This window comes from Macrotis lagotis, chromosome X, assembly GCF_037893015.1.
Source record: "Macrotis lagotis isolate mMagLag1 chromosome X, bilby.v1.9.chrom.fasta, whole genome shotgun sequence".
NCBI classification, from domain to species: domain Eukaryota; kingdom Metazoa; phylum Chordata; class Mammalia; order Peramelemorphia; family Peramelidae; genus Macrotis; species Macrotis lagotis.
This window is the reverse complement of record NC_133666.1, coordinates 424,035,351-424,107,439: the sequence shown is the minus strand read 5'-3', so window position 1 is coordinate 424,107,439 and position 72,089 is coordinate 424,035,351. Positions and strand designations below refer to the sequence as shown.

Below are 72,089 nucleotides of genomic sequence, written 5' to 3'. Positions count from 1 at the left end.
AAATAATTTATAGTGTGCTAGAAACAATGGAAGAATGTCCCAGACAGAGTTCTAGGAAAGTTTTTTTTTTTTAATAGAGAGTGGATGCTTTTAATTAGTGACAATTAAGAAAAACTTCACAGAGTAGGTAGCACCTAATCTAAAATTTGAAAGAAGAAAATAATTTTGACAGGAAGAGATAAAAAGGAGAGCCATTCAAGACATGGGAGATAATCTACATATAAATACATACATGCATATATATGTATATATATATATATATATATATATATATATATATATATATATATATATACAGAGGGAGAGAGAGAGAGAGAGAGAGAGAGAGAGAGAGAGAGAGAGAGAGCGAGCGAAAGAGAGAAAGATGGGAAATAGCATATCTAACTCTTGAAGCATTCTTTCCCATATTTGGACAACTCTAATATAGAGTAAGTTTCTTCTTATATCAAATCTACATATCTTGATTACTCCATGATATCTTTTGCATCGCTTTCCTTTTCTTGCTCTTTACTGTGGGTCCTCAATGAAGTTCACATGGACTGTAACCATAGTTTCATTAAAAACATTCCCACATATATGTATGTGACGGAACACTATTATTGTTCTATTAGAAACCAAGAGGGATGGGAATTAGGGAAGCCTAGAAGGATTTGCAACTGATGATGAACGAGATGAGCAGAACCAGAAGAACATTGTACATCCTAACAGCAACATGGGAGTGATGATCAACCTTAATGGACTTGCTCATTCCATTAGTGCAACAATCAAGCACAATTTTGGGATATCTGTAATGGAGAATATCATCTGTATTCAGAGAAAAAATTGTGGAGTTTGATCAAAGATCAAAGACTATTACCTTTAACTAAAAAAAAGCTCATTATCTTATTATGTAATTTTTCTATCTCTTATACTTTATTTTTTTCTTTAAAGATATGATTTCTCTCTCATCACATTTAACTTAGATCAATTTATACAATGGAAACAATGTAAAGACGAACAGACTGCCTTCTGTGGGGGTGGGGGGAGGGAAACGAGATTAGGGGAAAATTCGAAATAAATAAATAAAATTTAAAAACTAATAAAAAAACCTTCCCACCAACAGCGTCTAATTTTTTAAATGCAAGTCCCTTCCACCATCCTTATACTTTCTTCTGGACATCTCCAAAGATGAATAAAAAGAAGTCTAACTTTGAGTTCCCAAGACTTTAATGTAGTCATTTATTTCTCTACTCATAGCATAAATCATAAAAAGGTAAAGAGACCTGTACAAAAATATTTATAGCAGTTCTTTTTGTGGTGGTAAACACTGAAAACCGAGGGAACGACCATCAATTGCAGAATGACTGAACAAGCTGTGGTGTATGAATGCATTGGACTAATAGTGTGCAATAAAGAGTGATGACTTTGCAGATTTCAGGAAAACCTGGAAAGACTTATACAAACTGACATAAAGTGAAATGAGCAGAACCAGGAGAATATTGAACTCAGTAACAGCAACATTTGTGATGATTGACTATAAAAGATTTAGCTCTTCTCAGCAGTGCAATGATTCCAAACAATTATAAAGAGCACAGGATAGTGGCAGCTAGGTGGCACAATAGATAGAGCACTGGCCCTGGAGTCAGGAGAATTTGAGCTAAAATCTGGTATCAGACACTTAATAATTACCTAGCTGTGTGACCTTGGGCAAGTCAATTAACCCCTTCACTGCCTTACAAAAACTAAAAAAAAGAGAGAGACAGAGAGCTCAGGAAGGAAAATGTCATCCATATTCAAAGAAAAAACTGATGGACTCTGAATGCAGACTGAAGCATGCTATTTTCACTTTTTTTGTATGTATTTTTTCACTTTTGTTCTGTTTCTTCTATCACAACTCTGAGTGATATGGAAATATGTTTGACATGATGTAAACTTCACACTATTTTAGGAATAGGGGAGGAGAGGGGAAGGAGGGAGAAAAATTTAGAACCCCAAATTTGTAAAAATGAATGCTAAGGCAGCAATGGATAGAGCACTTGTCCTGGAGTCAGGAGAACCTAAGTTCAAATCCAACCTCAGACACTTAATAATTACCTTGCTGTGGGACCTTGGGCAAGTTACTTAACTCCATTGCCTTGTTAAAAAAAAGAATGCTAAAACTTTTCTTTACATAAAATTGAAAAAATACTATAAAAAACTTTCAATAAACTCATTACTTACTGAATAAATTTCAAGTTCCTTAATATTACATTCAAGGCTGCTTACAATCAGACACACCTTTCCTTTTCAACCTCATTTCATGCTACTCTCTATGTACATTGAGCTCTAAACCAAATTAGACTAATTTGAGTAGCTCTAAGGATGAACAACAACAGCCATAGCAGCAGTGGCAGTTTATATTCAGGTAGTGCTTTAAAATTTGTTTCCAAGAATTTACTCACATCTATCCCAAGAAGCAGATACTGTAATTATTAGGATATCATCTAAGAGATGTTCAAACTGAAGCTTCAGGAGGTTAAGGAATTTGCCGATGGTTATATTACTTGTAAAGGATCAGAGTCAATTTAGAACCCAAAATATCAGCCATTTTGCTTTCTCTCATATATAGCTTGTTTTCACTTCTTCACTTCACTTATTGTCCAGAATGTTGTCTTCCCTGTGTTTTGTCTGAGGAATCCTATCAAACCCCAACTCAAATGCTGTTCCCTCCTGGAAGCCTTCCCTGATTTGCCTCTTCTTCCATCCCCATCTCCTTTGATAATAGATTTTTTATTCTTTAGACTTCACACAATATCTTATTATGGAAGCATCATATTGCTTTGTCATTTCATTTGCTTATCAAAGTATGGTATATCTTTTGTAGATGAAAAAATTTAGGAGGATAAGGATTGAATTTTTTGGGAAAAGGTCTTATGTATTGAACAGATATTTACATCTCTGACTTAAATTCTGTATTTTACAGTTAGTGATTGATGTTATCCACTTTTTGCCCTCAGAGTACAAAATTATTATTAATAATAATAATTATAGTTATCACTTATATATGACTTTAAAGTTTGCAAGGCTCCTTACATAGTTTATCTCACTTATCCTTCCAACAATCTGTAATGTAGGTGCTATTATTATTATTATTATTATTATTCCCAATTTTCAGATGAAGAAATTGAGATTGGGAAATGTTAAGTGACTTGCCTGTGTTCACACAATAGGTTTCTGAGGCAGGATTCAATCTCAGGTATCTCCGACTCCAGGCCCAACATTCTATTCATTATGCCACCTAGATGTCTGCTAAGAATTAGCATGCAGACATAGTACCAAGAAATTGGGATTGAGGATAGACATTTCTATGTGAATCAAAATCATGAATTGGAAACAGCTTAAAGAAACAGTGAGAAAATAATATCAAAACACCTGCTAGTAGCAGTCACCAGAGAATAGAAAGAATTAACCCTTTTTTCAGCTTTTCCCAGTACTTAAGGGGATGGTTAAAACTAGCTGCTTCTGTCTGACATCTTTGTTTTATTAGGTAGAAATCTGGTCTCTATAGATTTAGTCTCTGGTCACAGAGCTTACTCTGCCAGACAACCATCAGGACTTGATTGTAGAGCATGGCTGCTGCTGCTGCTATTCCCACTGCAACCTGTTTTCTTTTGGCTTTGGTTTCCTTCTCTCTGCTCTTCTCTGTCTTTTCCATTTTGCTGAAGATTTATTCAAAGAATTCCAGTCTGGTAGAACTTTGCTCTTCTTCAGTCTCTGATTTCTTGATAGATTCATTTCTTCTTGAGTTAGGAGGAGGAAATTGCCTTTCTAAGACTTTAACTCTCAGGATTTCCAGTAACAGTTTTGAGTCCCTTTTGATCACCTACAGGGAAATCAGTTTGAAACCCAGTTCCATTTGTAATCAGGGCCTCACACAGTACCCTGTACACCCTTAATAAATACAAGTTAAAGTAAATAAATTGGTGAATGCTTCCTGGTCCACTTTTAGGACCCGGAATTCTCAGGTGTTCACTCTCCCTCAGTTCAATTCAAAACTTTTAAAATTTTAAAATTTATATAGAACTAAGAATGCTTGATAAAGGTTATCCACTTTCAAGAGTATTGCATTTTAAATGAGAAAATTCTAATCAAGAAGAAGAGGACAGGGATGTTTTATTTTCTTTTTCTTCTTTTAAAAAATATTATATTATTTTACTTTTTCCAATTACATGCAAAGATAGTTTTCAGTATTCATCTTTTTCATAAACTTTTGAGTTCCACATTTTTCTACCTCCATCCTCATGACAGTGAATAATTTGATATAGGTTGTACATGTACTCTAATCTTTAACTTATTTCCATATTGGTCATATTATGAAAGAAGAATCAAGAAGAGAAACCATGGGAAAGAAAAACCCCTAAAGAGAGTTTTAAAAAGTGAAAATAGAATGCATTCAGACTCAATAGCTTTTTCTCTGGATGTGGATGGCATTTTCCTTCACAGGTCTTTAAGAATTGTCAAAAGTGATGTTTTTTAAACAATAGGGATTTCCTAATCCCTTGTAATGTTCCACTATAAGGTTGGTCCCTATGTGACAGTGGCCATCTCATAGATGATACCATGTATAACCACTTACTTCCACTAACACAGGCACTCTTATAGAACAAAAATAAATGGAATGATAGAATAGGAATGAATCCTTCGAAGACTGCTAGGAATGATTTCTTAATGCATTGCTCAGAACTCTGAATAATTCCTAGAATTTGTGTTGGGAATTGTTAATATCTACTGAATGCAGTTTACCATTTTTTCAGAATAAATAATATTTATTTTGTAACATTGAATTCAGGCTATCTACAAATTTATGTATCCATTTCTATAAAGATACTAATCTTTTATATTAAGGAAAAAATATAACACTTCCCATGAAATGTTGAACAAGAACCAAATAAGTCTCAGAATTTTTGTTCCTACTCAAGTTTTTACTTTTATAGTCTTGAATTGAATTGAAATCAGATTTAAAGCATACAAAAGTAATAGATCAAACATGCACAATGAAACATATATTTTTGTACATGGTTGATATGGGAATTCATTTTGCTTTACTATACATATTTCTTTTAAAAAAGAATTTTGTTTTTATTTTCAGTAGAGGAGAAAGAGAAAATAAATGCTTCTTGATTTAAAAATAGCTAAAAATCTTGATATAATTTTAAGTACTCATTGACTATCTAATTTTTTTCTTTTCATATGAATCTGTCTTATCTTCTCAACTAGAGATAAGTTCATCTGGATCCAGAAACATTAGTCTTCTAGACTCTAACACAGAATAAATAATTGTATCAGTCCTATATAAGCAAAGCCATCTTCCAAGGACCATTGAGATTCCTGAGAGGTATTCTATTCTCTCACCCTGCAAACTATCAAGATTCTCTGAAGAGAACTATATATCTTACCATTCCTAAACTATTTTAAATTATCAGAGACCTTTACTTCCATTATCACATATGCAGATAGCATAATATTTTAGAAATTAATTCTCCTGCAATACAAAAAATTTTTATCCATTAAATAACTAGGGAAATACAAGCATGAGAATCAGACTATTTTATGTAGAATAAGATGAGTTTGAATGCATTGGTGTTTTGGTGAATAAATGGAGCACTTGGAGATCTTGATGGAATACTTGTCTCCTTTGCCATCCTTGTCTCATGCCCCTCCAATGCTTGTCTGGGGAAGATTGAAGGAATCCAGAAGTGGGACTTAACAGAGTCCCAAGAACTTTCAATTCAGTAGAGTCTACTGGGACAGAAAAGTTTTGTTCTCATCTCCTTCTCGTTTGAGTATGTGGCTTAAAACTCAGATAACAGCCTCTTGTAATTATTTGGTAGAGAGAGGAGCAATTTTCCTCCTTTCTACCCTCTGACAGATGTGGTAGTGACCTGAACATGGCAGTGAGAGCATTATATACCTTTGCAAGAAACAAATTCTTTCTTTAAGCACTGGTGACCAAAAATCTGAAAGTGGATCTTTCAAGCTTTGAGAACTACAATCTGGATTCAAAATCGACTGGGGTCAATTGAAAGTCTAGGTGATTAGCAGCAAGAGTATTTTTTTAATGCACTAAATACTTTTCAGAGAAGCTAACTGTTTACAAGTGGATAAACCCAACACATGCTAGGAGATAGGAACCTAGAGCAAGAGCTGAGATAAAATAACATACCTGCTTAGTAATTCCACTCTGTTTCCTGTTTTGATGTATTAAGTATCAATCTCCTGGAAGGGAATAAAGTAGTGTTATGGGTCATGCTTTGTATTCTAAATATTTGACAATATGAAAGAGAAATTTGTGTTTAAAAAAGCATTTCTCTTGTGATGGAGTATATAAATAGCCTCTTGAACCTGATCCCCTTTGAACACTGAATACATTTCTAGAAGGAACCTTGTGATTAATAATTCATTTTGGGTAGAGCCCAGACAGTCCAATCTACATTTTTAGTGATTGTCTTCAGAATTCTTTTTTTGGGGTAGAGGATGTAATTAATCGGGGAGTGTAAAAGTCTGTCTACCTATAGCATTGTATATTGTCCTCAAGAGTTCATAACTGAGTCTTTTGAGTGGGAAAGAACATCCCAGAACCTCCAACAGTGAACCTTTCATTTTAGAATTGGACATCAAAAATTCATTTAATCTTGTCAGTGTCCCTACATTGTGATTTGTGTAGGGTACAAAAGCACTCAGTAAATATGTACTGACAGATGATTGGTTGCCTAAGTGTCTCAGTGACAAAGAATTCACTTCTTTTTTGTTTCTATAAAATATAAAGCATTCAAACTCATCTTATTCTACATAAAATAGTCTGATTCTCATGCTTGTATTTCCCTAGTTATTTAATGGGTAAAAATTTTTTGTATTGCAGGAGAATTAATTTCTAAAATATTATAGTATCTACATATGTCATAATGGAAGTAAAGGTCTCTGATAATTTAAAATAGTTTAGGAATGGTAAGATATATAGTTCTCTTCAGAGAATCTTGATAGTTTGCAGGGTGAGAGAATAGAATACCTCTCAGGAATCTCAATGGTCCTTGGAAGATGGCTTTGCTTATATAGAACTGATACAATTATTTATTCTGTGTTAGAGTCTAGAAGACTAATGTTTCTGGATCCAGATGAACTTATCTCTAGTTGAGAAGATAAGACAGATTCATATGAAAAGAAAAAAAATTAGATAGTCAATGAGTACTTAAAATTATATCAAGATTTTTAGCTATTTTTAAATCAAGAAGCATTTATTTTCTCTTTCTCCTCTACTGAAAATAAAAACAAAATTCTTTTTTAAAAGAAATATGTATAGTAAAGCAAAATGAATTCCCATATCAACCATGTACAAAAATATATGTTTCATTGTGCATGTTTGATCTATTACTTTTGTATGCTTTAAATCTGATTTCAATTCAATTCAAGACTATAAAAGTAAAAACTTGAGTAGGAACAAAAATTCTGAGACTTATTTGAAAAATCAGACAGTATGAACAGCTAGTTAGATTTTTAAGAATATGAATAACAATGGGTTTGATCAATAATTTATCTAGACTTTGTTTCCTGTCAAAGTACACTGAATGGAGTATGTATTCACTATATTATCTGTGAATTAAACTGAAAAGTGGCATAAATGTTGTTCTAGACTTTAGTATGATATTTATCTACCAAAGATTGGAGACTGGATATTCCACTCCAAGAAAGTCAGTCACAAGCATTTATTAAGTATCTTCTATGTACCATGCCTTTTATACTAAGTATTAGAGATTTTAAAAAAGAGCAAAATAAGTTTCTTGTTATAAAGGATCTCACAGACTAATGGGATTCAGCATGGTAACAACTGTGCACAAATAGGATATATCTCTATATATGTATGTGTACATATATATATATATATATATATATATGTATATAGATTAAGTTGGAGGTAATTTTACTGGGAGACAGTAAGATTAAGGAGAACTGGGAAAAGTTTCTTGTACAAAGTGAGACAAGCCAGGAGACAAAGGAGACTGTCAGTGAAAATGGTTAGAGTAATGGCAGGGGTGGGGGTTGGGTGAGGTGTATATTGTAAGAAAACTGGAAAGATGGAGGGTGTCTAGTTGTGGAAGTCCAAACAAAGCATTTTATACTTCATTCTAGAGGCAAGAGGGAACCAGTGGAATTTCTTGAATGGAGATGTGTGTGTTTCTGTGTGTGTGTGTGTGTGTGTGTGTGTGTGTGTGTGTGTGTGTGTGTGAAGAAAGTAAGCTCAATTTTGGCTATATTGAGTTTAAGATGTCTATGAGACATTTAGCTCAAGAGTTCCATTAGACTACTGGAAATGTGAAACTAGATGTCAGGAGAGGGGGTAGGACTAGAAAAATATATCTGAAGATTACGGATTTTAGAGGTGATAGATGATCATAGAGATGATAATTGAATCTATGGGAGATAAAAGTCAACTGGGGAGTTGTACAAGAATTTCCATGCTGCTTTGAGGGCTCAGTTAAGACTGTATATAACATAAAAATGCAGTGGATCCATTTGGCAAGGTTTTGTGATTTTCTTCATCTTTGTTCAGTAATAGGTGAGTTGGAGAGAAGGCAGCAGATACAAGTGAATAATCCAAGGCTGAGGTGTGGCAGGGTAAGACCAAGGTAAGAATTAAAGATCAAGCTACTTAAGAGAAGATAGTGTAGGTTTGGCTTAATGTACTTAAAGGTCAAGATAGGGAAGGGAGAAGAATGTAACAAAGTGTTGGAGTGATAGTTTTGGGGGAAAAAGTGAGGGATGGAGGGAACTGGAAACCATGAGAAGGACAAAAACCAGGTTTTTGAGGTTAGAGGGAAAGTTGGGATAATAACAGATTGCTATTAGAAAATTGGAATTACTTTTAGATAATTATTATCTAATTATTATTGGATAAAAGATTATTATTGGATAACTCCATCTGAATAGTGGGACTTATATGGAAATATAGACATTCTGTTGAAAACTATATAAAATCTCTTCCTCACACAGAAATTACACAGACCTAGTCAATAAAGGCATGAAAAGTTAGGGTCTTTGAGAAGGCATTTAGAATCTTTGTGCTTATGGTGGTGCTTCTTTTGGAAGGAAGGAGAGAAAAGGTAAGACCTTTATGATGATAACACTTTGATCTGGAGACTCTGATGTATAGATGAACTGCTTTGCCTGTGGACCTATATCTGTGATAGAGTAGATCTGGAGATGGCAAACGTGAGTTTGAATACTGTTTTATTACTTAATATTTGTGACCTTTGTGACTAAATTTGTTTTCTCATTTATAGAATGAGAAAAAATAATATCTATGTATGCCCTACAAGTTAGATACTCTTGGAATGAGACTAAGAAAATAAGAAATAAAAATAACTGAGATATCATGAATTCATGGGAGACAAAATCCAAGAAAGCAGGAGTCAATGAGTACTTAAAATTATATTAAGATTTTTAGCTTTTAAATCAAGAAGCATTTATTTTCTCTTCCTCCTCTACTGAAAAATAAAAGAAAAATTCTTTTTTTTAAAAGAAATGTGTATAGTAAAGCAAAATAAATTCCCATATCAACCATGTACAAAAATATATGTTTCATTGTGCATATTTGATCTCTTACTTTTATATGCTTTAAATCTGATTTCAATTCAATTCAAGACTATAAAAGTAAAAACTTGAGTAGGAACAAAAATTCCAAGACTTATTTGAAAAATCAGACAGTGTGAACAGCTAGTTAGATTTTAAGAATATGAATAACAATGGGTTTGACCAATAATTTATCTAGACTTTGTTGCCTGTCAAACCTGTCAAACTTGTTAAAACTTATGTCTTCAGATGTCTATACTTAAATACCCAAACTTTAGGCAATAAATGAGAGTTACAAAGGTCCTTATGCAGAGAGGAAAATCTAACTTCATAGGTATTACTAACATTTGATTCGGTTGAAAATCCATGATTATAATATGGCTTTGGATGAGTGTTGATGATGATGATGATGATGATTATATTTGTCCTTCATTCTAGAAGACCATGACATCATGAAGGTGGTGTCATGACAAGCACATCAATTGGATTTGAATGAGGGGATGCTAGACTAAGTCAACAGCCTCACTTTCTTTTCCAGAGCCATCTGTATCCAGTGGCCAAATATGAATCAGGATGACTGGAGATGACTCTGGATGCAAGGCAATCAGGATTAAGTGACCAAGGTCACACAACTAGTAAGTGTCAAATGTCTGAGGTCAGATTCAAACTCCTGTCCTCCTGACTCCAAGGTCAGTGTTCTATCTACAGCACTGGGAAGTCCTTAATTCAAATCTGAAGAAGAGGGGAAGCAAGGTATATTAAGAAAATGGACACATGGGTGGAATCCAAGAATCAGAGTAAGGAAACATGATGGAATGTATTTTGGTGAAGGTCAAATGAGGGAGAAATAATTTTGTCATTGGGGTATTTTACATACCTAGACAGAAATTGTTAGTTTGGCAGAATATCTCCAATAACAAAACCAAGGGATCTATGCTTGACACTTTGCTATTTAACATTTTTATCAATGACTTGGATAAGGGCATAGATTATATACTCATCAAGTTTTAAATTGACCCAAAGTTGGATCAAATAATCCACACCCTGGATAAAAGAATTAGAATCCAAAAGAATTGGGCTAAATCTGATAAAATAAAATGCAATAAGAATACATGTGAAGTCTAGGACTTGTATACAAAAATTTAGGTTCACAAATCTAAGATGAGGGAGATGTTGACAGAAAGTAATAGTTCTGAAAAAACAAGGAGCTGGTGCTTTTAGTGTACCATGAGCTCAATATGAGTATGAGGATGTAGCTGAGATAGCAATGTGGGCTTGGATTGCATTAAAATATGTATTAATTTCCAGGGATAAGGGGATGATAGTTCCATTGTACTCTGCTCTTGTCAAACAGTAGTTGATATATTGTGTTTAGTTCTGGGCATGACTCTTCAAGGATACTGATAAACAGGAGAATGTCCAGAAGAGGGCGAGCAGTATACTGGTGGACCCTGAGTCTCTAACATGTGAGGATAAGTTGAATGAATTGTGCATGTTTAACATAAGAAGACTCAGACATGACATGATAAGTGTCTTTAAGTATATGAAGGGCTATTGTGTAGAGGCAGGTTTAGACCTATTCAAGAAGAAAGATGGAAACAAGGACTGAAAGATGCAAGGAAGAAATTTTAGGCTTGCTTTCTAGAAAACCTTCCTAATAATTAATGCTGTCCAAAGTTGGAATTGGTTTCCCCTAGGGACTAAAGTCTACAAGCTGAGGTTTCTGTGAGTGAGTGAGTGTGTGTGTGTGTGTGTGTGTGTGTGTGTGTGTGTGTGCATTTTTTTTATATATATAGGCATATATACAAGCAGAGGTTTCTATGTAAAAACATTCTCTTCTTGTTGGGTTTGTTATAGTGGGAAATATTTTCATGTATGTACTTAGTTATTTAAATGTTTTCCATCAGAATGTAAGCCCCTTGATGACAGGAATATTTCTGTCTTTGTATCCTTAGAGCTTAGCACAGTACTGGAACATTGTAAGCACATAATATTTATTGACTGCTTGAATGTGTGGTTTGGATTGGATACTTGTTTGGATTCCTCCTATCTTTCAAATCTTGTGATTCAGTGAATAATAATGCTTATATTACTTATGGTATGGTACTGCCAGTAGGATTAAATCAGATTTATATATAATTATACACATAATATATATAATAAACATATATATTTTATATTTATAAAGATATATACAAAAATACACAGAAATATTTGTATGTGCAAATATGTATGTTTGCATAAATACATAAATTTTGTGGTTTAGTCATTTCAGTCTTGTTTAATTATTTATGATCCCATTTTTTGGGCAAAGATATCAGATGAGACAACTGAGGTAAACAGAGTTAAGTGACTTGACCAGGGTCCCTGTAGAGTGGCTAGGTGGTGTAATGGATAGAGCACTGGTATATTCATAACAGTGGGATGTCTGGTTCAGAAGGCTTAGTTATTTTAGTAGGTTTCTTAGCTTATTTTCAAATTGTTTTTCTAGAAATATATGAAGCAATTTGTAACTTCACCATCATTGTTTCCCGTCTTCACAATCATTTCAATATAAACTATTCTCATTTTTTGTCAACTTTGTCAATTTTCTTGGTGAGAGATAAAACCTTGAAATTGTTTTGATTTTCTTGGTATTTATGGGAGCAAACATTCATATAGTTGTTAGTAGTCTTTAGTTCTTTTCAGAATTGTTTACTTGTATCTTTTGCCCATGTATCCACTCAAGAGTGATTTTTTGTTTTATTTATGGTATTAGTTCTCTATATTTTTGGATATTAAATCTTATTAGAAATATCTGATGCAAAAAATTTTCTCAGTTGAGTACTTCCTAGTTGCATTGAAGTTGTGTCCACTAAAGTCTTTCAATTTTATATGATCAAAATTATCTTTTACAATCACCTCTATTCCAAATTAACTATTTTCATTTTCCCTTTTCTCTTTACCTTGTCTACAGAGGCAGCATGACACTTTGTAAAGTGCTTTGTTGAAATCTAGTTATACTGTACCAACATCAGTCCTGTGAACTTCCAGTCTGCTACTTCAATATCTCAGGAATTGGTAATACATATATGGAATATGTAGCTCCTCTATAACTTAATTGATGGCCTTCAGGAGTTTCTGTGGCTGAAAAGTTCATAATCCAATGACTTTCCTGAGGGAAAGGTGGTAAAGAGGCTCTTTTGGTTTTGGACAGCTCCCTGATTGGCTCATATTTTAAAAGACAAGGCTTAAATGATGCAAGGGTATTTGCAAAAGAAGAAAAAACCCAAAAGAATGACCATAGATGGGAGTGAGCTGAACTATTAAAAAAAGCCAGGGAAGTCAAGAATTGGAGGTGATGTGGGAGAGCACTCCAGGTATAGGGGGGACAATTCTAGAACCCAAGACATTATTTGCCCCCCCACCCCCACCCCAGACATCCAACTTGTAAATGCATGTCATAGGAATAGCCAAATATGTATGTGTTTATACATATATATGAAAATATTCATAAGTATGCATAATATATATATCTGACTCAAATCTCTCCCTACCCCAGTCCATTCTCCAATTGTTGAGTTGCCCTGTCCACCAGGGGACTATAAACCCAAACTAGCTTAAGCAGCTCTCAACATCCAACCAACTGTTGAACTGAACTTTCTAAAAGCACAGATCTGACCATATCATCCTTTACTCCTTTCAATGAATCCTAGTGACTCCCTATTACCTCTAGGATAAAATAAAATCTCCTATTTGACAATCAAGTCCATCACAAACCATTTCCTTCCCACCTCTCCTGTCTTTTCACTCCTTATTTCCCTTTATTTGTTCTGTAATTCAGTGAAACTGACCTCCTTCTATGTCTCTCCCCAAAATCATTTCTTAGCTGAATTATATGAATTTTCATTAGCTGATCCCTATGCCTCAAATACTCTCTCCCCCAATTGTCCTTATCTTCTGTCTTTCCTCAAATTCTAACTAAAGTCCTGCTTTTTACAAGAATACTTTACTGTTTTTCTTCAGTGCTAGTAACTTCGGTTTGCACTTATTTCCAATTTAGACTGCATGTATTTTTTTGTACATAGTTTTTTTGCATATTTTCTCCCTCTCCCTCATGAGACTGTGGGATCCTTGAGAGAGTTAGTCTTTCTTTTGATCCCCAAGACTTAGCACAGTGCCTGATATATGGCAATCATTTTAAATGCTTATTGACCCTGTGTTTGTGTGTGTTGACTGTAAATCTTATAGTTCTATATGAATTTCCTCTGACCAGGAAAACAGAACATAAAAAGGCTTATCATTATTTGCCTGATAAGTGGAAATATTTAATATCTTAGTTTTCAAAAGGGGCAAGAAAGTAGGTTCTGCAAACTGTAAAAAGAATGAAGTTTTTTTCAAGCAGATGAGCTTGAAAGATTTTAGATTAAAAAATCTTCTTAAAGGATTCTCAAAGAAATAGTTGTTGTGTCTTTAAAAAGAACAGTAATAGTTACTCTGAGTCAGCATGGATTCTTTAAGAACAAGTCATGCTAGACTAAGCTAACTAACAGGGATACTAGACTGTTAGAACAGGGAGATATTTAAAACAGTATATCTGCATCTCAGTGAAGCATTTGATATTCCAGTGGGATCTTTAAGACCACAATATAGAAGTGTGTTCTGCCAGTTGATAGTTACGGAATTAGTTGAATAACTGAATTGATATTTCCCTGATGCCATATCAAAAATTTCTGTATTTATCCATTTCATTTAATGCTTTATACAATTTTTGGATAAAGGAATAGGTGGCAAGCTCTTCAATTATGGTTGATAGGAAAGTAGGATAAGGAGGAATAGTTAGTGAATTGCTTTACATAAATGAAATCCAGAAACATTTTGATTAAAGTAATGGGTTAAATTTAATAAGATGAAAATTAATAGAAGTACATTTAAGCACAAAAAATAAAATAGAGGGGCAAAGGTAGAGAACATGTGATTAGACAACAATTCTTATGCAAAAAGAACTAAGGATTTTGTTGAATTTCAAATTTGATATGAATCAACACTGCAACTTAGCCAAAAGTTAATCAATCTTGGAAACATTAAGAAAATAATAGTGTCCAAATAGGGATGTGATAATCACATTGTGTTCTGCCTTGGTCAGATCATATCTGGACTATTCTATTCAATTCTCTGTACCATATTTTAAGGAAAGATTGACCAAAAGGATTGTGTTTACAAATGTGTGACTAGTTTGGTAAAGTAACTTGAAATCATGATGTCTGAAGTTAGATTGAAAGAATGAGAGATTTTTTCAAAGCAGGAAAAAAGTTATATGGAATATCCTCTCCATGTTTAAACATTTGAAGGGCTGGCTTAGATTTTCTTCACTTAACTCCACAGAGACTTAAGATTAGTGGGCAGACTTAATAGGAAATAAACTTCTGCTCAACAAGTGTAACACCTTCTGACAATAAAAACTGTCCAGAATAAACTGAACTACTCAAGGGGCAATATATTCTGTGATACTGAATGCCATCAGTTGGAAATTTGATGATCATGATTAGGCATATAGTACAGGGATTCTTTTTTAAGTTATAAATTGGGATGAATGACTTCTGAGTCTCCTTCAGCCCAGAGATTCTCGGCTCTAGGCTATTTCTTGTGCATATTCAAGTGATATATATACATATATATATACATATATATATATATATATATATGAAATATATTATGTTAAAATATCAGACATATAGTAACTATAATCATATATAGTTATATTACATTAAGTATATTTTATATGACATAGCTATAGAAGTTAAAGAATTTGATAATTTCTTCCCCATCCTCCAGATGCACAGGAAATGCCACTGTTACAGCAGTATTCTTTTAAAAAATAAGTTTTTCTGGTGTCTTTTATTTCTACATTGTAGTTTATTTTGAGAAATATTCTTCATTCTCCTTCTCTCTAGACCATGAAATTGAAGTATCCCATTCAACAAAGAAAAACAGTTAAGTAAAAACATCTAATACAGTGTTTTATTTGATTGGATATCACATTGTGCCTCCATAGTTTAACCCATTTTTTCATTCCCTGTCAAGAACAGAAAGATATCTTTCATTATCTGTTCTGGATTCTCTCATTTTTTCCTTGCACCCCTACCTTTTGGCATAGTACCTGGCATCTAGGGAGAGGAGATAGATATAAGACCTGTGATTTCTTTGATATAGGTCATTCCCAGATAAGATAAATCTTTCTTATCAATGAAGATCAGAAACATCTCTGTAATTTAAAGTTTTATTTAATATTTTATTTTTTTCACAATTGCATGTAAAAAGAATTGTTAACATCCATTTAAAAAATTCTTTGAGGGGGCATCTAGGTGGAGTAGTGGCTAGAGCACCAATCCTGAAGTCAGGAGAAGCTGAGTTCAAATCTGACCTGAGATGCTTAATAATTACCTACTCCATTGCCTTGCAAAAAAAAATTCTTTGAGTTCCAAATTCTTTTCCTCCTTCCCTCCCTTACCCCCTCATCAAGAAGACAAGCAATTTGATATAGGTTATACGTGTGTAGTAATGCAAAACAGATTTCTATATTAGTCATGTTTTGAAAGACAACACAGACCAAAACAAGAACAAGAAAAATTAAGTAAAAAAGGATGCATCAATATACATTCAGACTCAGTCTTTTCTCTGAAGATACATAGCATTTTTTCATTATAAGATTTTGGAATTGTCTTGAATCATTGTATTGGTGAGAATAGCTAAGTCACTTATAGGTTGATGATTGTTCAATATTGTTGTTACCATGTACAATGTTTCCTGGTTCTGCTAATTTCCCTTTTTATCAATTCATCTATGTCTTTCCAGGCTTTTCTGAAACTGCTTTGCTTGTCATTTCTTTTTTCTTTTTTTTAGTTTTTTTTAGTTTTTGCAAGGCAATGGGGTCAAGTGATTTGCCCAAGATCACACAGCTAAGTAATTATGAAGTGTCTGAGGTCAGATTTGAACTCAGATCCTTCTGACTCCAGGGCCAGTGCTCTATCCAATTCACCACCTAACTGCCCCCTGCTTGTCATTTCTTAAAGTACAATAGTAGTCATCACAATTATATACCACAACTTGTTCAGCTATTCCCCAATTGATGGGCACTTCATTAATTTCCATCAAACAAAAAAAGGAACTGCTATAAATGTGTGCCTATAGTACCTTTTCTTTTTCTTTTTTAAAAGTCTCTTTGGGATATAGACCCAGAGTGTGTTTGTGTGTGTGTGTGTTTTGGATATAATTCCAACTTGTTCTTTGTAATGTTTAAGTAAGTTTAGAACTCCAACATTAGTTCATTAGTCTCAACTTTCTCATATACAACATATAAAGTAATATCTCGGAGTATTTTTAATTTACATTTCACTTATCATTAGTGATTCATATGACTATAGATATTTGACTTTGTGTCAGAAAATTGCCTGTTCATATCCTTTGATTATCATTTGGGGAATGACTCTTATTTTTGTAAATTTGACTCAGTTCTTTCTATATGAAGAATGAGGCCTTTAATAAAGAAATTTGCTGTAAAATTTTTTCACAATTATGATCACTGAGTATTTCCCTCCATCCAGTCTCCCCTACCATTTATCACCCCCCCCCATCTCTCTCAATTTTCACCCTGTCCAGCTCTTTTTGTTGTGGAAAAGAATTGGAAATTAAGGGGATTCCCATCAATTGGGGAATGAGTGAACAAGCTATACTATAGGAATGTTAGGGAGTACTATTGTTCTGTAAGACATCATTAGTGGCCTGACTTTAGAAAAACATTGGAAGACTTGCATGAACTGATGCTGAGTGAAGTGAACAGAACCAGGACAAGATTATACATGCTAATAGCAATATTGTGATATGATCAATTATGATCAACACAGCTCCTCTAAACAGTTTGGTTATTGAGGACAGTCCTGAGAGACCAGTTGAGGAAAATGCCAGCCCCATCCAGAGAAAAAAACTATGAATTTTGATTATAGAGCAAAGCATACTATGTTCACTTTTTACAACTACTATGTTTTTCTTTCTTTTTCATTCCCTGCCCCCCACCTAGTTCTATTTCTTCTTTCACAATTTGATTAATTTAAAAATGCTAATCACTATTTCACATTGCTGTCATAGGGAGGGGGTGGGAAAGGAGGATGGTGGAAAAATGTGGAACTCAAAAGCTTGCAAAAGGATGAATGTTGAATGTAATTGATAAATAAATAAGAAACAAATTGTTTTGCTTCTATAACCTCCCCTAATCCAAATTCCCTTCTATCAGCATGCCTACAACCTCCTTTCAATCCCTTATACTCCTACTTTCCTTTAGAGGAATATAGATTTCTGAGTGTACATGTTATCCTCTCTTGGAGAGAATTTTGATGAAAGTAAGATTCAAGTACTTCCTCCACTTCTCCTATCTTCCTTTCCATTGTAAAACCTCTTTCATGCTCCTTTCATATGGGATAATATACCTTGTTCTACCCCACTTTTTACTCTACTCTCAGTGAATTCCTTTTTCTCACTTATTAATTTTTTTAATATCATCCCAACATATTCAATTCACTCCTGTGTCCAATGTCTATGTATAATCCTTTTAACTACCTAAATAATGATAAATTCTTAGGAGTTACAAGTATCATCTTCCTCTGAAGGAACATAAATAGTTTGACCTTATTAAATCCCTTATGATTTCTCTTTCCTTTTTACGTATTTTATGCTTCTCTTGAGTTTTGCATTTGAAAGTAAAATTCTCTATTTAGCATTGGTCTTTTCATCAGGAAAGCCTGAAATTTCTCTATTTCATGGAATATCCATTTTTTTCCCCTTGAAGGCTTAAATTTAATTTTGCTGGATAGGTGATTCTTGGTTGTAATCCTGGCTCCTTTGCTCTGTGGAATATCACATTCCCTGAAGCTCCTTTAATATCAAAGCTGCCAGATCTTCTTTTATTGGAACTGTGGCTCTATGATATTTGACTTTGACTTGTTTTTTTCTGGCTATTTGTAATATTAACTCCTTGACCTGGGAACACTGACATTTAACATATATATATTTATATATATAAAATATTCCAGGGAGTTTTCATTTTGGAATCTCTTTTAGGAGATGATTGGTGGCTTCTTTCAGTTTCTATTTTACCCTTTCATTAAGTTTTAATATTCATTTAAAAATTTTTGAGTTCCAAATTTTTCTCTTTCCCTCCTTCCCTTTCCTCTCCTCCCTCTTCCTGAAAAAATTAAAAAAATTAAATAGATTATATGTGTAATCATGTAAACATATTTTCATATTAATGATTTGAAAGAAAAAACACACTAAAAGGAAAAACATGAAAAAGATAAGGAAAGTGAAAATAGTATGCTTCCATCTGTATTTAGATTCCTTCAGTTCTTTATCTGGATGTAGATAGCTTTTTCTATGTTTATAATTGTCTTAGACAATTGTATTGCTGAGGAGAGCTGTTATTCATAGTTAAGTCTTGCACAGTGTTGCTGTTATTGTATACAGTGTTCTATTGATTCTGCTAATTTTTCACTTTGTATCAGTTCATGTCACTCTTGCCAGGTTTTTCTGAAATTTGCCTGTTTATCATTTCTTATAGCACAAAAGTATTCTATTACATTCATGTGTGTCACAATTTATTCAATATTCCCCAATTAATGAGTTTTCCCTCAGTTTCTAATTCTTTGTTACCACAAAAAGGGGTACTATAAATAATTTTGTACATATAAACCATTTTCACTTTTTTATGATCTCTTTGGAATACAGACCTAGGACTGGTGCTACTGGTCAAAGATATATACACAATTTGATGGCCTTTTGGGCATAGTTCCAAAATTGCTTTCTAAAATGATTGAATCAGTTCACAGCTCCACCAACAGTGCATTAATGTCCAAATTTTCTTTTTTTGAGTTTTAAATTTATTTTATTTTTAAATTCCCCCCCCAGCTATATGAAAAAGCAAGTTTCAAAATTTACTTACAAAACCTTGAATTCCAAATTCTCTCCATTTTTTCCACCCCATTCCTACCATTGAGAAGCTTACCAAGCTAGGTACTTGGTAAGTTAAAAATATGTAATTATGAAAAACAGTACTACAATAGTCATGTTGTAAAAGTAACATAACCCCCTCCAAGAAAATCAGACTTCAGGAAAAAAAAGTGAGAAGGAAAAAAAAATGTATGTCAGTCTATATTCAGACACCATTAGTTCTGTCTTTGGGACAGATAGGATTCTTTATCCTAAGTCCATCAAAGAAATTGCCTCAATATTTTAATCTCACAGTTGCTATTGCTAACTATTTCTCTCCATCCTATTCCCCCCCACCCTCATTTATTCTATGCTCTTTCTCCTTTTACCCTATTCTTCTTCAAAAGTGTGTTGCATCTGACTATTCTTTCCCATGATCTTTCCTCACTTCTATCACCCCCACCACCTCCTTTCTCCCATCCTTTTCCTCTTCTATTTTCCCTCTAGGATAGGATAGATTTCTATACTCAATTAAATGTATATGATATTCCCTCTCTGAGCCACTTCTGATGAGAGTAAGGCTCATTCACTCTCCCTCACCTTCCCCTCTTCCACTCCACTGCAAAAGCTTTTTCTTGCCTATTTTACGTGAAATAACTTTTCCTATTCTACCTCTCCTTTTCCTTTCTCACAGTACAATCATTTCTACTCCATTAACTTCATCTTTTTAATATATTACAACTTCAAATTCAACTCCCTTCTGCACCTTGTCTAGCTATGCTCCTTCTAAATGCCTAATAAATGAGAAGGTTCATTTGAGTTATCAATATCATCTTCCAATACAGGAATACAAGTAGTTCAATATCATTAAGTTCCTCATGGTTTGCCCTTTCCATCCACCCTCTCTATGCTTCACCTGAGTCCTGTACTTGAAGATCAAACTTTCTGTTCTCTGGTTGTTTCATCAGGAAAGTTTGAAAGTTCCCTATTTCATTGAATGTCTATCTATTTTCCTGAAAGATTTACTGAGTAGTTGATTCTTGGTTGTAATTCAAGATCTTTTGCCTTCCAGAACATCATATTCCAAACGCTATGGGCTCTTAATATAGAAGCTTCTAAATTTTGTGTTATACTGACCGTAGCTCCATGCTATTTGAATTGTTTCTGATTGCTTGTAATATTTCCTTCTTGCTTTGGAAGTTCTGGTATTTGGCTATAATATTCCTGATGGTTTTCATTTTGGGATCTCTTTCAGAAGGTGATCAATTGCCCTCTACTTCTAGAATATCAGAGCACTTTCCCCAGATAATTTCTTGAAAAATAACATTTAGACTCTTTTTTTTTTGGACATGATTTTTCAGATAGTCTAATAATTTTTAAATTATCTTTTATGGATATGTTTTCTAGGTCAGTTGTTTTTCCAATGAGAAATTTCATATTTTCTTCTGGTTTTTCATTCTTTTGGGTTTTGTTTTATTGTTTCTTGATTTCTCCCAAAGTCATCAGCTTCCAAACTCCATTCTACATTTTAAGGAATTATTTTACTCAGAAAGCTTTTGTAACTCATTTTCCAAATTGCCAGCTTTGCTTTTTAAGGGATTCTTCTCCTCATTGGTCTTTTAAAAAGCAAAGCTGGCAATTTGGAAAATGAGTTACAAAAGCTTTCTGAGTAAAATAATTCCTTAAAATGTAGAATGGAATTTGATCTAAACTGGTTTTTAAGATGTTATTTCTTCAATATTTTTTTATATCGCCTTAACCAAGCTGCTGACTTGGTTTTCATGATTTTCCCATATTGCTCTCATTTCTCTTCCCAATTTTCCTCTACCTCCCTTACTTGATTTTCAAAATCTTTTTTGATCACTTCCAAAGCCTAAAACTAATTTACATATTTTTTTTGGCTATTTTTGAATTCAGAAGCTTTCACTTTGTTTACTCTGAGTGTGTATTTTGATTCTCCATAGGACCAAAGTAATTGTCTATGGTCATATAGTTTTCTTCTGTTGTTTGCTCATTTCCCTAGTCTATGACTTAATTTTAACTCTTTGTTAAGGTGGAGTTCTGCTTCCAGGATAGAGGATGCACTGTCCCAAGCTTTTGAGGGTTTTGCAGCTGAGGGATATCCCTCAGGGACCAGTAAGTTCTCAATTCCTCCAAGGTCTTGTGAGAGGCTATAATTACCCTCCCAGCCTGTGCTCTGGTCTGTAGATGACCACAAGAACTCCTTTCTGTCCTGAAACCATGAGGAAAATCCTTGCTCTGCTGCAGACAGTGAGCTCTGTTGTAGGTCTGCTCCTTTTCCTGAGCCTGGAGCCTTAGACTGTGACCTAGGTCTGTGTATGAGCAAAGCAATAGAGTCCCACTTCAATGATAGCAAAGGGACTCCTTCAATCTCTCTGACCTCCTTACCATCCAAGGGCTGAGCACTCTGGAAGTAGCTGCTGGGTGACTCCCCAGGTCTGCCCCTAGTCCCTGGCACTGGGTCTGCACTGAGACCTATGATGGTCTGGGCTCTACTTTCACTCTAGTGAGGCAGAGTTTTCCTGCTGCTCTTCCTAATTGTCCTTGACAATTCCTGGACTGAAAGGTCTGGACACCACTGCAGCTGCCATGGACCCAGGCATCCTCAGGGACGTAGGCGCCCAGTGGACTTTTCCTGGATTACTGGATAATGTCCCAATTTTCCCACATCCTCACCAATATTTATTATTTTTCTTTTCTATGATATTAGACAATTTGATAGTGAGGTGGTATCTCAGAGTTGTTTTAATTGGCTTTCTCTAACTTGATAATTTCTCAAAAGGTAATGTCTAGGCTTTTTTTTTTAATTCTAGCTTTCAAGTAGTTCAATAATTCTTAAATTATCTCTTCAGAATCTATTTTCCAGGCCAGTTGTTTTTCCTAATGAGATAGTCCACATTTTCTTCTATTTTTCATTCTTTTGATTTTCTTTTATTGTTTCTTGAGGTTTTAATGGAGTCATTTTTCCATTTTTCTAACTCTAAGTTTTAAGGAATTATTTTCTTTAATAAGCACATATACCTCTTTTTCCATTTGGTCAATTCTACATTTTAGGCAGTTCTTTTCTTCACTGAAATTTTGTACATCTTTTACCATGTGCTTTTTTTTTTTGCAAGGCAATGGGGTTAAGTGGCTTGCCCAAAGCCACACAGCTAGGTAATTGTTAAGTGTCTGAGCCTGGATTTGAACTCAGGTACTCCTGACTCCAGGGCCAGTGCTCTACCCACTGCACCACCTAGCTGCACCTCCCATGTGCTTATTAAAATTCTTCTTTTCTATGGATTTTTTTATCTCCTTTACTATTTGACTTATTCTGTTTTTTAATTTAGCATTTTTTGGTCTCATTTATAAGCTGCACTTTTTTCTCATGATTTTTTCTTGTAACTCTCATTTCTTTCCCCAATTTTTCCTTTGTCCTTCTTATTTGATTTTAAAAAATTGTTTTTGAGCTCTTTTAGGAATTTTTGGGAAGTTTGAAACCAATTCACATTTTTCTTTGAGGCTTTGAATAGTTTTGACTTTATTATCTTCTTCTAAATTTGTTTTGATCATCCCTGTCATCAGAGTAACTTTCTATGGTCAGGTTATTTTTGTTATTGTTTTTTTTTTTTCCAACCTATTTCTTGATTTTTAATTTATTGTTAAAGTTGGGTTCTGCTACTGGTGTGGAAGGGACAGTGTGCCAATATTCAGATTTTTTTATGCAGTTCTATTCAGAGCTAATTCTGGAGTTCTGTAAGTGTTCAGTTCTTCTAAATTTGTGACCTAAGAGGTATGTTTACTACTTGCCTGGGTTTTGTTTATCTGTGAGGGACCACTGGTACTCTTTTCCATCCTAGAATTGTAACCAGAGTCCCCATTTCCTTGCTGCTGCTAGTGCTGCTCTTCACCCAGGAACTGGGACCCCAAACCCAGGCATATGGGCAATGCAAGCAGAATCCTAAACCAAGTGCCAGCAAAGGGAACTTTCCACCTATAACCTCCTTCTGAATAGTTGACTGGCTCCCTTACTATCTTTGGGTTGGGAGATCCAGAATCCAGTGCTGTTGATTCAATTGCTTCCAAGGTCTGCTGCTGTCTTACAGGTACATTGCGTTCACTTGGTTATACTCCATTCTAACCCTGGTGCAGCAGACCTGTCCTGTAAATTTTCTAAATTGCTTTGGGTTAGAAAATTGTTTTACCCTATCTTTGGTGGGCTCTGTTGCTTTAAAATTTGTTTTGAGTCACTGTTTAAAATTGTTTGGAGGGAAATTTGGGAGGGCTCAGTTGAGTCCCTGCCTTTACAGCCCTTACCCCCAACCCCAAATTGGCTCTGCCCCCCCCCCCAATTTAAAATTTTACAGAATTACCTGAGCACCAAATGGTCAAGTGACCTGCCATGATCATACAGCCAGTAGATGTCAGGGACAGGATTTGAACCTAGGTCTTTCTGGCTCTCAGATGACTTCTTTCTAATATAGTTAGAAAGGTTACTTCTAACATAGTAGGTGCTTAATAAATTTATGATTATTGATTGATTATTCTCTGGGACCATTACAGGACCTAGTAGCTACTCAGAGTTTGGCTTCATTTTAATGATCTTTTATTTACACTGTATCTGTAGTAATTAAGTATATTATTCTCTTTGTTCTTTTTAATTCTGCAGAAGTTCATAAAACTTTTCCCATGTTTCTGTTTGGTTGTGTCAACATGCCAATGCTTCCTTAGAATCCATCAGCATTAACAACTGGAGATTATAGGACTGTTTTGCAGAGAATTCAGAAAGAAAGTAAAGAAACAGGTTCACTGTATTTTGGTCTGGGAAAAGCAGCAGATGTATCAGTTCCCCAAATCAAGATGCATGTGGGGAAGTGGAAGAGAAATGATTTCTCTTCTCCTTCCCCTCCATCCCTCCCCAGTAGAGTTCATAAAACTTTTCAGTCACTTGATGATTGTATTCATTAGCCATCTGGAAGCTGATATATATAGGAGAGTACAAACAAAGATTAATAAGTGATGTGAATTTTAAAATCCCCTGGACTAGATAAACCCCCTGGGGTAGATGAAAGCCAATTCAAAATGAAGCAGGCATTGAGTGGTTTGCCTTCCAGGTGAATCACATGGTTATTCTTTTGGATTCCTTTGTCAATACACACACACACACACACACACACACACACACACACACACACACACACACACACACACTGTGGTTCCCTTTTACCTGTACATCCCCTTTCAGAAGCTTACCAATGGGTGAGGTTATTTACTGAATGAAAGATTTCCCTCAGCACCCACACCCATCATTGGTATTTACATTACAACTGAAGTTCATCTCCCATGGAATTTCATTTCCCTCCCAAGTAGAGAAAGACTTAAGCCTCTTTACATTTTGGGGGTACCCTATATATATATATATATACATATATATATATATATATATATGTATTTTTTAATAGATGAATTCCTTCTTTACAGCAGCAAAGTTGGCACAATGACTTAAATGTTGAACCTGGATTTAGGAAGACCTGAGTTCAAATATTACCTCAGATATTTATTAGTCTTCAATAAGACACTTTACGTCTCCTAGACTCTGATTTCTCATTAGTCTGGTGATAACAATACTTCTCAATGTTGTTGTGATGATCAAATGAGATGCCACGTAAAAACACGACAGTTCTAAACATATAAATGCTAATTATGGCTATATTCCCAATATCTTACTGTACCATGATATTCTATTGTATCAATGTACGGCAGTCTTTCCAATCATTCCCCATTGGAACATTTTCACTTTATGCCCCATTCTTTGTTCCCATCAAGAATGAACAGCAGATGTTTTGAAAACAGCTGTCATCAGAAAATTCTTTCTCAATTGCCTATACCTTTGCTCTTTTGAATTTACTTCTGATGGTTTCTCCCTCTCAGTTTAAATTCTTTACATGTTTGATTGCACCACACTTTGCACATAATCAGTCTGCAAGTTATTTCAAAACCTTCTGACAATAACGGAGTGTGGTTGTTAAATGCTGAAAGTTTTGGGATGGATGGAACACTCAGACATTACAATATAAGAAAATTAACTGCATCACAATAATTGATTTCCCTTGTAATTTTAAGCATTTTAAAACATTCTTTTGATAAAGGATCCATGCTTGTCAGTAGAAAAACAAAAGGGCTCTAGGGCATACAAAAAGTTCAGAATTCCTATGATTCTGCTCATGGCCCAAATTCACCCTGCCCCATGGAGGAGTGACATAGCAGAATCATTTCAGCTTTACTTGGTTGAACATCTCTGGTATATATCTGGCACACCTGGAGTCCCAGCACCTTTTTGGTTTGTGTCATAGTGCCTTCTGGAAATATGCACTTAGTCAAATGCCTTGAATGACTCAGGCATATATTTAGGGAAATTTTTGGCTTCATGTGTCCCCAGGAAAGAGGAAGGAAGAAGGTAAAGCTTTCCTTCTAGATGTGGCTCAAAGCACTTCTACATTTTTCAGTCAGAGTAGCACACTTCCTTAGGGCTTGGGGAAACCTTTACAAAAGGGAAATAGATGAACAAGATAACTCGAAATGGTTTGCAATAGTTTTCATTTAAAAATGAAGCTCTCTGTCTGTGTTATTAAAACAGACATTTTTACCTTGAATTCTTTTTTTTTAACTTTTTTGGTTTATGTTTCAATCCCCATGAATTTTGTTTTATGTTTTTAAAAACATTATTCTGAAAAGGCTTCACCAGATCGACAATGGGTTCTATGACACAAAAAAGGGTTAAAAACCCGTATTAAAAAATTATCTGATTAAAAAAATCTATTCACAAAGAACATTTCAGCAATACATTTCTTATGGAAAGAGGTCCATGTATAACAACAATGGAGAATCTAATTTTCTTGCCCATAATTTGTTTCTTTTTTTATGCTGAGGTATTGTCATTCTTTTTATTTAAATGATAGTGCTATTCTGGGACTAAAAAAAGGAGCAATTTTTTTTTCTCTTACGGTTTGAAATTCATAACCTTATGACTGACTTTTTCTGCTCTAGTTCCATGGTTCCTAAATCTGAAACAAAAGTTTTCTGTTTCACAACTTAAGAGTGGAGCTTTTGTTCTCTTTAAGAATTAGAGGTTTGATTGGATTAAATCTTTATTGAAATGATTGCCTGGGGAGGCTGTAATACCTCTCCTCAAAACAGGTTTCACAATATTAAACAACATCCACGGAAGGAGAAGGCACACGCCCCAATTTACCCACACTGTACATGTCCCTGCAAACTCATTTCTGTTTATTTAGCAAAGTTCCTCAAAAGATTCCAGCATTAAGGTTAATGAATTAATCATCCTCATTACTGGTCAGAGTATTTCACTGTGTAAGGCTTTATGAATAACATATAGTAGTATGTAAAACATCCAGTAAATACTACAAAATGTGACATTTAATTCACATTATAGGAAATGATTCAGGTTTGGCGATCCCCACACTCACTTAGGCCTTTCCCCAATTACACTATGTTAAACAAACAAAACCCAGAAAAACACAGAAACTGTATTTTAGGAACTCTGTTTTTACTTCTAAACAACATAAATGAAATAGCACCTTCTGGCAAGGATTTAATAACTTTATTAGTTTAAATTGAAGATTATAGGATCGTAGGCCTAAGCTGGAAGAGGCATTAAGGGTCATTTAATCCAATTCCCTTATGTTACAGATGAGGAAAATGGAAGACCAGAGAGGTTTGCCCAAAGGAACTCAGGAAGCAAAGCTAGCATTGAACTGGGAATCCATAGCTCCTAGGTCCACTGTGAATGTTCATTGCTTTTTCTACTGTACTTTGATAGTTCTCCCACCTGGCTCTCCAATGATCATTTATTCGTTTTGTCCCTTTGCATGAGAAAACAATTACAATAATCATAATCCCAATAAAAACCACCATTACCCCAGCAATCAATATTTTTTCTTCTCCATCTTTTTCTTCTTTCTCTTTCTTCTTTTCCTCTTAACTCTAAAATATCTGTGATTGGTAACCAGAACTGAATTTAATTTTAATTCTATGCTTGGCAACTTTCTATTAGTAATAAATCTACTAATCACTTCACCGGTTAGACCTCATTTATGGGCATTGACTGAACAAGTATAAGAATATATAAGCCTCTTGAAGGCAATCTTCTCTTCTAAGTACCACTTGATATTCATGATGAAACCAGTTAATCATGCATTGTCTTTCACTAGCAGAATGTAAGATCTTTAAGGACAGAGGCTGTCTTTTTTATATTTTGGTTCCTTGTGCCTAGAACAGTGTTGGCACACAATAGGAGTTTAATCTGATTAGCATGGTGGTGGCCTCAATAGAACTAGGAAAATTCAGAATAGGAGTTTTAGGAAGAGAAAAATGAATTCCATTTTATCCATATTATGTTTGAAATCTATGGAGTGTCCATTTAGATATGTCCAACTGGTTTCTAGTTGGTGATTGCATGACCCTAGGTAAATCACTTAATGTCTTCCATCCTGTTTTCTCAACTATGAAATGGGGATAATAGCAGGTTCTTTCTAGGTTGTTGAGAAGATGGAGATAATAATAGCGTCCATTTCCTAAGAATGTTGAGAAGGTCAAATGAAATATTTGCAAGGAGCTTAGCCTGTTGCCTGGAATACAATGAATGCTTAATAAATACTTGTGTCCTTCTCTTAAGCCCATGGCAGTTGATGAAATTATCAAGAAAGAAAGCATATAAAAAGACCCAGGATTTAATTTTTGGGAATACCCATTGTTATGACAGGACATGGGTTATAAAGCAAAGGACACCAGGAAAACAGAAACTTGAATATTAAATTGTAAAGTTTAGATTTTGTACACAGTAATAATTTTGGGTTTAAGAGCCACTTTTCCCCTGTAGAAGGCATTAAAAGAGGTCGGGGGGGGGCGGCTAGGTGGCACAATAGATAGAGCACCAGCCCTGGAGTCAGGAGTACCTGGGTTCAAATCCGACCTCAGACACTTAATAATTACCTAGCTGTGTGGCCTTGGGCAAGCCACTTAACCCCATTGCCTTGTTAAAAAAAAAAAAACTTTAAAAAGAGGTCATTAGAGACTTTCTTTTTTAAGAGACCTTCTAATTCAATTTCCAACCTGATGTAGGAGTTCTGTTCACAAAATTCTATGTACATCAGAACTCTATTCATGTTCCTTCAGTTTTGGAGAACTCTATATCTTATAAGTCAGGCCATTCCATTTTTTTAAAAAAGAAAATTCGTTCATGGAATTTGCCATCTGCCTCCTTCTCCACCCATCAGTCCTCATCTGTCCTCTGGAGCTACTCAAAGGGTGTTTTTTTTTTTTTAGATAACAGTCCTTGTCTTTTTTTTTAGGGTTTTTTTTTTTTTGCAAGGCAAACGGGGTTAAGTGGCTTGCCCAAGGCCACACAGCTAGGTAATTATTAAGTGTCTGAGACCGGATTTGAACCCAGGTACTCCTGACTCCAAGGCCGGCTCTTTATCCACTATGCCACCTAGCCGCCCCAAGTCCTTGTCTTTTAAGTCTTCTTTTTGCTAGGTTCAACTTCTTCAGTTTCTTCAAATATTCCCCATATGATTTTTTTTTCAGATTCCTCAATAACTTTGACATCATTCTCTGGATAGTCTTCAATTGATTAATATCCCTTTTAAAGTGTAGAACTCAAAATGTATGAAATTCTCCAAGTGTAGACTGAGGAGCTTTCAGTTCTTTCACGTTGAACATATTGGGAGAGCAGGAGTGGGTGCTAAAATAATTAGGGACTACCTCAAATATAATTTTGTGACATTTAATTGCTAATTAATTGGAAGATTCTGCCCTAAGATATTGTACATGCTGAAAAATTATAGAATCAATAAAGATTTAAATGACAGAATCATAGCTTTAGAGCTGAAAAGGGATGGTAGAGAACATCTAGCTGAACCCCTTAATTTTACCATGAGCAAACTGAGCTATGGGAAGTTATAGTGACTTATTGGAGGTGACAAAGCTATTGTCTACCATTGGATTTGAATTCAAGTCTTCCTGACTCCAAGTCCAGTGCCCTATCCATTCTATTAGTCTGAGGATTTGCTAGTTATGAGCCACTCTCCTGGAGGGAATATTCACAGTAATGAAATCAAAGATTTATTTATAATACCATTGAGGTATTATCAGTAAAAGCCTTTGTTCCAATACCTAGCACAATACTTTGCACAAAGTAGTCAACAAACTGTTAAATTGAACGATGATTTTTGATGTCATTTCAGTTGTGTCTGACTCTTTGTGACCCCTATTTGGGGGTTTCTTGGCAAAGATGCTGGAATACTTTGTCATATCCTTCTCCAGTTGTATAGAGGAGGAAACTGAGGCAAACAGAGTTAAGGGACTTGCTTAGGCTCACATGGCTTTTAAATGTCCGAGACTGGATTTGAACTCAGTAAGATGAGTCTTCCTATCTCCAGGCTTGGTGCTCTATTCACTATGACACTTAGTTGACAATGATGGTTTATAATCCTCACAAAATATTCCTCCAGTCCACTGCCAGATACAGAATACTAGACTGGAAGGATCATTTGTTTTACTTAGGCTGGCAGCATTTATGAACCAAGAAATTAGGCCAAATTATCTGCCAAACTCTATCATGACTCCCCCCTGCCCCTGTCCCTCCACTAATATTCTTGAGAGGACTACTTGCCTTTTTTTTTAAAGAATGCAATGTTAGGAACACATACCCATTCCCTTTCCTTTCTCTAATGATTGTATCATATTAGCTCAGTCTAGGGAAATCCTTTCCTATTTCTTGTCTGGAAATGCCAAGAAAATACTGAAAAAGACAATAATCTGCCTGTTTACTAGGTCTCCCAGATTTACCTAGGATTTATATCCTATATGGAATTCCCATGCTGTAGGGAAGGAAATTAGCATTTTCAAGGATGTTGCTCTCCATTATCACCCTCTGCTCTCCTATCACTCTGGTATATGATTGTCACTTTCTCAGGGTCTACCTCTCTGTAACTTCCATCCATCCACACTCCTTCCAATTGTCAGAATAAGCTCCTGCCACTGCCAGGGAGCATGGTGGGACTAGATCCCTGGGGAAAATGAAAAGCGGATTGCTAACAAATTTTCCATTTGTTTCTTAGGTTTGTCTTTGACATGGAAAAAGTTAAAAAAAACAAAAACTCTAAGTCATCCCAAGTCTTCCTCTCCAATTTCTTACCTATAATCAAAAATACCATATTCAAGAAGAAAGAATCTTACTCTTTCTGCCACCATTGGATGGTAGAGGGGGGCTGGTTGTTTTCTTTTTTCTTTTATTCATTATAATTTTTTTTCTGGGCAGCTAGATGGCAAAGTAGAAAGAATGTCAGCCCTGGGCTCATCTTCTTGAGTTCAAATCCAGATTTAGACATTTAAAACTTGTGTGATTCTGGGCAAGTCACTTAACCCTGTTTTCCTCACTTTCTTCATTTCTAAAATGAGCTGGAGAAGGAAATGGCAACACACTTCAGTATCTTTGCCATGAAAAATTCCAATGTCTGCTGATGATACATACATAGGAACGAGAAGGGGCAGTCATTCCTTAGGCACAGGCTTCTGCTGTCACGTCTCATTTCCTTATTCCCTTCTGGGAAGAGTGTGCATGTAAGTGTCGTCTCTGCTCATTTTGCATTTTGAGTGAGCCCCATGGATGGAATATGGAAAAGACAAGTCAGGTTCATTTGATAGCCAGTGACACTATATTACCTCAATATTTATGATTTGGTCAATCTTTCTATTTGACATGTGGTCTCTCATTTTTGAATATGAACTTTTAAAGTCGGATCTGAATTTGTTCAGACAATTTTTTGAGCACTGTGAAACAGCAATTGAATTGTAAGACTTTGTTGCAGCAATTCCAATTAGAAGTAATTGTTGAAAGCTGTGTTAGAATGTGGTGGAAGCCTACTATGTTCTCTAGTCTTTTGTTAGAATTTTTTCCTTAGTTTCTGCCTTCATTCCTTAACTAAATAAATAGGTCCTAAAAGTAGCATAATAAATAACTGTAATATAGGAGTGATATTATGCTTTGTTCTTAATTAACTTTGCAACTGAAGAAATTGGAACATTAGTCTGTCCATCCTCCCCCTTTTTTTGAAAGAGGAGGGGCTGATTATTTTCTTTTTTCCTTTTGTTCACTATAATATTCTTTCTGGGCAGCTAGATGGCAAAGTAGATAGAATGTCAGCCTTGGACACATCTTCCCAAGTTCAAATCCCAGTTCACACATTTAAATGTTGTGTGACTCTGGGCAAGTCACTTAACCCTGTTTGCCTCAGTTTCTTCATTTCTAAAATGAGCTGGAGAAGGAAATAGCAAAATACTTCAGTATCTTTGCAAATGGGATCAGGAAGAGGCTGATGTGAAGACAATGTCTCTCTAGCATCTAGCTTAGTGCTTGGTAAAAATGAGGTACTTAAGTAAATGCTTCTTGATTGAATGTAGGACATTTCCTATGAATTTTTTTTTGTTTTTTTGGTTCAAAGTAGACCCTTTTCCATTTTGTGTTGTATATTACCTTTATTTTCCCAAATTCTTAACAATTGTTAGTAGAGATTCCAAATTATATAATAGACAACATAAAGGAGAAACAAGAGGAGAGAAGAAATATAAATACATGAAGATAAAGGTTTGTCAGGATGGTTGTGAAAGGCTAAGACTTTACATATCTTAAGGAGGTAGCATCTATTCAAAGACTTCTATACCACTATTGGAGGGCCATTGATTTTCAAATATTTGTATCTTGTCATTTTATTAAGGGTATTCTAGAACATTCCTTATTCTTGTCCACAAAAAATGTTGGGGTAGGGGGAATGTATGGAAGGAACTTTCATAGTTTGTTTTGCAGGTGTCACCAACAAACCTGCCCTATACAAAGGTTTGAATCTTATTTCTGGGATGGGAGGCAGTCCTCCTTTTCTAGAAGAAGTACTTAGAATTGTGTGGTTAGATTTATTTGAAACCCATCTGTTTCATACTGATGGATGTTGTTCTTGTGCTATTATTCTGGGAGAAGAGGAAAAGAGACTAATTTTCTCTGTTTCAAAAGGTACTAGGTTACACAAGTTGAAAAAGGATAAATGGTTAGGGATGTAGGTATGGGGACACCTATGGAAATACAGTCTGGACTTCAGCCAACCCTACAGCCTTTTGACCAACCCCCCCAACTGTAGCCAACAGCTGCTTCATTCACTTTGAATCCTTCTTTAAGTCACCTATAGATTTGCATAAGGGAAAGAGTCATTAAGAATAGGATGTCTACCTGATATCTTTCCTCTCCTGTCCACCCAAAGAGAAGCATGTCAAGATTGGACTTAGACCTTTGAAAAGAAAAATATCTATCCATTCCTAGAATATGAAAAAAACCCCAACCATACAATAGACATATTATTTCAGCTAGATAAATTAGATAAAGCTAAATATTAGTCTAGGTAGTATGATGCATATTTTAAAGGTCTTCAGAAATTGTGTAAAATTGCATTAGTTTTTTTCATTTAAATAACAAATATTTGGATTTTTGAGTGACATCTTTCTTAGAGTTCATTTTTCAGTCCTTCTTGACTCGTCCTCTGAAGCAATTCATTAAATCAAGGATTTTCAAGTATTCACATATAAGCAATCCAGTCTTGGTTGGCAAAATGCTAAAGGAAATATAAAGACAGAATTTGTTACATTTGTTACATTTTCTTGTTACACTTCAACATGTTACTTTTTTCACATCAGTTGAATTTTCTGTCATTTTCTGAAGTTCTACTTTGCCTAAATTCACACATAATGAAAAATTTCTCTCTGAGGAGCTTATGTATTCATTTTCTTAGAGCTGGTTTCCTACATATCTCAGATCTACTGGGGATTTCTAGATTAGTAGGTCAAGTCATCAGGTAAAGAAGTGTTGCAATGGATAGAGTTCTGGGTCTGAAGTCAGGATTAACTGAATTCAAAGCCAGCCTTAGAAATTTACTAGCTGTGTGATTCTGGGCAAGAAATTTAACTCAATTTCCCTCAGCTTCCCTATTTGTAAAATATACTGGAAAAGGAAATGGCAAACCATTCTGTCAAGGAAACCCCAAATGGATCATGAAGAGTCAGATACAAGTGAAATTATTCAACAATTGCAGCAGGAGCAGTAGCAACAGCAACAACAAGAAGCCAAGACAATCATTGTGTTAACAATTCAAAGGCTATGTGTTTAGTGAATAAAGTGCTTCAATTAGAGTTAGGAGTCCCACCTTTATACTTTCTAGATATGTGACCATGGGCAAGTCACTTAATCTCTCTGAAACTAATTTTTATTCTCTGTAAAATGATGTAATAATGCAATTAAGTACCTACTACATAAATTCATGAGATTGGTAGGAGCCTCAAATGAATTAATGTATGTGAAGCACTTTGTAAAATTAAAAGCTACTACATAACGAGTATTGATATTATTATTTTAAGATCCCTGTCCATCATACTATTCATTCAGTGGCTTTAAAGGGGCCTATATCTTTTCCTTTGCACCTTGACCTTACTATTCTCACTATGCATGAGAACATTATTTGGTGTTTATAGAGAAGGCAGCTGTAGGCTATTTTTTCAAAGCACAATTTTAAATAAGGTTAATTAAATATTTTTTAAGTACACTTACAGATAGACATATTTAAAAGGAAATTTAAAAAGTATCAGTTCTATTTTTCCTATATAGTTTCTTAAGAAAGATTTGATCTGGTCTAAATCATTACCAAAAAAGTCCTTCTAAATTCTGAGGTAAGAAAAATTGTTGAATCATTTTGTCAGCATGAATAGCTCCCTTCACAAACACAGACAGAAGGTAAAAATGTAAAGAAACAGTATTGTGCAGGAAAGAATTCTGAATTTTAAGATAGAGGTTCATAAGATGTCAAAGATTTCTAAGAAAATATTTCAGTGAAAAGTAAAGTAATTTTTATAATGCTCTTATGGAGTTCTAAGGATCTTTGAATATGCAATCCTTGGGGAGTTTCTAAAATGTGACTATATTAAGCCCATCTATAGGAACTTCAAAAAGATACCAAGTCCTTTATTCACATCAGTTGATGTTATAGAATATAGCAACATGTTTATTTCAGGAAAGAATTCATTTCCTGGAAGCAAATTAAGTATGAGATGATTTAAGAGATGATTTAAATTAGATACTGATAAGAAAGCCATCATCAGCATCATAATATATGATGATTTAAATCCAATAATTGAGACAGTGGTTCCCAAATATTTTGATAGATTACTCTGGTGGGACAACATTACTTTCAGATTAATAATCTACTCATTGCCAGTTGGTTAATGAATAGAGTGCTTCATTCAGAGTTAGGAGTCCCTTTCTAGATGTGTGACCATAGGCAAGTCACTTAATCTCTCTGAAATTCACTTTTCTTCTCTTCCAAAATGTCCCTTCTGATGTAAGAATCTTTGACTTATCAGAGAATGTTGACACAACAGAGAATGTTGAGGTACAAATAAATGAGTGGAGATAAAAGAGTTCTGGGTATTACATGAAGAGGTATAAGGGAGAAGGATCACAGGTTAGATGTAATTTCTTCTACCTAAAAAATTCTGTACCTCTCCCTCTCTTCATAGTCCCCCTTTTCTGGAATGCAAGCATTAATTGCCCTCATACAGGTTCATAGGATTCAATTGATTGGTTTTTTTTTATTCTATAATGGTAGTGATAGAGACAGCATTACTCTCACTACTCAATGTTTATATTCTATTTATCCAATTTCTAGCAGAGTCACTCAGAATAAACAGATTTATTCTTTCTTTTGTCCCTAATATATATATATATATATATATATACATATATATATATGTATATATATATATATATACATATATATATATGTATATATATATATATATTTAGTTTTTGCAAGGCAATGGGATTAAGTGACTTGTCCCAGGTCACTCAGCTAGATAATTGTTAAGTGTCTGAGGTCACATTTGAACTCAGGTACTCTTCACTCCAGGGACAGTGCTCTATCCACTGCACCATCTAGCTGCCTCTTTTGTCCCTATTATCAAGAAAACTCACCTAGACACTAGAAATGCTGTAGCCTTGCATCATAGAATAGTCTGCAGATCCTCAAAAGACTACTTGAGGTCTATTATTACTATTTCACAGAATCATATGTTTGAGAACTTGAAGGGACTTTTAATAGTCATTTAGCTCATTTAATCCTTTCATTTTATAGATGAAGAAACTGAGACCCTAAGCGATTAAATTAAGTTTTTCTAAGTAGAACAGACAGTTGAATCTAGGCAATCTGAATGAAAATCTACAGTTCTTTTTATTTCATCACTGGAAATTAGTACAGTTGAATACCATTTAGAAAGAAAGGTAAGCTTATTTTTTTTCTTAATTTTTTCTTTCTTTTTCTCTCCTCTTTCCTTCCTTTCTACTCTCTCTCTCTCTCCCCAAGTTTTCTTGCACAAAATGACTAACAGGGAAATGAGTTTCATGATTGCACATGCATAACCTATATCAGATTGCTTATAGTTTTAGTGAGGAAGGAGAGGAGGGAAAGAAGGATAGAATTTGGAACTCAAAACTTAAAAGAATAAATGTTAAAATTATTTTTACAAATAATTGGGGAGAAATAAAATATTATTAAAGCCTAAAGAAAGAAGAAAGACAGGTCAAACTAAGAATGGGTAATATAGTAGAAAGAATAATGGACTTGGAGGAAGTTCCAGATCTATTTTTCACCAGCTGTATAACCATTGGCAAGCCATAATATCTCTTAAACTTGAGAGTTTTAGCATCTTGAAAACAAAGATGGATAAACATGATCTGTCTGATGCAAGTCAGGATTGTTGTCAAGATCAAAAGGGAAATACTCAAAAAATGTTTTGTAAACAAAAATGTTTCAGATGAGAGGCATTACAATCATCATTATGATGATGATGGCTTTCTTATCAATATCTAATCTTTGAAGCTTCAGAGATAAAAGCAATCAGTTGAGGTTCCCCTCAGAAAGAACTCCAAAAAAGTAGTTGGCCAACCTCCACGTGGACCTCACAGGCTGTTCAGACTATTGCTACTGTGTATATGGCTGTTCTACTTGCCCCCTTCCCCCCCAAAAAAAGTAAAAATTTAGGAAAACAGTAGAGCAGAAAGACTCCTGAATTTCAAGTCACAGGAGCTGAATTTGAATACCAGCTTATGCTATGTGGCTGTTCCAGGAAAAAAAAGGGTAAAAAATTAAGAAAACAGTAGTACAGAAAGTCTCCAGAATTTCAAGTCATAGGACTGAGTTTGAATTCCAGCTATACCACTTATGACATGTGTGACCTTGGACAAGTTAGTTAAACTAGCTGGGCCTCATTGTAAAATAAGGATATTGGAATATATTTCTTATTAAGTCCCTTCTAGTTCTCAGTCTATGATCCTATGATTCTTTAAGGGACATGCCAGACTGAAGTTAAAACTTCAATAGACTGAAATCTGAGGAGAGGAGGGAGTAAAGAAGTCTTTTAGTTTTCTAGATGTTTTAAACTTTTTTTGAGGAAGAGAAACTTATCTGTCTAGTATTTTAGGTTTTTAATCATTTAGTTTTTTTTCACACATTGAACTATCTAAACACCTAATTCACTGTCCAATGTTATCTCAGAAAACTTAGAGAACACAGCTTCTTTTGTTTAAGGCAGATGTTTTTGAGAAAAATCTAAAGAACTGTCATTTACTCAGAGCCCAATATCCAACTTGCATTTTAAGTTATCTATTATCATTGTTTGCCAGAAAATAACTCCATTTAAAACTTCATTGTGTTGTGTCAATGGATCAGTAAGTCTGTCAATTTCTATCTCTTAACTCTTAGTCTGCCTCCATGATACTGAAATACTGAGCATGTTTAGAAAACTTCAGCTACCACCCTGGAGGGAGTGCAATATTATTGCCCAAATCCCTTGTCCCTAAGCATAAACTCTTTTCCTTAATTCTAGAAATAATAATTTAAAAAAAGTATAACAGTGGACCTTATTAACAAACCTAAAATTTTATAACATTACCAGTAAAATGTAAACTTGATGTGGACAAGTGATCAACATGTTAGTTGAGTAAAAGATATAAAAAACAGGAAACAGAGATTGGTTTACCTTTTTAAAATCATTACCCAGTACAGAAATCTTGGCAAAAAGAGGTAAACTTGATTTTCCAGAATTGCGTTTATTATCTTATTGGCTACATAATCAGGCTCTAAAAGTGGCAACAGCCGAGGACTTCTGGAAAATGGAAACAGTAACATATGAATTAGTCAAAGTGATTTTTATGTTAAATTAAGAAAAGAATACTGGTTAATAATGATGACTATAACAGCAACAATAATAATGATTAACATTTATATGGCACTTACTTTATAAAGCCAGGCACTGTGTTAAGTGCTTTATAAACATCTCATTTGATTATTACAACATCAAAGCTAAGTGACTTGCTGAGGTTACATACCTAATGTCTTTCTGATCCTACACCCCACACTGTGCTATTTTCCTCAGTACCTTATTAAACAAAGATAAAACTCCTATGTAACTTATTAAGATATCAACCATATACTTATTTCACATACCTACTCCAAGTCTCTCCCTCATATAATCTGTCCTCCACACAGCTGCCCAAGGAATATTCCTAAAATTCAGATCTGACCACATCACTCCCTTGTTTATTAATGCCATGGCCCATTTGAGGTTTTCTTGGCAGAGATACTGGAGAGGTTTGCTGTTTCCTTCTCCAGTTAATTTTACAGTTGAAGAAACTGAGACAAACAGGGGTTAAGGGTCTTGCCAAGTATCTGAGGTGGGATTTGAACTTAGGAAGATGAGTCTTTCTCCATGTCTAATAATTCAATTTTTTTGTATGGGTTGTTTCCCCAGTCTGGAATCTACTTCCTTCTTATAACTGTTTTTTAGAACTCCCAGTTCCTTTCAAAATTTTGTTCCAGTGCTTTCTTCTAAAAGAAGACTTGTTTCTCCAGTGGCTAGAACCTCCCCACCAAATAACCTTGTATTTACCTTATACTTATATGTGTATATGTTACCTTCCTGACAAAATATAAGTTCCTTGAGAGCAGGCACTGCACAATTTTGTGGTTGATTATCTAGCATTTAGCAAAATGTTTGGCATATGACAGATAACTTCATAAATGTTTATTGGTAAGATGGATGTTCCCAGCTTTTCCATATCTGTGCTTATTCTCTGCAAAACTACGATAAAACAGAATTTGAATTGGAAAAATAAAAATGCTCAATAGTGAGATCTTGGGAAATTAGAAAGTAAAACCAGTCTTAAGCCAGTGATCCAGATTCTATAACTAAATTGTGATGGCTAAAATTGTTAGCTGAAAGGGGTGCCTGCTACCTTCATAGATCTGACAATATTTATGCTACTCTTATCCAATTCATTTGATAAGTATTTATGGAGCATCAATTACATGGCAGGGATTGTGCTAGTGCTGAATATTCACATACAAAAATGAAATCATTAAATACAAGGAGTTTCAATTTGTTGGAGGATGGAGGAAATAATACAAAGAAGAAAAAATGCAACATAAATTATTTATAGGGAGTAGAGCTCTCGCAAATGAGAAGAATCAGGAATGGCATCATGTCCAAGGTTGTCACCAGGTGAGCTAAGTATGTCTTAAAGGAATCTTGGTAGAGTGAAGAGGAGAAACAAGAAAGACAATACAGGGAACAGCAAGTGGGCCAGTTTAGCTTAAGCTGGGTATGGTGAAGTGAAATAACATATGATAAACTATGCAAAGTTGATGAAACCAAATTATGAAGGGCTTTAGAAGCAAACAATTCTTGTTTAATCCTGACAACAGAGAGGTTCTGAGGATTCTTGGACAGTCATTCTTGAGGAAGACCATGACATCATGGAGGTGATGCTTGTTATGCTTTAGAAACATCACTTCAGCAACTATTTGAAGGATGGATTAGAGAGGGAAGAGGTCTGGAAGTATCTGCATAGAGGTGATAATTGAACTCAAGGGAGTGAATGACATAATCAAGGGAGAGGATGAAGAGAGAAAGGAAAATATTCTTGTGTGGGTGGGAGTAGGAAGGAGAAGATAGGTTGGGATACTGAGAGTGAAATAAGGGGATGGGATGTCATGAAAGTTCAGTGAGAATATGAACAGAAATATTTATAGCAACTCTTTTTGTTTTGACAAAGACCTGGAAACTAAGGAAATATCCTTAAATCAAGTTATGGCATATGAATGTTATGGAATACTATTGTGCCACCCGAAATGATGAAAAGAATGATTTCAGTCAAACCTGGGAGCTGCAAGTGAAGAGAGCAGAACCAGCAGAACAATTTATATAGTAACAATAAAATTGTAAAGAAAAAAATCTGAGAACTATGATCAGTATAATTATTGTCAATGATATTAAAGGATTGATTATGAAATATACTAACTGCCTCCTGATAGAGGTGATAATATGGAATAAAAATTTTTTTTAGGTTTTTTTTTTGCAAGGCAAATGGGGTTAAGTGGTTTGCCCAAGGTCACATAGCTAGGTATTATTAAGTGTCTGAGCCCAGGTTTGAACTCAGGTACTCCTGACTCCAGAGCCAGTGCTCTATCCACTGTGCAACCTAGAATAAGATTTTTTTTGACATGAACAGTATAGGAATTTGTTTTGCTTGGCTATCCAAGTGTTATTCTTTTTTTCTTTTTCATGTGTATGGTGTGTGTGTGTGTGTGTGTGTGTGTGTGTGTGTGTGTGTGTGTGTGTGTTAGAGGAGAAGGTGGAGAAAAGAGATTAAAAAAATTAAATATTTTTTTTAAAAAGACTTTTTGGGGGGCAAGAAAAAGGGAACAGTAAGTGAAAAGTTACCAAGAATTACACAAATACCAATGGTTAGTTGACAGTTAGCTGAAAACCCCTTCCCCAAGATTTAAACATTAAATTTCATACTGATTCACAAAATGAGAGATGGAGGGAACCTAAAAGGTCATCTAGTGTAGCTTTTTACTCAGTGCATGAATCATCTCTGTAATATCCTTGACAAATGTTCCTTTAGGCACCATTTGAAAATTTTCAGTGAGAGAATTCCCAACTTCACAAGGCAGTCATTTCCATTATTGTGAAGTTCTAATAGCTAGATAATTCTTCCTCAAATTGAGCTTAAATAGCACTACAACTTCCAAACACTCATCCTAGTACTACCCTCTGGGACTTTTTAAAACATGTATTCTATTTTATTTCAATATGACAGTATTTTAAAGACATTTGTCATATCTCCTTTAGCATTGTCTGTTTCTAGCCTATCCATTTCCCCTGCCTCTGATGGATCATTCTATCCAGTGGAGAAAAAGAACACTAACCTTATATTCAGTGTCTGGGTTCATATCTCACTTCCTTTGCTCATTCCTTGTATGATACTGGACAAGTCATCTCTACTCTTTGTACTTCACTATCCTCATCTACAAAATAAGAAGGTTGGACTTTGAAAATTCCTCTTAGTTCTAGATCTATGACTTTATGATCCTAATTATAGAATCTAGATTGATTCCAGTTTGCTAATGTCCATCATAAAATATAGCACCTAGAATTAAGGCAACCTTAGAATCGGGAAGACCTGGGTTCAAAAACTTGACTTCTGAAACCTGTTTGTTTTGTGGTTCTGCGTAGGTCCCTTAACATTTTAGTGCCTCAGCATGGCTAGCTAAGTAGCACAGTTGATTGAGCACTGTCCTTGGAGATAGGAGGACCAGAGTTCAAATCAGCCTCAGATATTTGATACTTACTAGCTGTATGACTTTGGGCAAGACCTTGTCTTTAAACCAGATTGCCTCTAATCCAGGGCCATCTCCAGTTATCCTGATCCATATCTGACCACTAGACTCAGGAGGAGAAATTGAAGCTGGTGATTTAGCACAGCCTTCCCTCACTCAAATCCAATTCATGTGCTTGTCATGGTCTTCTTTGAGAACAAAAATCATCAGTGCCTCAGCATACTCTCTAAGACTATAACTTATAATACCATTAACTAATATTGGTAGAGGAGTTTTTCACTTAAATTTTTCTATAGCACTGAAATTTTAGGACAGGATAAAAATGCAAATGGAAGTCAATGCAAAATACCTTAGGAAAATACTGGCTTTCTTGTTCTAGAAGATAAAGAGCCTTTATTTTTATAACAACTGATCAAACTGCTTGACTGATACTGAAAATTAAGATTTAAAAAAAAGAAAGAAAGGACAAAAAGTAAAGAAAATAAGACAAAGTCAAATTTCCTTCAGGTTCTTTCCCACCCAGGAAGTCACCCAAGATAGCCTTAAACCATTATAAAAAGTTTTCAAAAGTCAATTTTGAGGAAAAAGGGAAGGGAGGTTGAGAGGGAAGTAGAAACATTTCTAGGCCAATTACTCTTTATCCCCAAAACGAGGACTGTTTCCATTTTATTACAAATTTTGTTTTTAAAAAAAGTACTCACCCAGAAACGCAACCATCAAACATTCCGGTTTTTATAAAAAATGGACAAACAATGGTTGTTTGAATCCCTGTTTTTCCACTGGCGAATGTTTCTAAAAACATGGACTCAGCAAATCCAGTGGCTGCAAATTTACTCGCACAATAATCTGCAAGCAGAAAAGTTATATATACTTAAAATATAATTTAAGGAACATTTTAAACTGCACAAAATATAAGTTCATATTAAATACAAACATTGAAAGGGTGTGTTCTTTATTTTTCAGTTGTTTTTATATCAGTCAAGTGAATTAGCACTGTCTCCAATGGGGAAATCAGAAAGGACAGGGGATAAGGGATATGACAGATGAAAAAATTACCTTTGGGTGAATGAATTAGGAATAGGGTAACTGAAGATTCCAAGATGAGAAAAGTGGCAGCAAAACTCTAGGTTGGGGGGCAGGTCTGTGGTGCAGTGGATAGAGTACCAGCCCTGGAATCAGGAGTACCTGAGTTCAAATCCGGCCTCAGACACTACCTAGCTGTGTGGCCTTGGGCAAGCCACTTAACCCTATTTGCCTTGCAAAAATAACTAACCCCCCCCCCCCCCAAACTCTAGGTTGCTACCAATGCTTCATCTTTGCTAGACTCCCTTCCTTAATCTATTGGCTCAGGCCATAAATACCTTGTATTCTAAAGGATCTAGATCAAAATGGTGTCCTAGTAGTCTCAACCTCTGTCTCCTATCTTATGAGGGAAAATGATTGGACTTTTGACTTCAAGTCAAGTCTTGACTTAATGTCCTTTATGAGGAATAGCAATTGGACTTGTGATAGGGAACTTCCTAGTTAGGGAAGTCTTTCTACCACTCTAGGTGAGTACCTTCTCTGCAATGAATAAATTTGAATTACCTAGAATTGTTGTGATGTTTTGACATGCTTGTGAAATACATTTAAGTGAGGCACAAAATTATCAGACTCATCCTCTCTTCCAGAGTCATTAAAGTCTGGTGGTAAGACAAAAGTCAAGATGCTAAGGATGAACTTGGTGTCTTTGAAGTATGACCAAACTCTAATCACTCACAGTACCTACTTCGATTACCCATAATCATTGGAACAAATTCTTTTCATCTATATGTTCTACCAGGGGAAGTCTTCACATGCTTGGGGTAGGCATCTCACTAATTCACTGATGGGTTTGAGGACTGTCAGTTAATCTCAACCCAGTTTAGCCCATCTGCCAGGATGGTTTTTCTGTGATGTGGCCTCAGCACATACAACAACTTCTTGGAGTCACAGGTGAGAGTTAGGTGAAGGTGAATACCAAAAGTGAACCAACTGCACTGAAATAAGCCCTCACACATGTGGCTTGACCAGAGTAGCATACAGTCAGTCCATGGCAGGGGCAAGACTTGAATCCAGGTCTTTCTGGCTCTAAAACACATCTCTTCATTTACAAGTCATGGTGTCTCTCATTTCTTATGTAGAATTTATTAGCTATGATGCTCCAAAACTCTTGATGGTAGTCATATTATTCCCTTTGTTATAAATATGTGAAATCTCATTTCACTTGATGGAGAAGGTTTTGATGAGAATAGCCTAGATGGTTTTCATAGTTTTTCTAAACTCTGCAGTCCTATTCCTTCTGGAGTGAAAAGGGAATGCTTTTGTTTGTAGTATATGGCTAGAATACAGATGGAGTGTAAGGGGTGTTCAGGAAGATTAGCATCTCTGGCATGAGGGCTCCCTGAACTCTTTTCAGGGCTGCTCATCTACCTTTGTTGTCTACTTGTTCACCCGATTCTCACCTATGACTTAAGAAGCTATAGCATGTGCATCAGACACACCTCCAGTAAAACCACTTCAGCAGATGGGCTAAACCATCTTTATTCAGAATAAAATAGATATGATTTCAGACAAAGGGATGTGGGTTTGCAGATTAGAAGTTAGCGCTACCAGGAGGCTAAACCTTCTAGTTGAATTATGAAACATATTTGTGAAGAAGTTTTTTTTCCCCTTTTTTTGGTATGTCAAGGAATACTCCATATGCTGGGGAACTTGACTGTTTTTTGAATGTTTGGAAAGTAACCTTATTTAATGTATTCTGATGACAAGGATACAGTGTAGAAATCTGTGATATATGTGTAGGGAAGGGGGGGGGGCTGATTGATTGTGACCCCCCCAATCCAGATTTTGAAGTGGATTCACTTAGAGATCTAATTAGGTAAAACAACTATTTTAGATCATAGAACTTTTAATCAATTTTCTTTTTTTTTATATATCAGATGATCAGCAAAAGGAAATGCTACTTGGTAAATGTCATATTCTTGCAGCCAAGGAAGCTAAGATGTCAGGTGACAGAGTTGTGCAGGCAAAGGGGAGACTTCTCAGTATGGCCTGAAGTTGGACCCTTTTGACTTGATTTCCCCCAAATGACATTTGGATAATGTCTCACCTGGAAGAATAAATCTGACCTAAGACATTTGACTTCCCACATAACCTCTGCCTTGACACTGATATTCAATACTACAAGGGAATTTTCCTTTGATGTCCTGGATCTTTATGGCTATTAAGCAAACCAGAAAAAGAAATTTTAGATGAATTGGATCTAATAGCGAGAGATAGATTAGGTATGTTAGGTGTGTGGCTCTGACACCTGCTATCAGCTACATATTAAGATAGGAATTAAGTTTCTTTAATTTTTATTTAGAAGGGATATTTAGGAAAGAAGAAGGGGAAACTCTTAGTTTTAAGGTCTTAGTTTTAAGACTTAGTTTAAGGAAAGGAATGTGAGTCAGAAAAGTATATCAGGAAAAGGAAAATCTATGGTATATTTGTGAATATTTTGGAAAAAAATTCATTTTGGTTAAGGATGTTTGAGCCATTATTGTAATAAGAGCAAAGACTAAGATTGTTTTATTTTTAAACCATATGCTGGGTACTCTGAACTAAGGTGATTGTTGAATGTATATGTTACAAGCTTAAGTCAGTATGATAATTCTCATTGGGAGTTTGTTCATATAGTAAAACACTAATGAAAGTTTATTGTGTTAAAGTGAAGTATGTGCATCAATATGGCAATAGGCAAAATGTAAATTGCAATAAGCTCCAAAATCTCATTGTCTTGTGATGAAAATATGTGTTTTGATCTGAATAAGCAGCTTCTTTACCAGAAGACAGGGTCTCATCAAGTTACCTGAGCTGGAGAGGACTTTTTGGAACAGATTCAGAAGATGCAGAAGGATATCAGATGTCTCCAGGAGAGAAGAGAAGAGAGGAGAGACACTGGGCAAGTTTAACTCTACCATCTCTCACCTATGTATACATGTATAGTCAGGGGAGCTGTATTTGTGATCTCCCTTTGATTCTGTAAGTGTGACACCACTACTTATGCCCTTCTCCTTATGAAAAGGGGAGGAGAGGCAGGGTGAAGATGTTCTCCATTGAAATAAAAAGGAGGGAGATAATTGGGTGGCATGATTATATCCTACATGAGTCTGTATATCCTATCTAGCTGGACTGTACAACTTAAAGAGATACGTGGACTGAGAGTCATGTGAGATGTAATGATGGTACCTGGATCCCTTATAAAGATGCACAAATTGGGGATTTGTTAAGGGAAATTATGAGTATGAGTTAATGTGGACTTGCAAGGAAAATGTGGAATTGACAGAAATTTGAAGAAATCTCATCAAAATGAAGAGGAGGGATTGAATGGGAGAAAGTCTGATATTTCTTCAAGAGAATACTATAGATTAGAATAAACTGAGCTATGGGTTATGTTTCTTCTTTCCCTCCTCCCCTGGCAAATAACTTTTGATGATATATCAATGAACGTTATCATGACTGGAATGTAAAGAGCAAATTGACTTTGCTCCATATCTACTGAATCTGGATATCCATACATTCCTCAGAGCTGGAGGAAAAACATGTCACTGTTGGATTATATGCTTTTCTTTAAATTAGTTTATGTGCTTAGATTGTGAAGACCACATTCTTAACTAATGAGGATGGGTCAGTAGGGGGCATCATGTTAGGAATCATATATATCGTTCCTGTTGTTCATGTCTTGTCTTGTTTCCTCACGCTCCCATCTGCATAGTTGAGTTGAAGCCTGCTTCTTGTGAATTGAATAAATACTTTTTCTCTTCATACCTTGAGAAACCTCTGAAATTTATTTAAGGTGGGGTTATATATCACACACAATGAGGACCCAGTGAATGAAATATCAGATTAGAATTATTTACTCTATAATATAAATGTAGTTTAATATTCAGTAGACCATTTATTTATTTGTTGTATGGTCATTTGTTCTTTATTTAGAGAAAGGGAGCAAAGATGGTGTTATGATTGTGGTAAATTTGTATAGTTCATTAAAAACAAAATAACTCCCCAACATAAACAATCTATTAACAGTTTCAAGCCAATCCCTGGAGACAGTTTAGTTTCACTAAATCTCAAAGTCTGAAAGGATACTGCAAAGCTGTATAATTCAACCTGCATTTGAACTAGAACCTCTTCTGCCATATACTCAATAAGTGGTCATCTGGTCTTTGCTTTAAGACCTCTAGTGATGAGGATGCCATGCCATTTTTGAAAAGCTATAATTAAGAAGTTTTACCATTTGTGAAAGCACAAAACTTTATGGGCCATGTTTTGGTTTCTTACCAAAGCAATCATGTTAAAGGTAAAGGTTAATCCAAGTTTAAAATTCAATTTTATTTGAACATATCTAATAGATTAATAATTGTATCTACATACCAGATGGATGTTCAAAGAATTAGGAAGAGTTCTAATTCCAATTTTGCTATAGGTTTCATTTCTTAATTTTTTTCCTTGTGAAATTGGGTCCATATTTTGCACCATACTATTATGTAACTCTAAATTAGGGTTTGTAAAGGACAGTGTAATGCAAAATATTACATAACATTGATGGTTTAATCTATATAGTACTTACCTGATAGTTTACTCACACCAACTAATCCAGCTGAACTTGAAATGCAAACCAAGTGTCCATGGTTATTAGCAATCATAGCAGGAAGGAAGGCTTTGTAAGTCTATGAGGCATAGTAAAATAAAATATCAGGAATGTTTAATTGAATGTGGAAATATGTTTAACATGATTGTACTTGTAAAACCTATATCTAACTGCTTGCTTTCTTGGGGAGTGGGGAGGGAAGGGAGGGAGGAAGAAAAATTTAGAACTCAAAATCTTATGAAGATTAATACTGAAAATTATCTTTACATGTAATCCAAAAAAATAAAGTACTATTCAGCACAAAAAAGAGAATGTTTAGTTATATACATTTCTCCTTTCACTTCAGTAGATCATGCTGCTATTATGCCAGAAACAGAAAAAGGTATCAAAAATGTTATTGAGGTTACAAAGTATAGATTAAAATACAGACTTTTCTGTAGAAGAGCTTATGATTGAGTATAAAGAATGACATATAGCAAACTAGTAAAATGTGTGTGCATTTACATGCATGTCTATAACATACATAACATATATATGTTATGCATTTACACACAAATGGACTACCTCATTAGCAAACTGGGAAAGAGAATTTAACCAAATTGTAGAGATAAGTTTTGTTTAAGGCCTAGAATAATAAAACCTATTTTAAAAATTAAATAAAGGATATCACATCTAGAAATAATTGAGCTATATGATATTTCTGAACTTTAACAATAAACTTTTAGTTTTAGTTTGATATATTAACACAAATGTCATCTTATTCATTTCTTCTCTGGACTTGGGCAGACTCAAATCTGCAAATGTTAGTTTTCCCTCATAAAAAATCACATCAATGATGATGGATGTTCTAATCAAACTAAAGTTCTGAATTTCAATCTAGTTAAATATTGGCATGAGAGGGTTTTCTGGCAAATTTGTATTAGTAGAGTAATATTTTTAACACTAGAAGTTCTGGATTCCAGTGAAATAGTTCTGGTTCAATGATTCCATACCAGTGAAATCATAGTTCTGATAAAAAAAAAGTATCAAAGATGCTTGAATGGCACTTGGGATGAAGTAATTCTATAATTTAGAACCAATCCCTGACTTGAAAAGTTATGAGACCTTTAGAGAGTTTGAATGCCAGAAAATGAATCATTATTTAAAATACTTGATTGATCTAATTTAAAAAGGGAGCTTGAATACTAAGACAATTTTATAGACACTGTGAGAACACAAAGAAAATCACCCAGATATGTGCTTTGGAGTTCACTTCAAATGACTTTTCCACATTTTCATCTGGAATCTCAAGGAGCTCTTTTCCTGATACAACTCCAGCATTATTAATGAGGATGGTGACATTACCAACTTCTTTTTTAACCTGGATAGGAGAAAACAAAAAGAAGAAATCTGAGTTTCATTTTCCTAGTGTTCTGTGATTTCATTATCTAGTGAATTAGAGTAGATTTAAATAACCTCTGATAAATTTTTACTCTGATTGTTTTACCATGATCTTGAGGTTGCTCTTGTATTTGAAGGCTATTATCAGGAGCATGCATTTCTGGTATGTCATACTGAGCCTGAAAGGTTCTGAGTAAAGACCCAATAGTGGAAAAAAGAATTATTCTGCCTGAGGATCAATCTAGGTAAATTCAGAGTCTCAGCATTAGGAGGATGTTCACCAGAGGATGAACTTTTTCTGTTTGTGGTAACACATGAAAACAAATACTATAGCATTGAATAAGGAATTCTTAGGATCACAAGATCAAAGATCAATAGCTGGGAGGCAGCTTCAGAGGCTATCTGGCCCAACTTCTTCATTTTAGAGAAAACTGAGGTCCAAGGAGTTAAGTTGACTTGCCTAAGGCACACATGGCAGTCATCAGTAGTTGAATATGAGTCCATCTTCTGATTTCAGAACTACTGTTCTCTCTACTGAACCAGGCTGGCAGCCTGCATTGGTGGAGGGAGTACCCATATCAGTTAAATCACAAATCTTTAAACTATTAGTTAAGAAAGAACTTATCAATAGGAAAAATTGCAAGAGACCTCTCTCTACTTTTGTGCTATAGTAATGTTGTGGTATTCAAATGCAAAAGGTAGCATGGTATATGTAGAGGTAGAGAGTCAGTGTGGAAGTGAAGAAGACATGAAATGGGTTCAAATCCTATTTCTGAAAAAAAAAATGCTACCTGTAAGTAAGTGTAAGTCAAATCACCTAAACTCAGTATCTATTTACGCATGTAATTCTGCATAACTCATAGAGAAGTCACTGTTCTGATTTGGTGGAGAAGATTCCAAGTTGATGAAATTATGAGACTTGACTTGACACTGTCACATTTGCCCCCACCAATAATTTATCATATAATCCTTATCTTGATTGATACTCAATCAAGAAGTTGGAGAAAATTGCAAGTTGAAGTTCTGTCATTATCAGAAAGGTCTCCAGTATGAATACATAGTAGTCCTCATGTCTAGACAGCGCTTCCAATAGGTGACTCAGAAACTGAGGGATGAGAACAGACACAGAACACAGTTTGGGTGTAAGGATTATTATGGAAACTAATTGAAACTGCTCTAATCTTTTACTGGAATTCTTGTGCCCTAAGGTTAATCGAAATGGGGCTGACTCAAAACTAATTGAGTCCATATCCTGTAGTAAATTCAGGAGGTTACATTTGATTTGGTGCTATAGAAAGGAGTTAAGATATGTGATTGAATAAAAATTGAACTGATGTTAAGTTTGGGAATATTAGTCCATTTGCATTAAAAAGTAGAAAGGAGGAAGAATAATACTGTTTCTGGAAAAATTCTTTTTGGCTAGATATGATGATGAACCTCTATTATCAATCCCTGCTAAAAGTGAAACTAGTGAATATATTGAAATGCAATGATGTCTTATATCAATGTGAGTCCTTGGAGGAGGGTGAAGAGAGGCTACCAGATTGCTGAAATAAGATTGAACTTGCTTGGCTTGGAAATGGAACAGGATAAAATTCATGTGCTGATCAATAGTGGGATCAGTTCATGAGCAACCAATCACTTCACTTCCAATCTGATGGAGAGATGGGGAGACCCAGTTTAAGAAAGGAATGGACAGGTAAGAAAGGAAACCTTTGTGCCAATCTGGTAAGGGAACCAAACCAATGATTACACCTAGATGGGAGTCAAGCAGTCAAGCTTCCTTTTTATTCTGACCATTAGCAGTGGAGACTGTGGCAGGTTCAATTACTTTAATTTAGCACATTCCTAAAAGTTAGATAAATCCATTTTCATAAATAAAATTATATTTTTGGATGTACATTGGCAAGTGCTTCAGTAATATGGAAAATTCTACCCCACTTCTTCCCTTCTATAAGAATAGATTCAAGTTAGATCTCTTTTTCTCCATTGTGTACAGCAATACAAGTGTCTCTCTGAGGACTTTCCAACTGTCTATAAAGTTCCTACACCCTGCTTCCTACAATGTGGGAGAGTTGAGATTTATGATAAGCAGAAGCACTCTGGGACCCAAAATTTATAGTTTTCTTTCATCTAAGAATCTCAGAGAAAGTAAAAGTGACCATTTGAACCTACAGTGTTCCTGAGTAATGTTTACATGACAAAAATGCTCTTTTTTAAAAGTTTTTTTTGCAAGGCAATGGGGTTAAGTGGCTTGCCCAAGGCCACACAACTAGCTAATTATTCAGTGTCTGAGGATAGATTTGAACTCAGGTACTCCTGCCTCCAGGGCCAGTGCTCTATCCAGTATGCTACCTAGCCGCCCTCAAAATGCTCTTTGAATGTGATTGGCCTCCTTTCACAGATTGTCATTTGATGGAAAGTAAGCAACTATCAAATGTAATTTGAGTTAAGATGCTTCCTTGCATCCACTTTCTCCTATTTTTCTGATTATCCTGAAAAAATAATAAAACCAAAAACGATTCTCATAAGAGTTAGATATAAGGGATACTTACTGCTTAGTGAGGATTTTTCCACCCACATCTATTGTATTAAGCAGGAATTGGTCTGATTGATTGAATAACTCATAGAGGTGAAAGGGACCTTAACAGAAGATCTCTTAAAAAGAAGTATAAACTTTCACCTCAAAGGGCAAAGTCTAAATTAGTGTTGCCAATGGATTATTCAGCTTCAGATTGATTTATAAAAATACAAATTAATATTATCTATTCTGTACTGCATTTTATTTATTTTGCTAAACATTTCCCAATTAATTTTACCAGTGGCAAACTCATGCTCGAGATAGACCTCTTCTTTTACCCCTTGAATGTTCTTTTTACTTTGGTTCTTTAGAGACGGTGATCTATGTGTCATAGTCACAGAACATTATCAAAAGGATACTGAAATGAAAAAGAGGGGCTTCTGTTTTAGCAAGAAGTTTAACGTCATTTGGGGTATTTCACAATATCCCAAATGCTTTCCAACCTACTTTCCTCCTGGAAACTTCTGGACTGAGTTTCACACATCTCAGGTATCCAACTAAACTGTATGTATTAATGGTCCAGATCTACCCAACACATACCAGAATCTTAATGGTATTCAATTCTTCGTCTAATTTGCTTTTCTAGTTTGGACAAACAGTTTGGGCTAAAACAGTGACAGATTATATATTTAATTTAGGATGCTTTACAATATTTCAGGTCTTGTTTAGCATAAAGTCATCTGTAAAGAAGAGCATGTCGAGGACTTCATCTATAAGAATTCCTATTCAATTTGGATTGTACTTGACATAGTCTTTGACAATGAAAAATATCCTTAACAAGAACATTTTTATACCTTCCTTTATTATTTATCAGAAAGTTGTATTTGGTAAAATGTGAGCCTTAAAACATTTCCAGGTTTGTATTTGTAATCAATCACAGCAGCTCCTTATAGGGTCTAGTACAGAATTAGTACTAAATATATGCTATCTGAATAGAATCAAAGTTTTATTTTTTGAGGAGTTTCGTATGATTTTAACTTTTGAGGATGTATGTGTTGTGACATTTTGCTGTAACAAAAAAAACTTCTAATGGTCTATACAGTGGGTATGTGATTTTCTGTAGCTTTCAGTCAAGTATGTTATTATAAAAAGGTCTGTGGTAGAATGTTGTTTGTGAATGACTACCTATTCCATTCTCATATTTTCACAAGGATGATTTAGATTCATGGGTAGTTTATTCTCATGAAGATTTTTTTTAGAGAGGGAAACAGGCCTGTGAGTGGGGAGCTGGAAGCATTTCCTTGATTGCCTTTTCTAAGAAATGTGTAGATTTTTTTTTCTCAAGATCTTGGTATCATCAAGTCTCTTTATTACTTCAAAACTGTCACCTGGTTTTGCTCTTTACACTGCTTCTATTTTTCTTATTTAGAAAAGCAGAAACTATTATGTTAGAGTTCAAACATTAAGTCTAAACATTAATATTGATGGGGAAAAGATTTTGTCATAGAAATATTAATAGAAATTCACTTTTCATATTCTAATAGTTGTTGTTCTTCCCAGTTTTATCTTTAAATGCTCTTGGGAAGCTCTTAGAAGAATTTCCTGCTAATCATTATATAAACTTATTTCTTTATTGTTTGTTGCTATTTTATGAGAAGATCTTTCAGCATCCAACTTTAAAATAATGAAATATTCAATTACCATTCTGAGTCTCAGTTTCCTTATCTGTCAAATTAGGAGATTGGACTAGATTCATGGCTATATTCCTGACTCTCTTCCCATACTTTTTCAATAATAAGCTTATCACCCTGAAAGTTCACTCCTGCCCTGAACTTTTCACACTGGAAATACTCTCCATTCCTGCATTATCTCCCTCAGATACCCAGGACATGTCTTTATTCTTCTCCAGACTGCACTTTTAATTTTCATCCTAGACTTCTATCCTTTCCTTTGAATCCCTTCTAACCCTTTCCCTCAGCTTCCTTTAATATGTTGTATTCCCTCCTTAGAATGTAAACTCCTTGAGGGCAGGGATTATGTTTCTGTTTGAATTTGTATTCTGAGTGTTTAGTACTGTATCTGGAACATAAGAAGCACTTAATCTATGTTTGTTCATTTGACTTCACACAATGAACTCTAAGATTTTACATCCCCTATGATCCTATTTGTTTGCTGGTTGAACCAGTTTCTAAGTTTAGCTTCTTCATTTTTTGGCAATTGAATTACATATCCTTGGGAAATGATGATAATCTATGTAGATGTCTGAACTTTTATTTAATTCTCAATCTTAGCATAAAAAGTTATACTTGCTATAAGTAATGATAATAATAATAATGATATATGTATGTGTATATACATTTATATTTAAAATATATATATACATATAAAAATAAAAAACATAGCTCAAGAGTAAGAAATAAGGAAAAAGATTAGAAGTTTGTATATCATATGGAAGTTTCATGTCTTATCATGAATACTTTCTTCCAAAATTGAATCAGTAGGCAATGGAAAAAGCAAATACAAAAAATATAAAATTAATAATATTCCAACAGGTATAAGATAATAGTTTAACAATGTGGGAATCTTTTTGGAATCAATTGTATATGTATTCACATATGCCATTCTTCTCTATATCCACATTTGTATTTGTCAATTAAGTATATTTTGGTTTAATTTGGAAGATCTTATTGAATTCTTAATAGAACTTTTCTACATCCTCAGAATTTATTTCTTATGCTGGTGCATAAACCACAAATATCTTCTTGGTTCTTCCTTCCTTCCTTCCTTCCTTCCTTCCTTCCTTCCTTCCTTCCTTCCTTCCTTCCTTCCTTCCTCATTGCATGAGCAATGCAACAAGTGTTTCTCATTCCTTTCACATGTATAACAAATTCAAAATTTTAAACTCCTATATTTGCTTTTCTAAGAGAACCAGAGTCATCCTTCCATTTAGCCATGACTTCCTTTTCCCATTTTTAGTGAGACTATCAGGACTGACATTATATTCTTTGCTGGTCAGTAGTCAAAGAATTTACCTTAAGAGTGCCAAGAGTTAAACACCTATGTGTAAATAATTGGACAACTGTACATCTTAGTATTTTCATTCTGTTTTTCTCTCCTTTACCTCCACTATCAACATAGTGGCAATTTTGTCATTTTCATTGTTTGATCGTCATGGCCATGGACAAAGAATTCATCACTAACAGATCAGTTGCTATACATAGCAAGACCAGTCTTTAGACAGAAGACTCAGTATGTTGCTGGGGTAGTATCTGAATACTTTTCTTTTTTGTAGAATCTGCCAAATTTTTTTTTAATTTTTACCTTCAAAAAACAAGGGTCATCTCAACAAAACAAATGAAGCATAAGAGGAAATCTTCATGGAGGATAAATTACAACTCAGTGTAAAAAAGGAATCTATAGAAGAGATATTTTAAGTTATCTTTGAGGAATTGTTGGAGAGTGATGTAAGTTTCAGAAAATGGAATAAAAGAAAACATTGTCTTAATTTCCAGAAAGTAATAAAAGATAAATTCTGAAAACTGGATCAATGAGTAACCTTCACATTGATCCCAGGAAAAATTTTAGACTTGAAATTCAGATGTATGACTTATAAGCACTAGAATGGGAGACAATCATCACTAATCATACTGGTTTTTCTAAGAACAAATCATTTCAAACTAGCCTAAATTCAGTTTTGGAATATTTACTAGATAGATGGAATAGGGAAATGCTATGGATAAAAAATAATTGAATGTTAATAAGGTACATAATTATAATATCCTTTTAGATAATAGTTTAGGTAAATTTGTCACTAGTCACAAGTGATCATTTTAAATGACTTCTGAGTAATGGACTGATGCTAGCCTGGAGCTAAATCTCTAGTGACCACCTGACTCTATTGTGTTCATCATTTTTTTTTTTAGGTTTCTTTCTTTCTTTTTTTTTTTTTGCAAGGCAATGGGGTTACAGTGGCTTGCCCAAGGCCACACAGCTAGGTAATTATTAAGTGTTTGAGGCCGGATTTGAACTCAGGTACTCCTGACTCCTGTGTTCATCATTTTTTATGAATGACTTGGATGAAGACAAATAAGACATCTTTATCAAATTTCCAGACGACAAACATGGCAAACACAACTCATTAGAATGTAAAAAATTCTCAACTGTATGCAGGTCAAGCTAGTCAATTGCCCCGGAAAAGCATAAGGATGGGAGGGAAAGACATAACTTAATAGGCAATTGATGAGAAAATGACCTGGGACTTACATTCAGAAAATATAGCTGACTTCCTCCTAGGGTCCAAAGGAACAAAAAGAATTGTTATTAAAATAATAAATATAACTATGCTGTATTTTATTGTTTTCTAAGCTAAGTAGCAATATAATTTTAAAAAAAATAAAGTAAAATAAGAAGGAACAAAACTTTACCCAATGCCAGTTCTGTAAACACTTAATATCGGTAGTGCTTATATAAACATCAAGAACATATAGCTTATTATCAATAGTGTTATAGATCCATTGTTCTAACTTCTAATCTCTGGAATAAACAAAAAAACTAGAAAACTCACAAAGTAGAAATAGCTAAAATTTTAAGGACAGTTGAAAAAATGCAGCTAATGCAATTCAAATTCCCCTCAGATATTCAATTCTGATCTTTAGTCAATTAGTCAAAAGAAATATTTATTAAGACCTACTACATGTCAGACACTGTACTGAGCTCTATAGCTAAATTTGACTGCAAGAAATGTATAATATAAAGCTAGCCATTTAAATAAAGACAAAACTTACAAAGTATTGGAACCAGCTAGCTACTTGTATATCCTGGTTTCTTCCCACTGGAAATAGAAGTGGCAGAGGAGTGTCCAGGGTAGGCCTGTAAAAAAAGGGATCTTGCCCAGCTAGAACTATGTACTTTTCATTTCAGTAAATCTGGGTGTTATGTTATATAAAAGTGTTGCAAATTAGCCATTTCAAACAATTTTACACTTTTTTCTCACTAAAACTGGTACACAGGAGAAAGGTATAGTACAATGCTGTGTGGAACTATAGAAAGGAGAGAGAGCAAAGTGCCTCATCTAATTATGACACTGGTTTATGGGGCTACTCTTGTTTCCTGTAAATGACCTACCTAGAAATAAAATTGGGCTAAAAGATTTTTGTCTAAAGAAATTATACAAATGCAATTAGAGATATTATTAACACAAAAAAGTGGTGACAAAATAATTAAAGTCATTTTGGAAACTAAAGGCAGGACAATAAGTATGAATTAGATTCCTGAGGGCATAGGTTGTATCATTCATTATTTCACTTTGTTAGGACAGTTAGATGGCACAATGGTTAAAGTGTTGGCCCTGAAGTCTTGAGGACCTGAGTTTAAATCTTGCCTCAGTAGTATGTGACCTTGGAAAGTCACTTTAGGTTGAGTGCCTCACATCCAGGACTATGTCTAGTCATCCTGATTCATATTTGGCTACTGGTCCCAGTTGACTTCAAAGGAGAAAGTGAGACTGATGACTTAGCACAAAAACACTTCTCTCAAATAAATTCACATACTTGTCATGGTATCACCTCCTTGATGTCATGAATTTCTTTGAAAACAGACAAATATCATCATTATCATCATCATCATCATCATCCAATTTTGTATTCCTAGCATATAATACAGTTATCTCTTATATATATCAGGAATAAGGAATGATCTAGAAAATCATCATAAACATTTTTGGTTCTCCTTTCATACCAGAGAAGAAGTATTAATTATTATGATATTAAAAAGTAAAAACATGTTGATATTATACAATACTATACAAATATTTGATGCATTTCTGAGTTTCTATACTTTTTCTCTGCTGTCTACTGGCCTTAGTATAGTGTCTGTGACTTCTGCAAAATTCCCCAAATCTTCCCATTTAATTTCTTAGGATTACCTGTGATATATTAAAACCATGATGTGGAAAGGATAACTGAATAGTGCCTTACATTAAGTAAATGTTTGCCAAAATAATTACTATATTATAGAGAACTATCTCAATGCAAATTTTGGTTAAATCACTATCAATGCAAATTTTGGTTAAATCACTAACTCAAAAGTTGGGTAGTGGGTACAATATTATTATGTAAAGAAATTGAACAATATACAAGACTTACCTGATCTGCTACTCTGTAGATATCTTGCTTTTCACTGCAATTACAGGTATAGCTATATACTCTTGATGCACCAGCTTTCTTGGCCAATTCACAAGTTTCCTGGTTAGCCTCTGTATTGATATCCCAGAGAATGATGATAGCTCCCAGATGGGCAAATCTTAAGGCTAATAATCGTCCAAGTCCACTTCCAGCTCCTGTTATAAGGACTATTTCACCAGCAACATTTTTCTTTGGCTTTGGAATCACAAGGTAAACCAAAGCTTCCAAAAGGCTGAATATAAATTTGCCTCCAAAAATTAAAATTTCCTTCAAGGCTTTCATGTTGGAATGCATATTTCAGCAAATGCCTATAAAAAGAGAGATGAATTTACTGGGTACCATATTTTAGGAAAGACATGAATTGACAAAATGGAATTGAATGTGACATTTTTGGAAGCCCATTGATATACTGGAAAAATGATAAAGTTTCCAAAGGAGAGTGAACCTAATGATAAAAGGATGGGAGATCATGTTTTCTTAAATATTGATTGAAGCAACTAAGGATATTTAGCTAGGAGAAGACTCTGGGGGCAACTTGAATGCTGTCTTCATAGACACATAGAAGAAAGATTAAAATTTGTCATATTGAAAGCAGAGGTAAGGGCAACAAGTAGAATTGAAAAGAGATAGATTTTGGCTCAAAATGTAAGGGAAAAATTTCATAATAATTAGAGCTTTACCAAAGTGGAAAGTGTTGACAAAGGAGACAGCAAATTTCCTCTCAGAGACTAAACCCCAGCACAATCTCATTTGCTTAATAATCTGGGTTTTGATAGAGATCTTTAAAGGAAGGCTGAATAACAACTTGTCAGATTTGTTGTAGAAGAGATTCTGGACAGGTAGGCAATGCAGAGGATATAATACTGGACTCGGAGTCAGGAAGACTCATCATCCTGAGTTCAAGGATAGTCTCAGACATTTTCTAAATGTGTGATTATGGACAACTCACTTAACCCTGCTTGTCTCAGTTTCCTTGTCTGTAAAATGATCTGGAGAAGAAAATAGCAATATTTTTGCTAAGAAAATTCCAAATGGGGTCTTTTCTAGCTTAGATGGAGAGGAAGAGCAGAATTCCATAGATCACTGAGAAATTTATTAACTTAAATTTAGTTGGTCAATCATTGTGTTTGAACCAAATTAAGTCTGGCCTCTATCTTCTTTGTAATTGATGACAGTAATTAGGTAATTTCAGTCTTTCTTGGAGAACCAAAAGTAGAAAGATGTTGAAAGAATACTATAGGAGATAGAGTAGGACCTTCTGAGGCTTAGGGGTATTGTAAGGCTGGTGCCATGCTTAGGCTAAGGGGGAAAATAGTCATTATGTATTTTATTTTATTTTGTTTTAGGTTTTTGCAAGGCAAATGGGGTTAAGTGGCTTGCCCAAGGCCACACAGCTAGGTAATTATTAAGTGTCTGAGACTGGATTTGAACCCAGGTACTCCTGACTCCAAGGCCGGTGCTTTTATCCACTATGCCACCTAGCCGCTCCATTATGTATTTTTAAAAACAGATGACAGCGCTTCAGTATTGCCCCAACTTTTTCTGGATTTGGGTAAATTATTATAAGATTGTAAATTTGAGAAGTAAGAAAAATAGCTCAAAGACAATGTTGCATAATAAATTTTTATACAAAATTGAAAACTTTATTATTTAATATCTATAAATGAACTTAGTAAATTTGTTTCAGAATGGAGTTTTTTAAATTGATAGTACTTTTTGTTAAAGTAAAAATGACTTAAGTGGTCTGCTTCACTAAATGGTATATCCACCCCCCCATTGCTTCTCCTTTTCATTGTTCTCTTATAAAATCATAGTGATGAAACAGCAAGATTTCTAAAGCTTTTTTTGCATTGATTTTACATGTAGAATGAGGCTACTAATTCATGCTATAGAGAACTTTATTAACTTCTGCAATGATACACAATCCACTCTATCCACAACCTCTTTACATTGCCAAAGGTTATAAGAAAATTCCCAAGCTTGAGAAAAAAAATATTTCTCTTTGGGTCTGAGTTGGATCAGTCAGATTTGTGTAAGGCATCTGTGAGGGGCAAAGTGCTGACTTTTCAGAAACATAGTGCTAAATTAGTCTAAGCCATAGGCCTCAGTTTCTATTTCTCAAGAATCAGGTGAATGTGGGAACCCGGATCTCCAGCTAGAAAAATCATGTCACCCTAAACTTTTAAGATGTAAACAAAAACTAACTTTCCTGGGAATGCTCAGATATACTCCCCTTCTCTTCGGACCATCAAGTTTGACCAATTGTCGTAAGGGTCGGCAGAAAAGGTGGGGGGAAATGGGTTGGATTTTGTGGGGTTTTTTTAACCCTGCTTCAGCTTCCCTAATTTGGCTTTTCCTGCCCTCTCTCTCTCTCTCATAGAGAGATAGGAACTGCCCCCACTTCTTGCAAGAACCGAATTACATTTTAACTCTTTGCTGCCACTTTGAGAGGACTCTGAGTAGTCATTTTGGGTTAGGGTTTAAATTCCCTGCACAGTTTTGGGGTGCTCATCTTGGGATAGTGGTCTTAGGGAGAGATGTTGCTGACGAGACAGTTCAGAGAGCTGGGGAAGGAAATCTTGGAGGTCCGAAAGGTATGTTATTAATAATATTAAAGATCCCTTCATACATCTCTCCACCATCTTTTACCAATAAAGAAAAGCAGAAAATGTTGGACCTGGGGGCTAAGGAGTCCGATAAGGGGCATTGGCATTTGCCTGATAGATGGGAAGTGCTGAACAAAGCAAGTATGAGACAAGTCTTGCAGACTTTACATCAAGGCAGTCATTGGAGAGTCCAGAATCTGTGTGACGCAGTCTTATCCAAGTATGTATCACCTGGCCTCCATACAATAGCTAGGCAATTGGTAGATGGGTGTCTCATTTGACAAGGACAAACAGGGCTTTCTAGCACCAAATGCTGGCAGGGGGAACAGCCTCTGGGAATTCAACCCTTTCAGAGCAGACAGATGGACTTTACTGAGCTGCCTCCTGTTGGCCACCTCAAATACTTGTTGGTCATAGTAGACCATTTGACCTCCTGGGTAGAGGCCTTCCCTCTTTCAAGGGCAACTGCCCCCATGGGCAGCAAAATTCTGCTAGAACAAGTAATTCCCCAGTATGGTATGGTATGGTATGGTGGACTGGATTGATTCAGATCAAGGGAAACACTTTACCTCCAAGCCTCTCTAGTCCTTGGATCAAGCCTTGGAAATTTCCTGGGAACTATATACTCCCTGACATCCACCCTCCTCTGGCAAGGTGGAAAGAATGAATCAGGAAATTAAGAGACAGTTAACAAAGTTGTCTCTTGAGACACGATTACCTTGGACAAAATGCCTGCCCCTTGCATTGTTAAGCCTAGACAAGACATCAGGTTATCTCCTTATGAGATGTTGTATGGCCATCCATTTCTTGGCCCCATTGAACAATGGGATCCTAGTTTAGATAATAAGGATAAGTTTGTCAGGGAATATATATATAAAGGTACTGGCCCAACATTTGAAAGACATTCAACTAAAAGGACTTATTGCACAGATTCCTCCTTTAGGGTTTGCAGTCCACAAATTTGACCCAGGAGATTGGGTGTTGATCTGGACATGGAAGGAGGAAAAGTTGACTCCGAATTGGGAAGGATTGTTTCAGGTTCTCCTGACCTCAGACACTGCTGTGTGGACCCAGGAGCAAGGTTGGACCCACCATACTGGAGTAAAAAGATTTGTGAATCCACCAAAAGAATGGACTGTGGACTCTGAACCCACAAATGATTGAAACTGCATTTTAAGTGAGTAGAGGACTAATGGCCTCTCTAACACCTCTCCCAGGAGGTGGAAGATTCTTGGCATTCTCCCCTTTGTTATAATTTTGTTATCATTCCTTTGCTTACTAGCTGGTATAATTGTATATAATATAAAGGATTTCCATGTGGGACCCATTCTTGGATGTAATTGCTTTGTCACTCCCTGAGGTTGGCCTTCTTTGCTTTCTAGAATCTGGTCAAGACTACAATCCTACAGAAATGTGCCTTAGATATCATGTTCTGGGAGTGTCCCTCTTAAATTTGAGCCTATTGTTATATCAGGCCTCAGTTTTAGGCACCTTCTTTGAAGAGGAAAACACTTTTCAGAACTTAATTCAAACCAATGCTACTATTTGCAATGTAATTAACTGTTGGATTTGTGTGTGTGTGGGGGGCTCAAGGATTGAGCACGTGGCCATGGGTGCCGGTTCCAGTTGAACCTGTTTGGTTATTGAGTAAAAAGTCCTTAGTACATAGTGGAACTGGATTTTGGAATGAGAAAGAACACCAATGACCACTGGCAGAATCCGTGACAGGGAGATATTGCCTTAAGCAAATTGGGAAGGGACTTGACTTAGGACAAAATAGTTGCAGGTGGACTTTCTCTGCTAAGGTTGACAATATACAATTAGTGCCAGATTTCAGTAGGTACCAGGCCCTTGGGATAGGACCTGTGTACAGTGTAATGATGGCCCCTGGGTTAGATATCATACTGGAAAAATGGATGAGAATCATTGTCAATATATACTCACTGGAGTGGGAAGATGCAAAGGTGACCTATCCATAGCAGAATGTAAAAAATATAATCAGAACAATGATCCAAAGTTGGAGATGTGTAAACAACTTTGGATGGAAAGGGTTCTTTATTACTTTTTGGAGTGCCTGAAATAGAGGTGGAGAACCTTGCATTGAGAGATGTAGCTGGGAGGTAGGGCCACAATTGTGAAAATGTCAGTACAAAGATGATGAGCAGATGAGGTGTGATGGAGGCCCCTCTAGGGGATCAGGATATGCAGTATTACCCTGTAACAGAGTATAATCAGATCAGGATTTTCCAGAAAAAGAATCCGGCCCTCCTAAAAGGGCATTATTGGGTATGTAGGCAAACAGCCTATACACACCTCCCATTAAATTGGACAGGGATCTGCTATATAGGATTAATTAGACCTAAGTTCTTTTTCCTCCCAGATCAAATAGGAAGTTCTTTAGGTATTCAATTATATGATGACATAGGAAACCAGAAACGGAGTATAGATACTTCTCTATTGATAACTGGAGATGCTAATGGTTGGGGGAATGCCTGGCCCCTACAAAGGATAGTTAAGGAGTATGGCCCTGCTATGTGGGCACAAGATGGAAGTTGGGGTTACAGGAAATCAATCTATATGTTAAATAGAACCACTAGACTTCAGGCTGCAGTGGAAATTATAACTAATCAAACAGCAAAGGCACTGGACTTACTGGCAGAGGAGATCACCCAAACTAGGGAAGCTGTACTACAACACAGATTAGTGTTAGATTATCTGTTGTCCGAGGAAGGGGATGTTTGTGGAAAATTGAATTTGTCCACTTGCTGTATGAAAATTGATGACAATGGAAAATTGGTGAAGGAGATCACCACAGAAATTAGGAAAAATAACTCATGTCCCTGTCCAGACTTGGAACTTTCCCTTTAATACTTCATGGTGGGCCTGGTTCAGAGGGAGCTGGTGGCATCAATTAGTATAGTACTGACTTCTAGTATTAGAAGTCTTGATAACCCTCCCTGCCTGTATACCATGTATGATACGGTTGGTTACTAGTACAGTTCATAAAATCCTCCCTCAAGTACTTTTGGCTGAAGAACAAGCCCAAATGCTGATGTTAAGGAGAGAAGGTTGGACTCCTATGAGCCGAGATGGTGGAGATGTAGAAATTGAACAGCATTGTGAGGAGTTATTACAAAAATCCAAGCAGAACAGGGGATAGAATGGGTGAAAAGTCAGCAGAGAATATAATAAATAAGAGGAGGGATTGTGAGGGGCAAAGTGCTGACTTTTCAGAAACATGGTGCTAAATTAGTCTAAGCCATAGGCCTCAGTTTCTATTTCTCAAGAATCAGGTGAACATGGAAACCTGGATCTCCAGCTAGAAAAATCATGTCACCCTAACCTTATAAGATGTAATCAAAGACTAACTTTCCTGGGGACGCTCAGGTATACTCCCCTTCTCTTTGGACCATCAAGTTTGACCAATTGTTGTAAGGGTTAGCAGAAAAGAGGAGGGGGAATGGGTTGTGGTTTTTGTGTGCTTTTTTTTTTTTTATCCCTGCTGAAGCTTCTGTAATTTGGCTTTTCCTGCTCTCTCTCTCATAGAGAGTTAGGAACTGCCCCGCTTCTTGCAAGAACTGAATTACATTTTAACTCTTTGCTGCCACTTTGAGAGGACTCTGAGTAGTCATTCTGAATTGGGGTTTAAATTCCCTGCACACATCCATAGGTTCTAGGCAAGAAATTGCACACCCTGGGTCTTCATTTTAATTATAGGACACTAAAACGTCACTATACTCTCAGTAATTTAGCACAAAACGAAGACCTATGTGCCCTGGTATAAAATTATTTTGATATTGAAATATGTAAAATTATTTTCATAAAATATTCAAAAATTACTCATTGGATTCTCCCAGCTCACCCACATAACATCCTTTCTCTAGTCCTGACTCCGGTCACTGCCCATTTAAGTCTAACCTTCATCTAGTACAAGATCATTTGCTTTACCCAAATTCTGATTGTATTGGCTATTTTCATCCACATCCACATCATTTTTATTAGACTTTGAAACATCTTTTTATCTCCCAATATTTAATGAAGTATTTTGCACCTAATACTTGTCTAAAGGGAAGCCTCTATAAGACTAGTTATTTTATTTACAAGTTGTCTCACCCATTAGAATGTAAGATTTTTGATGGTAGGGACTTTCTATCTTTGAATGTTTGTTTCCTGATTGAATGGTTTTAGGAAAGGAGAGGAGAAAAAGGAGCAATACAGTAGGTGGGGGGAGGGGGTTATATAAGAGGAAGGTGAGGGGAGAAGATGGAAACAGTGATAGGATAGTGCAGAAGAATCAAGACAGGATAGATAAAAGGAGATTAAAGAAAAAAGGGAATAGAACTCATCTGAACAATATACTTATTCATAATAGAATATTGATGATCTCAAGGAACCAATTCGGTATCAAATAAAGGTTACATTAAGTTCAATAAAGGCCTCACTTAGAGTTCACCTAGTTCAACTCCCTTAATTTACAGATGAGAAAACTCAGGCAGAAAAAATAAATGACTTACAGTCATAAAGTCAGACCTTTCTGAGGTTTAAGTAAAATCTTGACTCCCTACTAAATACTTTTCCACTAAAATAAGAATGTGTGCTATTACTAGTTGGGCAATATATGAATTATTGTGAAATAATTTCAATAAAGGAATAAACTTCAATGAGGAAAAAAATTAGATTAATTGGAACTTTCCATTGCCCCAGAATTCTGAATCATAGAATGAATGATGTGGTTGTACAAATGGGTGTATGTTGTAAAGAGGCAAATTGAGGCTTCCAGAATGATAAAAATTCCTAGTAATTGAGACTATGTCAAAGTAGAATGGGCTCCCCCTAGAAATCTTTAAGCTGTGGAAGTGATTAAAAAAAGGACTCTTGTAGTAGGCCTCTGAAGTTTCATACAACTCTAAGATTCTATGATAGCACAAACAAAATTTGAAAGAACATACTTCATCTAATTGAGGTGGGAAGGAGGAAAACAACTTATTCTAAGGACTTTGATCTTAAAAACCTATAAGAATGCTGCTGCTAATCACATTAAATACTTTCCCCTCCCTCCTTACCATCCATTAAAACAGGTTCAGCTAATTTTTTTAGAATTTCATTGATTTGTATGTGCCTGAAAATAATGTAATTGCATATCTTAAAATTAAAAACAAAACAAAACATGGAATTAAAAGTGATTTTTACAGTATATGGAATATATTCACTTTTTAAATTAAAATAAAATTTGTAAATGTAACAATTCAGCAAAGAAAGGTACCTAGAGTAAGAGATACTCAAAATGTATTTTAAGATGAGGAAAAAAAGAAAGGATCAATAATAGCCTAGACTTAAAGCAAGCATATTATCAAGTCACATTTTTTCTAAAGGGGGTCAACTTTCCTTTGGAATTGGCTTGATCAGTAACTTTAATTTTCAAAAAAAATTTTGGCAAAGATGTACACCTATTATTAATGCAAGTCTAATTTCTTTGAAATTATGGGGGATAATTTGGACAGGAAAATGGCTCAAAAGTAGAAAACCCAAGTTCTAAGAATGAGTAAATGTAAAATAATTGAGGTTCTTCATAAATCTTTTGGTATTGGTAAAATCCATCACTTTATAAACCATCTAGAAGGAGGAGAAATTGAATATTATAACCTTTGAGGATTAAATTCAAGAAGATTTCACAAGATCATGTGAAACAAACCAGGCAAAGCACTGTCTGTGAAAGTTAGTACAATGAATTTAGAATGAGATTATCTAACATTGAATTTGCAAATAACATGGTAGGCTTTGAGAACCAACTATAATGAAAAAAAAGGGTGCTCTAAATTATTGCTGATTAGAGAAATGCAAATTTAAATAACTATGAGGAACCTCAGCACACTTAGAGTGGCTAAAGAGACAAAAAAAGGACAAATATTGGAGAGGATGTGGGAAAATTGAGACACTAATGCACTACCAATTAAACTATTCTGGAGAACAATTTGAAACTAAGTCCAAAGGGCAATAAAATTATGCATATCCTTTGATCCAGCAATACCACCACTAGGTCTGTATCCCAAAGAGATCACAAAAAAGGGGAAAAAAGACTTATGTGTTTAAAAAATATTTATAGCAGCTCTTTTTGTAGTGGCAAAGAATTGAAAATTGAGGGGATGCCTATTTGCTGTCATGTCTCAAGAAAAACAAACAAGTACTGTAGAAGTTAGAGTGGTGAATTAGAAAACAAAAAGTGAGAGGTTCAAGTTACATTTGATTAGGAGAATTGCACATAGCAGGAACTTAATAAATGTTTGTTGGTCAATTGTTATAAACTTTACACATTTTCACATGTTTCAGATGCTTTCCTAATCACTGGTTGAGATGAACAATGAATTGTTGTCATTTCAATCATGTCCAACACTTCATGAGCCCATTTGGGATTTTCTTTGCAAAGATATTGAAGTGGTTTGCCATTTCTTTCTCCAACTCATTTTATAGATGAAAAAACTGAGGCAAACAGGAATAGGTGAGTTGCTCAGGGGCACACAGCTATTAGAAATCTAAGGTCAGAATTGAACTTGGGAAGATGAATCTTCCTATCTCTAGGTCTGGCACTATTCACTGTACCACCTAACTGCCCCTGAAGTAGGAATTACTAATACAGTAACCTTCAAATGCTACTCCCAGGGGGTCTAGATGAGGTGTCCTGGGGGATGTCCAAAGGGTGAGTTTTGGGCACTTCAAAGACCCTAGTCATCTGGGACTTAGGTAGAAGTAGCTTCTAATATAAGAGAAAAACACAGGACTTTATTTCGCCACCTTGTGTACCCAAATATACTGTATACCTGAGAAGGTATGACAATATATTGGGGAGCTCTGAAAGAAAGGATAAAAAAGCTTATTGCTATCATCAGTATCTTCCAGAATGGTGCAATTGGGTGTAGGCAAATAGAAACTTAAAACTGCAATCCTGCCCCTCCCAGCCTCTGCTCAAGAAACTCTGCTGACTCTCCTTTAGGTGGGAGTGGGGAACCTTTTTTTTCAGTCAAAGGTCATTTAGATATTTATAGCATCCTTCTTGGGCCATTTAAAATTATCAATTTAAAAATTGGCCTGCTATATTTGGTCAAACATTTAATTGATTCACCCCTAAAAGCTCCTAGATTTATTGAATTTCAAATTCCACCTGTGGTTGTCTTGGCAGTGCCAAATAATGTCATGTGGATTATATGCCCAAAGAACATTTCCTGCCCCTGATTTATAGGATAAAAAAACTCTTTTGTTTGGTATTCAAAGTACTTCATATTTTGGCTTTAACATGTCTTTACAGGCCAACTTCAAATTACTTCCTCTCCCACTCTCTAGTCATTTTAACCTACTTTTTGTTTCAACTCCTCTGTTAGGAATCTATAGTCTTTCACAACCTGCCCTGGACTTTTCTTTGTAGCACATAATACTCCCATTCAGGCACACGGGAAATTGACCTTTCTATTCTTCATCCTCAGTCTCTTAACTCTGGTCTTTTTCCCTGCCAGTCTCCCAATGCTTAGGATGCACTCCTGCCCCTTTGCTTCTTTTATTTTTCTTAAAATTTATTTAAGGAAATGGGATTAAATGACTTTACCAAGGTCACACAGCTAGGAAATTATTAAGTGTCTGAGGCAGGACTCGAACTCAGGTCCTCCTGACTCCAGGGCTGGTGGACTATCCACTGCAGCACCTAGCTGCTGCTGCCCCTGTAACTTTGCTTCTTAGAATCCCTAGCTTTCTTCAAGGCACAACTTAAAGGGTACATTCTCTATGAAGCCTTATCTTTGATTCTACTTTGTATCTATTACATGTACATATGTAATCTCTCCTGAACTGGCAACCCTCAAGGGCATGGACTGATTCTGAATCCACAGAGACTAGTGCCTAGTCAGTTTTCAACAAATGCTACTGGATTGAGTCTCTAAATTTGACCTTCCATATCTTAATTCTGAGCCTTTCACCAACTATTCTGTGCTCTTGCAATACTCTCCCTCTTAGAAGTCATAGCACCCTTTAATACAGTGCAAATGCCCAATGTACCCCTCTTCCCTTACTAATACATTCTGTACTGCCCAAATAAAATGATGCACCAACTACTTATGATTGGGGGACTGTCCTGGTTTGTTCTTTGTATCCTCAGAACCTAGTGGAGGTATGACACAAAACAGGGGCTAAATACTTAATTTTTTTCTTTTCTTTTTTCCACATTTTCTTTTAAAATATTTTTATATTTAATGTTTTCCCCAATTACATATAAGAACAGATGGAGTCTGAATGCAATTTGAGGCTTAGTGCTTTTTGAATTAAACTTCTTATTTTTACAGAAGGACAGAGACCCAGCAGTTGACTTGCCCAAGACTACAAAGATAGAATCTATATCTCAGCTATTTATCCAGTGAAATTTCACCTGCAAGTTACTCTGTACCCTCAATAGTTATTCTACATACTCTAGTAAAGGACAGATTGGTGGTTCTCTGCCCAATTTCCAACTACTCTGTTATCAGAATTAAAGGATGATTTATTTACAGCTCCTCTAGGTACCTTTATAGAAATCAGCAAAAGGATGGTGGTAGTAGGTGGAGGCACAAAGAAAGGAAGAAAAAGGGGGAAGACCTGTGGAAGGGAGAACTAAGGAGACAGAAAATAATTGCTTGTTAACTGAAAAAAATAAAATTGGAAAAAAAATCAGATCCCAAACCACCCATTTGGTTGGTGGAGGAGGGAGACAGAGAGAGGGGGTGGTGGTGCTGGTAATCGTCATGGTGGTGGAGGAGATTTGGGGAAGCAGAGTACTTACTCCAAAGCCCATTTTACTCAATCTGCCCATCTTCAGTACGTGGAATTTAGGTCATCTTAGTTGGGAAATCCTCCCCTTTTTTGTTCCCACCACCTAAGTGTTGCAAAAGCACTCTAAGTCCTCAAAATTAAGCAAGATGTGCAGTGTTTGTGTTTGTGTGTGTGTGTGTGTGTGTGTGTGTGTGTGTAAAACGTCCGAAGGAATAAAGGATAAAGTTTTCTTCTGGTCATCTAGTTACCTACATCTCCCTGAGACACCCACTAAATCACATTCTGTTTTTTCCTCTCAGGTTTGAATGGGTGATATCTTCAGCAAAGAACAAATCTGAAACTGGCATAACGAGAAAAGCGAAAAGTTTCGAGCACTGGGGGAACTCCCTTGCTGCCTTTTAATCCAACTAGCTTTGAGATTCTTGACCGAGAAACCAACCCCTGAAGCGAAGAGGAGCTTAAGAATTGTGGAGGCAAAAGCAGGAGAAGAATGTCTCACTCTTGTCCCCCTTCCCGTTCTCCCCTCTCCCCTGCCCTGGCATTTAGTCAAACATCTGTTCCCCCAGCCCGGGCACCCTCCTTTTAGCCGGAGAGAGGCTCTCACTCATGTACAAGCACGAGCACACACGGTGTCAGAGACGCCGGAGCTCCGGCTGCTCATCCATCACCTTCTCCACCACCGCGCCACTTACTTGCAGCTCTCGAAGTTCTGGGCGCAGACCGCTCCCGAAGCTCTCCCGAGTGGAAGCCGGCGCTCACACTGTCTACTCACAGCACGGGCTGTTACACCCTGCGCCTGCGCCGTAGCCTTGGACAGTTGCCCTGGAAAAGCGCCCTCAAGTTGTTGCTTTTGGACTTGGGAGCTATAGGTCATGTGAGTTCCCCAGGCCAGGCTAGCAGCAGAGGGCGCGCACTGTCTGAACTGTCCAGAACCTCTTGCAGCATCCTCCTTGTCCCCTTCTCTCTCCCCCCACCCCCCCGCCCCAAACCCTACACACTTTAAAAACAAGCATTTTTATCCTTTGGATGGGATCGACAAGAACCCTTCATAGGTAAGGAAAGGCTTCTGTGACATCCAGTCTGCACCGGGAGACAAGTCTTCTCGGCCCCCGATAGAGGCGAATCAAAAGGGGCAAAGCATTATCGAATTTCTCCATCCTAGACGTGGACGGAGGAATTCCTCAGCAATGCGTTCTCACCTGTGGGGCCCCGCAGTGCACCTGAGAGCCACTGGGTGGCACTGGCAGGCCTAAGGCTTAAGTGCAAGAAGAGAAAAGGGGGCCAGGCCCAGAGGAAGAAAGGGGGTCGGAAGGGAAGAGAGAAAACAAAGTGGTTCGCGCGGGGAGGAGTGATGGAGGACACTTAGAAGGGTCCTTAGCAAAGGAAAAAGGAGTTACTATATACTATATTCTCTGTCATTATCCCGAAAAATTAACCCAGGAATTGTTTGTTCTTTGTTGTTATTTCTTAACATATTTCCCTTCCCTTTTTCACATAAAACCATTTTACGTGAATGTGTGGTGCTGGGTCTAAGTGGGATGGAGGTTGTTCATGTGGGATTCCTATTTAATAGTGAATTCTACAGTTCATTCAACAAATCTTTATGGGATGTCTATCACTCTTAAGGCACATTTAGCCATTGTCGGGTATAAAATATGCATATTACATAAAACTGTAATACAGAGTGTTTCCTTAACTACCCAGTAGTCACAACAGGGCTACTACGAACATCACTGACAGTCTAAGAGCTTCTGAAACCTTTGAAGGAGTCAATATAGAGGGAACCTTTGGAATGGAGGATCTTGCCCATCACCCTCAGTTTTCAGATGAGGAAATTGAGACTCACAGGCAGTAAGTTAAAAAAAAATAATATTTCATCTCACATCTTTTGACTCTAAATCCATCTCTCTCTCTTTCTAGGGCATTTCTAGGGCAAAGCACTATATGGGATGCTGCGGATAATAAAGATAAAACGGAAAACACTTTCAACTCCTTTTAATTTTAGGTTAAAGGATTTAATTGTGACATATTTCTTTATTTGCTTTTGACAAACTTTTTGGTGGATAGGGCCGCTGACATTGATCATTACAGTTCAGCAACTTTTGCTGTGTCCTAATAGATCTGACCCTATTTAGCATTTAGTTCATTTTCCTTTAGACCCATACTGGCACCCTCTGGTTCCTCTCTTCATTCTCTTCCTTTCCTTCAGGTGATTGAGCAAAATCAATTCCTTCTTCTTCTCATGGAGTGGATGGAGAATGGTAATAATAGTGTAGTCATTGCAGCCTTTGGGGGTTCCCACCTTAGGGTTAGGTCTTATACAAGCTTGTGAACTTTCTTGTGATCCTGTACCTGCTTCCTGGAGATTATGGGGGAGGGGGAGTGAGTAAATATCAGAATTCTTTGACATTGATTTATGAAGGATTTTATTTGCTAGGGATTCTGTCTAGAATAGTGTGAAGTATGACAATTTGCTTTTATGGCATCTTCTTTTTCAATGTCTTGTATTAAAAAAATAAAAGTGAATGAACATAATTAAAGACTTTTATTTCAGTTTTTAGGATTTAACACCATTCACCAAGATAACTGGATCTACCTGAAACAGTTAGGCTTAGTATGGGATGTAATAAGAACTACAATGAAATTCTGAAAGCCCAGGGAAATGAACATAGAAATTTCTGGGAATAAAGTAGGCACATTTGGAATTGTTAGTAACTCTGGAGTAAGGGTTGCTTTTCACTGCTTGTTGTATTCCTTATGTTGTCTCATTTTGATTTTCAGATGACTGATGAATCAGAGCTTTATCTGTTGCCACTCTACCTCGGAAAGTATCCATAGAATTGAAAATTCCAAGGAAATCACCAAGGGCCAGACTCATTTCTGAAGATATGGTACTAGAGAAAAAAGAGAAATAATATTTTTACAAATGGAATTAGGAATTCCTACTATTCTTGTTAGAAAAATCTATTAATACCAACAATAATGATCCTAGTTATTAATTTGAGTCAGAATAAGAATAAGGAATCTTAGAAGTCATTTTACATATGAAGAAATTGAGATAGGGAAAAGCAATAACTTGCCCAATGTCAGCCTCAGAGATGGCACTAATTGCAGAGATAATGCTCTTCTTCATCAAACCCAACTACCTGGCACATAATACAAGATAGAACTTGGTATTTTCATATAGTGACAGCTGGGTGGTAAAGTATACAGAATGTTGAGTTTGGAGTCATGAAGATGAGTTTTCCCAAATTCAAATCTGTCCTCAGAGACTTAACTAGTTGTGTGACCCTGGGCAAGTTACTTAACCTTCCTTGCCTCAATATCCTCATCTATAAAATGAACAGGAGAAGAAAATGACTTACTTCTCTAGTAATCTGCCAAGAAAACCCCAAACAAGTTATGAAGAGTTTGACATGACTGAAAATGGTTGAACAACAAATGTTCATATAACTGAAACTAGAATAATTTGTTGGAGAATATGATAATGAATACCTCAGATCTGTTACACCTCAATCTGGCAGAAAGTTAAATATTATCCCCTGTTTTTTTTTTTTTTGAAGGCTATGCTTGTGGAATATAAACTCTAAAAGATCCTACCAGAGCTGACAGATTTTGACTACAGGA

General features: G+C 35.6%; 2 protein-coding genes across 2 annotated transcripts in view; both read right to left on the bottom strand.

Annotated features, from left to right (window-relative positions):
- Positions 1-32,091: 32,091 nt before the first annotated feature.
- SDR16C5 (short chain dehydrogenase/reductase family 16C member 5) lies at positions 32,092-69,240 on the bottom strand. The gene is made up of 7 exons (XM_074202870.1): positions 69,155-69,240; positions 57,031-57,377; positions 48,215-48,346; positions 46,966-47,065; positions 42,035-42,179; positions 37,690-37,815; positions 32,092-33,218 (listed from the first exon to the last, which is right to left on the bottom strand). The coding sequence occupies exons 2-7, from the start codon at positions 57,361-57,363 to the stop codon at positions 33,125-33,127; spliced, it is 930 nt and encodes a 309-aa protein (XP_074058971.1). The 5' UTR covers positions 57,364-57,377; positions 69,155-69,240; the 3' UTR covers positions 32,092-33,124.
- A 1,777-nt stretch (positions 69,241-71,017) lies between these two features.
- LOC141499686 (short-chain dehydrogenase/reductase family 16C member 6-like) overlaps positions 71,018-72,089 on the bottom strand; it is a 26,116-nt gene continuing 25,044 nt past the window's right edge. The window contains exon 7 of the mRNA XM_074202340.1: positions 71,018-71,356. Coding sequence (XP_074058441.1) covers positions 71,218-71,356 — 139 coding nt within the window. The 3' untranslated portion in view covers positions 71,018-71,217. The remainder of the gene's footprint in view (positions 71,357-72,089) is intronic.

Bases quoted from the DNA above. Each gene is read 5' to 3' on its own strand.
- SDR16C5 (XM_074202870.1), bottom strand. From the start codon at position 57,363: ATGCATTCCAACATGAAAGCCTTGAAGGAAATTTTAATTTTTGGAGGC. The intron at 37,816-42,034 runs GTGAGTACTTTT...TCCATTTTCCAG, and splicing joins TTTGATGGTTGCGTTTCTGG to AAGTCCTCGGCTGTTGCCAC. The intron at 33,219-37,689 runs GTAAACCAATCT...TATTTCCTTTAG, and splicing joins TGGGTAATGATTTTAAAAAG to CATTTTGCCAACCAAGACTG.